The 69,984-nt window shown below is 45.2% G+C and overlaps 4 protein-coding genes, 2 long non-coding RNA genes and 2 pseudogenes across 19 annotated transcripts; 3 read left to right on the top strand and 5 right to left on the bottom strand.

Annotated features, from left to right (window-relative positions):
* The first annotated feature begins 1,763 nt into the window (after positions 1–1,763).
* LOC112873944 (guanosine nucleotide diphosphate dissociation inhibitor 2-like) lies at positions 1,764–6,288 on the top strand. 5 transcript variants are annotated; one of them, XM_025937054.1, is made up of 6 exons: positions 1,764–2,085; positions 2,932–3,016; positions 4,951–5,012; positions 5,226–5,309; positions 5,731–5,835; positions 5,955–6,288. In XM_025937054.1, exons 2-6 carry the CDS (start codon positions 2,992–2,994, stop codon positions 6,021–6,023), a joined length of 345 nt encoding a protein of 114 aa, XP_025792839.1. In that variant the 5' UTR covers positions 1,764–2,085; positions 2,932–2,991; the 3' UTR covers positions 6,024–6,288. The 5 variants fall into 5 exon arrangements, with proteins under 5 accessions (XP_025792839.1, XP_025792838.1, XP_025792837.1 ...); XM_025937053.1 differs by having other exon boundaries at positions 1,764–3,016; XM_025937052.1 differs by lacking the exons at positions 1,764–2,085; positions 2,932–3,016 and adding an exon at positions 3,024–4,318 and having other exon boundaries at positions 4,950–5,012.
* A 651-nt stretch (positions 6,289–6,939) lies between these two features.
* LOC112873945 lies at positions 6,940–7,847 on the top strand. Its single transcript, XR_003224856.1, has 3 exons — positions 6,940–7,073; positions 7,181–7,364; positions 7,688–7,847. It is a non-coding gene; the product is annotated as an uncharacterized LOC112873945 (long non-coding RNA).
* Positions 7,848–21,871: 14,024 nt separating this feature from the next.
* LOC112875735 (S-norcoclaurine synthase 1-like) lies at positions 21,872–23,575 on the top strand. The gene is made up of 4 exons (XM_025939690.1): positions 21,872–22,156; positions 22,329–22,576; positions 22,701–23,025; positions 23,171–23,575. Exons 1-4 carry the CDS (start codon positions 21,893–21,895, stop codon positions 23,414–23,416), a joined length of 1,083 nt encoding a protein of 360 aa, XP_025795475.1. The 5' UTR covers positions 21,872–21,892; the 3' UTR covers positions 23,417–23,575.
* Positions 23,576–24,873: 1,298 nt separating this feature from the next.
* LOC112873887 lies at positions 24,874–30,976 on the bottom strand (annotated as a pseudogene).
* Positions 27,832–30,333, bottom strand: LOC112873888. The gene is made up of 3 exons (XR_003224840.1): positions 30,090–30,333; positions 29,288–30,004; positions 27,832–28,227 (listed from the first exon to the last, which is right to left on the bottom strand). It is a non-coding gene; the product is annotated as an uncharacterized LOC112873888 (long non-coding RNA).
* A 622-nt stretch (positions 30,977–31,598) lies between the features above and the next one.
* Positions 31,599–37,016, bottom strand: LOC112876146 (annotated as a pseudogene).
* Positions 37,017–38,243: 1,227 nt separating this feature from the next.
* LOC112875259 lies at positions 38,244–50,819 on the bottom strand. 6 transcript variants are annotated; one of them, XM_025939046.1, is made up of 18 exons: positions 50,474–50,819; positions 47,368–49,415; positions 47,068–47,244; positions 46,564–46,622; positions 46,186–46,461; positions 45,837–46,056; positions 45,684–45,759; positions 45,308–45,360; positions 45,107–45,220; positions 43,454–45,025; positions 43,265–43,383; positions 42,681–42,780; positions 42,379–42,556; positions 41,543–41,613; positions 40,306–40,427; positions 39,336–40,223; positions 38,872–38,962; positions 38,244–38,785 (listed from the first exon to the last, which is right to left on the bottom strand). In XM_025939046.1, exons 2-18 carry the CDS (start codon positions 49,403–49,405, stop codon positions 38,769–38,771), a joined length of 6,171 nt encoding a protein of 2,056 aa, XP_025794831.1. In that variant the 5' UTR covers positions 49,406–49,415; positions 50,474–50,819; the 3' UTR covers positions 38,244–38,768. The 6 variants fall into 6 exon arrangements, with proteins under 6 accessions (XP_025794831.1, XP_025794826.1, XP_025794827.1 ...); XM_025939041.1 differs by having other exon boundaries at positions 46,186–46,622; XM_025939042.1 differs by having other exon boundaries at positions 41,543–41,610; positions 46,186–46,622.
* Positions 50,820–52,343: 1,524 nt separating this feature from the next.
* Positions 52,344–57,089, bottom strand: LOC112878004. Of its 5 annotated transcripts, none has more exons than XM_025942381.1 (12): positions 56,910–57,089; positions 56,134–56,843; positions 55,901–56,009; positions 55,699–55,815; positions 55,500–55,619; positions 54,734–55,102; positions 54,037–54,350; positions 53,840–53,939; positions 53,690–53,749; positions 53,461–53,547; positions 53,050–53,190; positions 52,344–52,961 (listed from the first exon to the last, which is right to left on the bottom strand). In XM_025942381.1, exons 2-12 carry the CDS (start codon positions 56,316–56,318, stop codon positions 52,620–52,622), a joined length of 1,944 nt encoding a protein of 647 aa, XP_025798166.1. In that variant the 5' UTR covers positions 56,319–56,843; positions 56,910–57,089; the 3' UTR covers positions 52,344–52,619. The 5 variants fall into 5 exon arrangements, with proteins under 5 accessions (XP_025798166.1, XP_025798164.1, XP_025798163.1 ...); XM_025942379.1 differs by having other exon boundaries at positions 56,134–56,831; XM_025942378.1 differs by having other exon boundaries at positions 56,134–56,821.
* Between the last annotated feature and the right edge of the window lie 12,895 nt (positions 57,090–69,984).

Below are 69,984 nucleotides of genomic sequence, written 5' to 3'. Positions count from 1 at the left end.
AAACAGATATGGAGGTGATTCCGGTCCGTTGGAAAGTAAATTTGATAAGCTTTCCAGGAAGTACTTGACCGACCAAAACGGAGTCCGGATGAAATCATGGCGGCCGTCACAAGTCGTGTCTATCCTGCAGTCCGAATCCAGCCTGCGCGATGCCTCTTCCCTTTTGATCCAATCCATTGTTCCTCAGTAAAACAAGAGTGCACGTGTCTCCATTCTCTAAATATGATGAACCTGAGCTTAAGAGTGAATTTATTTGATGGGTAAGCCGATGAGCACGAGCGCGAGTAATAGGACTAAGAAGTGTTGTCGAAGTAGATACTGGTGTACGTGTGGATGTATCGTTAGTGGCGATATCCTCATCATGGTGGATCCAGGAGTTGAGACGGTGGATTGACGAAAAGCAATTACGTCTAGTCGAAGGTGCAAAATTTCAATGTGATTAGGCTTATTGCTTCAAAACCAAAGGTAACTCAATCTTTTACGCAGCTGACCGAATCACTACCAGACGGCGGTAGTACTTGTAGAAACTAGTAGAGTATTTCTTCCCTCCATAAAAACGTAAAACCTCCTTCGTTGTCAACAAAGATGCCAACAGGAAAAAATGATTTCTTTACGTCCCTCCATCTTTCAATGGATCGAAGATTTTTTAGACCATCAGTGCACCAGAGAAACCTTTGTCGCGCCATCTTATTGAAAAGGAGATCAACATCCGATTCCAGCCAATTATGGTTTTCTACATGCACTTCCAAACCTTGAATGAGCAATCCCACACGGCAAAAAGGCAAGCGACAATCCTCTCAGCTCAGAACAGGAGCTCAACACCATCGTGCAATGTGTAAAAGATACTAGAAATGAAGCGCGCTTCGCGCGCCTATCAACGTTCTCACAATCTATGGTTGGTTGGGGTTACTGGTAGTAATCAAAGAAAGTTCAATGTTCTGACAGTTAAAGTTCAATGTCCTGACAGTTGACTGCTAAAAGAATCATGTAACATCTATCACTTCAGGCACTAACAAGTGCCAATATATATGTATGTATGTATGTATCCACATGTCTATTATCACAAGCAAGTTAAACCAGACAAAATGGCAAATATAAAGAAGGCAAGTTCATCCCTTCTGCATATACGTTGCAGCTCCAAATGCACTGATAATGAGTTAGCCAGACACATAAAAGAATCAACCCACCGGCTCATATTAAGAAGATATGACCTAGTTACACATAGAAAATCAAAGGCATACTCTCATGTGTTACACCCCAAAATTTCAATTTTTGGTTGTGAGTATCTTTTCGAATAAATTTATCCATCTTCTAGAGTTTCTAAGAATATTTCCAGTTTTTGCTGGTATTTATTCTTAATTTCTTAGAGCAAATCCAATATTTCTAGAAGTTTCTAGAAACCTTTCATCGAGCTCCAAGTATTTTATTTAAGTTCATCATGTCCAACTTCATCTCTGAGATTTTTCTCGGAAATTTTGAGAATTAAAATTATTTTTCTTCCGAAGCATTTTTTTTCCTTTTCTGTCCAATCTTTTTTTTTCTCTTCTCCTTTTCTCTGATGGCTGCAAATCCATTTTCCCTCCCCCGAGCTGAGCCTAGCTTCCCTCGCCAGCCCGTTCGCCCCTTCTCCCTTCCCTCTCCGCTAATGGGCCAAGCCAGCCCAGCTTGGCTTTTGCCAGGAGCCCGCGCGGCACCGTGCGCCCCCGGCTACCTGCGCCTCCCTGCCGCGCTTGCAAAAAGGGGCAAGCGCCCAGCCTTGCGTGGCCGCGCCCCTGTGCCCACACGCGCCCCTACCCAGCGCCGCCACCAGGAGCCGCGGCCAGGCCTCCCCCATCGCCCCTGCTGCCGCCCGTGAAAAAGGGCTGAGCCCTCTGTAGCCACGCGCGCCCCCTCCTGCTCGCGTGAAGCCAGGACGCCCATCGGCCCCTGCCTTGCCTTCCTGTGCGGTCGTGTCCCCTGCAGCCATGGCCTCGCGAGGCCAACGGAACAGATCGCCGCCGCCCGTGGCCTCGAGACATCGACGGAGCAGACCACCGCCGCAGCTTCCCCACCAGTTTCCAATCGCCACGGTGCCTCCCGCCATGGGTATCCGGTTAAACGGAACATTCTTGACCTTTCTTTTTTTTTTTCCCGCTACCATGCTCTCTCGTACCCTAAATCGCCGAAATTTTAGCCGGCAGCGAACTTCTGTCAGCTCGAGCTTTTGCAATCTAACTCCTAAAATGTATGTTTCATTGTGTACAGATCACTGAAGCCTTATTTCTTCCATAGTTTTCACGTTTTAGCTCCGTTTAATTTCGTTCTTATTCTGTTAGTTTGATTTTAGCATGAGCTATAGGTTAGTAGCGTTGCTCTACCATAGTTTATGTTTTATAATTAAATTTATAATTAATTTGTTTAATATCTATTGCAACAACCTTCTAATTAAAAGCAAATTAGAATTCTACCCCGGTATTCTTAATTCATGTTAAATTGATTAATACCAATATAAATGAGTCTTTTAATATAACTTATTTAGTGAAATACGAATCATAAAGTTTTAGTTTTAAGCTAGTTGCTCTCATCTGTCTTTTATTTGCTAGTTAAATTATTAATTAGCTTAGTTTGTACATAATAACCTTGATAAATAAAATTTGACTAAGTTTATCTCGACTTTTACAAATATAAATTGAATTGAGTTAATTGTATCTTTATACCTGTTTTCATTAATAAAATAAATCAAGCTTATGGTTCTTGTTCTTTTTCTTTATAATATAAATCTTTCGATAGCTGTATCTTTTCAAACGTAGCTCCGTTTTCGGCGTTTCTTACGCCCTCGCCATCGTAGCTTCGAGCCATAGTCCTTTAGTGTGCTCTTTTAATGCTTTCTGCTCTGTTCTTAGTGTGCTTATTTGTTTGTTGTATGTTTGTGCAAATATCTGTCGCGAGTAGAAAGGAACACAGTTCGAGAGCTGTGAAGATGAAGAGTTGTAAGAATAAGTAGTGAAGACTATGAGCAGCTATTTCTTGAATGAAGGCAAGTATATTCCTTGATCATATTTCATCCTAATAACCTTTATTTATATTTATTGTTTATGCTTGCATAACTTGATGGGTTTCTACTTTATCCATATTATTTATTCATATCCTTAAAAGCCGGGTTATATATTTAACTGTCGGGTAGTTTGCCTAGTTGCTAAACTATAGCTATGGGTGGTTTATCAAAACAACACTTGATACGTGATTTATATTTTGGAACCACTATGATGAACTGACGATGATAATTAATTTAAAATCATGGAGCTACCACTTGGAAAAACAGTGCAACCACAAGAGCTATATGGCTCTGATCTTGGCTAATTAATTAGATTTCTCTAACTTGTTAGTAGCTTAACGAAAGATGCAAGAGGAGGACTAGGTTCTCGGCCTGCCAAAAGGGTTGGTACGCCTACGGGGTGGGGGAGGGTGCACTCGTCTAGTGGGTGAAATCTTAGTGGACTATTACTTGTTAGGGAGTCTTTGTAAAGACCTCATAGTATACCCATGCAGTCATACCTTGGAAGTGTGATGGTAGTGCCTGATCAGCACCTACGTGACAGATAACACGACTTATGGGTAAAGTGTATGTCAGAGTCGGGCCCACGGGACTGCGCACATAGCATATATCTTACAGGATAAGGGGTGGGATAGGGCCCACGCCCTACACCAGTTGTAACTACTACTAGCGTAGTAGAACTAATCATACAGTAGCATAGAAAACTATCCGAAAAGTACTCGGGTCACTACACCAAAACAGCTCAATTTCGTCGGCCACATTTATTTTCGTCGGTCCACCGAAAGCCGACGAAAACAACTAAATTAGTTCGTCGGCTTACAAAGCCAACGAAATTGCCCTTATTTTCGTCGGCTTAGGTCAAGCCAATGAAAATGCTACTATAGGTTCGTCGGCCTAGTAAGAGCCGACGAAACTATAGCCACATTTTCGTCGGCTAGACCTAAGTCGACGAAAATAAGCTCAATTTCGTCGGCTTCGGTAAGCCGACGAAAATAGTTGACCTAACTATACCCACAGCTCACCTTCGATCCCTTTCTTTTCTTTCACAGCAGCCCCTCCTCCCCCAGCGTTGCGCCGCCGCCGCCGCCCGCGCCCCGCTCCAGCCCCCGTGCGCCGCCCGCGCACCCGCTCCGCCGCCCCGCCTGCGCGGCCCCGCTCCCCAGCGCCCACGCGCCGCCCGCGCCCCCGCGCGCCGCCATGGATGAGGAGTACGACGTGATCGTGCTGGGCACAGGGCTCAAGGAGTGCATCCTCAGCGGCCTCCTCTCCGTCGACGGCCTCAAGGTGAGCTCTGTACACCTCCCTCCCGGCATCCGGACCTCCCCGCTTGCCTCCGAGTCTGAGCTGCCGCTCTCCCCGCTTCCCCGGACGCCGCTCGGTGCCTGCGCCGGTGGGGCCGGTTGTGCGCGTCGTGGTAGTAGATCAGGCGGTGCTGGCTAGTCCCTTGCTTGATCCAGGCCTGGCGCGCTTGGATGGGCGCTTGTCTAAGCTGTCTTTGGTCCGTGGAGTTAGCAATTGATCCACACGATCGTGAAATCATGCGAATGTGCCACGATCGGGGCCGGTTAGATTCTTAAATGAGGAGGCAAACTAGTGAGATTCTAGTAACATCCCGTCCAAAAAAAAGTTCCAGTAACATCTATCTAGATTCAAGGGTGGTTCACTGCATTGAATTTTGTGATCTAGCGTATGATCATCATTTCTGGGACCTAGAAGTGCTTTCCCGTGTTCTGCAAGACGATAGTGATGTCTGTCCTCTGATGTCAGGCGACGAGGCAGGGATCAACTATCATTTATTGAAACCGGATTGAACAATGCTGAAGTGTAACAATCAGCCTACTACTTTAAGTTGACCAATGGTGGATTTGCTTAATGGATTCTGATTTCTGAAGAATTTCTTATGATGCTTTTGCAAGTTCTACACATGGATAGGAATGACTACTACGGAGGAGATTCCACCTCCCTAAACCTGAACCAGGCAAGAAGCTATAAATCTATGATTTTTGTTCTATCTGAAACTGTAACTTGTTCTATCTGAAACTGTAACATGTTTTAAGTAGTTATATGTCTTTTTTTTTGTGTGTGTATGTATGTGTGTTGGCAAGTCATTCAGTTGGTTTGGATAATTAGTGACTGACGACGTATTGTTTTATCATTGTATTCCCTTTGATCCCCCTTTTTTTGTGAACAGCTCTGGAAGAGGTTTAGGGGGGAAGAGAAGCCACCGGCACATCTAGGTGCGAGCAGAGATTACAACGTAGACATGGTTCCAAAGGTACGATGATCCCCCATGGACTGAACCTTTCTATGTACTTATTGTTTCTTGCCATATACTTATCATATTCGGCAAAGATTAACTGAACATATCATTCGGTATTCTTGCACACTCACTAGTTTCTCTATTGTTTATTCATTGCAATACCAGATACCTTGGCACTTGTTAGTTTAGTCCTGACTGGTACATGATTGCCTGGTATTGGAACATGCCAATTCTGCCTGGAGGCTATTACTACCTTGTACTCGAAGTCTCAAACCCTGTTCAGATAGTGTTTCTTGTAAATGTATTATTGCCGGCAATGAACAATAACTTGATTCATAATTCAGCCCATGAAATGCTTAAAGCCTACAAGGAATATGTTCTTATGTTAATGTATTGAGGACAGTGTATATATCAAACTCTCCTTTTCTCTAACCAGTTTATGATGGCAAACGGAACTTTGGTTCGTACTCTCATTCATACTGATGTGATGAAGTATTTGTCATTCAATGTTGATGGAAGCTATGTCTTCAGCAAAGGGAAGGTAATGTCTCAAGCTTAGACTCATCCATCCTACTCCTACCTTGTGGGTCCAGTCTATGCTGGATTTCTCACAAGTGGCTTCTGTATTCTAATTATATTGCTTTGTTGCATTTTCATCAGATTCATAAGGTTCCTGCCACTGACATGGAGGCTCTTAAGGGTGTGTTTGGTTCAGCTGTGGATTCCTAAAAATCTGATTTCTGGAATCAGCTGTGGGAAAGCTGCTGTTAGCTGACAACTGTAGGAAAGTTGAAAATTGTTTGGCTGAAACAACTGTCAGCTGTGGATTTCTGTAAGAAATGTATATTATGCCCCTAGGATCCCATAAGGCTCTTATATGCTAATTAATCACATGGATATGTAGATGACCGTTTTGGAAAGAAAATATTCATGTTTGTTAATATTTGACATATATAATAATTTATACAAAATATATATCCACGTTATAAAAATAATTGAATAATTTATTTTTTCTTTCATTTTTTCTCTGTATTTCTTTCCTCTTTTTTTCTTTCTATTTTTCCTTTCTTCTTTCTTTTTTTTCCCTTTTTCCTTCTTTCTTTTTTTTCCCTTTTTCCTTCTCCCTTTTCCCGTTCCTTCTCTCTTTCTCCTCTGTTTTTCGGGGACAACACGGGGGGCGGGCGGCGGGAGGCGCGTCGGGGGCGGGCGGCGGCTGGGGGCGCGTCGGGGGGCGGCCCGGGAGGCGGCGGGCGGCGGCGTGGGGCACGGCAGGGAGCGCGGCGGCGGGGGCGCGGCGGGGGGCGGCTCGGGAGGCGGCGGGCGGCGGGGGCGCGTCGGGGGGGCAGGGGAGGAGGCGCACGGTAGATGGATGGGGAAAGGATCGCTCGGAAAGAAAAGAAGCGAACCGGTACGACTAACCAGTGGCAACGCGGGTAATTTCACTGCGGGAATCGGTAGAATCTGCCCTCCTACCCGCTGCGTCGTTACACTGCGGGAATCGGCCGATTCCAAAAAATCGCTGCAGCCATCCGAGCCCTTTGGTTGCGAAGCTGATTTTTTGGAAGCGAATCTGCTGCCGGAATCGGAACCAAACGGAGCCTAAATCTCCTTTGATGGGTCTATTTGAGAAACGTAGAGCAAGGAACTTTTTCATTTATGTCCAAAATTACAACGAAGCTGATCCAGTAACGCATCAGGAGTTGGACCTCACAAGGATTACAACTAGAGAATTGACTACAAATTTGAGAAAATACTTACAAAGATGAAAGCCTGGACAAGGTAATTTTCTCATGTAACAAAGTTGTTATGAACGAAATAAAATTTGTAGTTGGTTATGAACAAGGTAATTACTGGCATGCACTTTTATCATAATACTTGCTTCACAGGAGTACAATGGGCCTCCTTACATAAAGAGCTTTCCAAACAGCTATTGTAAGGTCAATGCACATGACAGTTTTACTTGTGTTATTTCTATATCTCTTAGTTTGACCCTGTAAAACTTAAGAAACTCCGCCCAAGTTTCAAGGAGAATGGTGGTACTGTTACAGCTGGAAATGCTTCTAGTATAAGGTATAACCGCTTGACATTTATTTTATTTTGTGAAATGTTTAAGTTTTTCCTGCAATATGCTATTTTTTTGAAAGGTCTGAGAAATAAAATATTTCATTGTTAACAATTAATTCTTTTATTATATCATGCATGCATTCTGTTCTTTTTTGCTGTTTTCATATTTGACTTCTGTTTATACTTACAAATATGCTGTTTGACATTCTTTCATTACACTTTGCACTATATATTTTTCCCCTTGACTGGTACTGTCAAGTGTGCTGCCTACTGTTCGCTTGTGTAGGCTTCTGCAATTAGTTACATCTAATTTTTTTTACGTGGATCAGTGATGGAGCTGCTGCATTAGTCTTGGTGAGTGGGCAGAAGGCTCAAGAGCTTGGCCTGCAAGTCCTTGCAAGGATCAAAGGATATGCAGATGCAGCTCAAGCAAGCTATAGTAACAGCTATCTCATTTAAGAGTAGAGTACGCTTCTAGATATATCATCATGATCTTAATATTCAAGGATGTAGGAAGTTATTTTCTCTTGAGCAGTTTATGCTACTATGTAGATATCAAATTTTATCAATTCCTGTCATTCGTATTCTAAAATAGTAACTTTTCAACTATGAATGTTGTTTATACAGGTTCCAGAGCTTTTTACAACCACTCCAGCACTTGCCATACCAAAGGCTATCGCAAATACCGACCTGTAAGACTGAGCACTTGTTCTTGAGCTCGTATAAGAAATACTGACCTGTAAGACTGAGCATACTGATTCTAATGAGTAATCATTCAATCTTACAAATATCTAGTTCCTCATAGTCCTTGTTTCTTTTTAAACAGGTCCTTAGGGAGGAGGTGGAGCATCAACACTTGTTCTTGAGCTCGCATAAGAAATACTGACCTGTAAGACTGAGCACTTGTTCTTGAGCTTGCATAAGAAATACTGACCTGTAATACTGAGCTTTTGCGTTTACGTTTCGTTGACATATATATGTCATTTAGACTATGGATTTCATGATTGCACGTATTGAATGTATTTCATGATTGTGTGATGATGTATTTCATGATTGTGCTTATGGATGGCTATTTTTATGTTAATTAACTGTTATTTGTAATGCTGGAAAACTATGAAAAATGCTGCAGCTATTTTTTTAACAGGCGTCCAGTATTTTCGTCGGCTAGGTGGCTGACGAAAATACTGGAGCGTATCCAATATTTTCGTCGGTCTCGACGACCAATGAAAATACATATCTTTTTCATCGGCCAGCTCAGCCGACGAAAATATTGCTTTTATTTTCGTCAGCCATAGAAGCCGACGAAAATATATGTAAGCCGACGAAAATGCGTTCATTTTCGTCGATTTTATTCCGTCGGCCTATTTTCGTTGGCCGACCGACGAATATATATATTTTCGACGGCTTTCTGGCTATTTTCGGCGATTTCTGGCCGACGAAAATAAGCTATTTTGTTGTAGTGGGTAGGACTCTCGGGCTCCTATCCGACTAGAACTTCCATGTAACCCTGTCCTCCCAGACTATATAAGGACGGACAGAGACCCTCAAGCAGGAGCACGAGGGACAACTCATGCCTCATGCAACAAATCACACAATAGATCACCCGATGACCACCTAAGATAATACAAACCACAACGTAGGGTATTACGCTCTCGGCGACCCGAACCTGTCTAAACTTTGTGTTCCTTGCACCTTTGAGTCCCTGATCTCAGCGACACTCTACCTACAAACTCACCACCCTGGGGGTATCCCTCGGTAGGTGTGGCGATAAAACACCAACAATGTGCAACCTCTGGAGAGTGTAAAAGTGATATATCAGCCGTGCTCACGGTAAGAGCGGCCTGGATTCTCACATGACTTAACTAAATTGAATCTATGGTTAATTCAGCAATTTATTTGTTCCAAATTTATTTATTTATTAGTTATCTATTTATTTCATAAATATGGGCAATATTCACTCGTGACTTAGTACATAGGTTGTTAATGTTCAACTGTGCATTAAAATGCTTACTGCTTTATTCAGCCAACCTTTATTCTTATTTAAACCTTGCATGTCATTTATTTTCTAATATACCTGCTGAGTACTAACCATAAGTGTACTCACACTTGCTAAAATCGCTGCTTAGAAGGGAAAGTTGCTGTGAAGTTTTCTAAAGATGTTGCTGAGTTCTAGACGTATGCAACCCCCGGTCGATTGCCTGTGAAGTTAGAGCCTTAGTTTCCAGAATAAAGCTGTGTATCTCTGATAGATTTTTAGTTATTGTAAGTTTCTTTTTCGTGATATTGTTGCTCAATATTCCATTATGACGTCGCTGTATGTATGGAATTTGATCATGACATACATATAGTTATGAATTCGATTTTATTTTAAAAACTGAGTGTGACATCCCGCCATCAGTTACTGATATTGTTGAAGAGTTGTTAGTTATTATTCCCCAGCTTGCCTCCATTAGGGTGCTAGAACATAATGTATCAGAGACCTGCGAAAATCTAAACTGCAGTGATTAGTTATCAGGACAGAAGATACTTATGGAACAACCGTAACAGATTATTAATAAATAGATCCTGCATGTTAACAGATTATTAATAAGTAGATCCTGCATGTTCTAAGGCATTATATTCTTCAAATGGTTATGTTAACAATAGCATTTAGAAAAATAGAGGCACTAATAGTGAATTTACTTTTCCTTTATGACATGTTGTCTTATGTTTAGTGAAGATATCAATGCATATGATAGACCATTTATACTCTGGCGTAGGAAGCCGCGGGAAGCCTAGCGCGGGCAAGCAGCACGTAACAACAACGGAGATCCTTTCTTATAAAACTGAAGCAAGAAAGGCTTAATGCCATAAGTAACATTAATTTAGGTCTCTATTGAGAAAATAGCACATCGAGAACAACATAAGGCTGTAGATGCACAATGATGCATAAATCAGCCGTCTAACACCTACACCACGTAAACGCTATATACCTCCCAATCGGCGTGAAACACGCTTGTTGTGAAACATCACATTAGTGATCAATTACTTTATTTAGTTAATTGTATCATAATCACCCAAGGAGCCAACTCCAAAGGGCCTCACCAAGGGGCCTCTCCAAGGGGCCAACTCTAAGGGACATCATGCCCTTTGAGCTTGTGTGTGTGTGTCTATATATATATATATATATGTATATATATGTGTGTGTAAACAATCCCATCAATGAGAATCACTTGAGACTCTTGCAACTCTTGTCACTTTTCATTCTCTCTCACTTTTACTCTTCAACATGTTATCACGCACGCATGCTCTACAACAACGAGCAAAGGAAAGAGGCCACGAGGCCTAAACTCCATCCGGTAAGCATGGATCCATGCCATCTTCGTTTCTTTGCAACACAATGAGGATTCCTTGTTCTTTCTCTTCACGGCCAGCAATGGAACAATCGACGGCGTTTACATGCACGTCGTGGCCGGGGTAATCTTTTACATAGCCGCCATAGACGTCGTTTCTTCGCTGCAACGACAACCGCCAGCAACGCCGGCTTCGGCCCTTAGGCCGGACCCCAAGTGGCCATGGACAAGCCTCCAACACTTACTTCACTGCCGCAAATGCCGCATATATCTTCGTCGGAAGCACCATGGCCATGCATCCAAATTTCATCCTTGGAACCATGGCTGCACGACGGGGTGCACCGCCGTTCTACAATGACAATGGTGCAGCGGCATCCTCGGCGCCCGTACTGCCGTCGCAAATGAAGGCGACAGCGGCAGCAGCGGCACCCTCGGCGCGTGCTCCTTCTCCTCCTCCACCAGGGGCGCCCTCAGCGCCTGCCACCCCTCCATGCGCGGCGGTTGAGGCAGGGGGGTGACGAAGGGGCACGACGATTCGGGCATCACCCAACCGCCCCCTCCCCAAAAGACCGATTCCCCGGCTGCGGCCTCCGGCCGGGCCTCAGCAGGCTGGTTCCAGGCTGTCGCGGCAAACCGGCCCAAGAGGCCAGATCAGCCCCCCTTCTCTTTTCTTTCTGCAGAAAAGCTTCCGGATTTTATCTTAATTATATGTTTAGAATAGTTTCTATTCTACATATTTTATTTAAATCCCTGGATTGTTCTACATTCATGTATTGTCTTGTACATTATATACAAATACCTTGGTATTGGCACAAATGTAATATGGATGCTATATTTATTATCGTTGAGCATTTTGTGATCATCAGATCCTGTATTCTGTTGTGCAAATTTTAGAACAATTTTCCTTGTGCCATTATAGTGTTGATATATTTCAAATTGGCACTTACTTTTCTACATCCGTAGAACATTTATGCAAAATTAAATTAAGGCATATAAAAGTAGCTTTTTTGGAATAACACAAGGTGATGCGACCTAGGCGCTGTCGATAAGTTCTTTTCTAAGAATTTATTTGCCCTAAGACCGTGCTTGTAGGTATTGAATTACTTGCTCATCACTGAGAGATCTACATCATATGATGACTACCTTTCAGAGTGTACACCCAAAATTCACATAAATGGACAATTTTTATATGACTATCAAGTCATCTACTCCCTTAGGAATTAATCTATATTTTAAAGTAGTTGCACTGCTCTTTGTCCTAGACCTTAATTTTGCATATTTATGACATGATATATAATTTACTTCAGTAAATTAATCCTACACATGATCCTTCATGTAAAAATAGCTCATCTAGTAAATAAAGATTTCGCTGAACTTGCAGCAGATGGTAGCAACTATCGGACATGGACTATGGATATGAAATTAATGCTATCAGCAAAATGTTTCGTTAATGCATTAATGAACCTAATCCAGAAACTCCTATTTCAAAAAGCCATCCAAGTTTACGACCTTGCATTTTCCATGGCATCACTTTGATTATGATCTTAAGAATGAATATATGATGGAATAAGACCTTAGAAATCTTTGGGTTTCACTCAAAGAGTGCTATAATCAATAGCAAGCTATAATTCTACCAGAATTGTATTCCGCAGGTACACAAGATTTGTTCCAAAGCATCAATTCTGCAATCAACCTTTGGATGATGCAGAAAAGATTGAAAAGACTTTGTCTATATTTCTCCCCACAAGCAGGTTATTGCAACAATAATACCGCCACCACAACTATGCTAAATATTATGACTTGATATACGACTTACTCCAAACAGAAAAATATGATGAACTATTAACAAAGAATCATCAAATGTGCCCTGTGGGCACATGTACCTAGAGAACACAATGAAGATGTTCTTACAGAACACAACAATTGGAAGATCCCACCGCAGTTGGATAACTTATTTAGCACTGACGATATGCTCGTGGAATTTCAGTCCAACGACATATTTTGAGACATCAACTAGTCTCCATTACCCTAAAACTTGATTACCTAGCCATATTAATATAATATTATATTATAATTATTGTCGCAAGTATCATAAGACATATGATACTGGATCAATAAAGCATGTACATATATAATCTATGAGTTAAATCTTTCATCTTATTATGATTTACTCACTATAAATTATATTACGGGAACAATTCTAATGGAGGAACAAATTTGTTTAGTGGACAATTTCACCACTAATACAATACTCAAGGAAATTAAATATTTCCAAACTCTCAATAAGAGCAAAAGAAATGTCACAACCATCGCTAATTGCGATGCTGTGATTGTGGGTTCAGGTCGAGCCACATTAATTCTCCCTACGTGCACTCAACTGCTAATCGAGGATGCACTCATGTATCCCGATTCAACTTGTACCCTATTGATTTATAAAAGATATATGTCATAATCGTTTGAATGTTGAACACATAATGACAACAAGGATGAATATCTATTCATCAGTAAAAATGAAGGATACATCAAGTAAGTGCTTGAAGAAACTCCTTCACTATCAACTAGATTGTATTTCACATACATCAAAACCCGTACAATGTTGCATATAAGATAATTTTTTAAAATCTTGATGTCTTCAAGACTTGTCGTGATCGCCTAGGTCATCCTGGAATTGGGATGATACGAAAAATTATTAGCAATTCACTTGGTCATCACATGTATACTTCAAAATTTGTGCACCGCATGTGCCATAGGAAAATTAATCTTAAGACTCTCTTATCTTAAGATAAAGGCTGAACCACTTACATTTCTTGAACGAACGCATTCAAGGTGATATTTGTGGCCCTATTCATCCATTAATGGGCCATTTAGGTACTTCATGATACTTATCGATGCATCAACAAGATGGTCCCATGTATGTTTATTATCCACCAGAAACCATGCTTTTGCAAGGTTCATTGCTCAAATTATCAAATTAAGAGCATGTTATCCGGACAATCCAATAAAAATCTATCAAGATGGACAATGCCACTAAGTTCTCCTCAAAAGCCTTCAATAACTATTGTATGGCTTTAGGCACTAATGTGGAATATTCTGTACCTTATGTACATACATAAAATGGATTAGCTGAATCTCTTATCAAGAGAGTAAAATTAATTGCAAGACTATTACTACAGAATTGCAAATTACCAACATCTTGTTGGGGTCATGCGGTCTTACACGCCGCAGACTTTATTCAAATAAGACCTATTGCATATCATACGGCTTTCCCGTTGCAGTTAGTATGTGGGAACCAACCAAGTATTTCCAATCTGTGAAATTCAGTTGCGCTATATAAGTACCGATTTCACCACCACAACGTACATCAATGGTCCCCATAGAAAATTGGGGATATATGTGGGGTATAAATCACCGTCAATCATAAAATATCTCGAGCCACTTACAGGGGACTTATTCACTGCCCGTAACGCCGATTGCATCTTCGATGAGGATAATTTCCTAGTATTAGGGTAGACAATATGTACCATAACAAATGCCAGGAAATAAATTGCAATGCCTCAGGTATTCAATCCTATGATCCACGTACTATAGAATCTGAACGTGAAATTTAAAAGGTTATCAATTTGCAAAACTTTGCAAATAACCTGCTGGAAGCATTTACTGATTACAAAGGTGTCACAAAATCACATAATCCTGCTGTTAATGTACTAGAAAGAGTAGAAATTTCTACTCAAAATCTCCCAAATCAAAATAAGAGGGGGAGAAGTATGGTAACAAAGGACAAAACTCCAAAACAACATCCGCGGAAACAAAGAAAGGATACTTTCAAAATGGTAAATGCAAATCAATATCAAGTTGATAGACACCAATTGGATATTGAAAATCCAAATAATATGGATGTTCAACAGACACACCATATACCTAGCACAAATATGTACAAAAATATAAGTGCTAGGACATCAGAAAACCTTAACTCTATTACTTTTGGAAATATTGAAGAGTCACAAATGGTAAATAAAATCTCTACTAATTACATTGATTCTGGAGAATCATTCAATAGAAAAACTACAATTGTCGATATTAATTTCTGCTCTAAGATTGCAATTTGCCTTCAACCTGATCTAGAAAATAAGTCCATGGCAGAGTGCATCAAGCACTCTGGCTGGATCAAATGAAAGGAAGCAATCGTGGCAGAATTGCACTCGCTCAAAAAAGCGAGAGGTATTCTCATCAGTTATACCTACTTCTCGTAACATTTTTCCGTGGGATCAAAATGGGTTTTCGTCCGTAAAAGGAATGAAAATAATGAAGATATAAAGCGAGGCTTGTAGCACAAGGGTTCATGTACAGACCCGGCATCAATTTTGATGAAATATATTCTCCAATTATGAGTGGTATAACATTCCGATACTTAATATCATTGGCAGCTTAGAAATGTGTGTCCATGCATTTCATGGATTTAGTGACAGCGTATCTTTATGGGTCGCTAGATTCGGATATTTATATGAAAGTTCCTGAAGGGCTTGATATTCCGAACAAGAATCATTCTCGCAACATGTATTATGTAAAGCTTGAAAAGTCATTATACGGCTTGAAGCAGCCGGGAAGAATCTTGTACAACCGACTAAAGGAATTCCTTCTACAGAAATATTTTTCCAATAATGATGATTGCGCATATGTATTCATCAAGAAATCCTTAAGTGGATTTTGTATCATATCTGTGTATGTGGATGATCTCAATATCATTGGAAATACACGAGATATAGATGAAGCACGCAACCATCTAAAGACGAAATTTGAAATGAAAGATTTGGGTGAAACCAAATTTTGTTTAGGCTTTCAGCTTGAACATCTCCCACCAGGGATATTAGTATATCAGTCTGCATATATCCAGAAAATTCTTCAAAAATTCAACATGGATAAATCATATCCATCGAAGACACCTATGATCATTCGATCTCTTGATAGGAATAAGGATCAATTCAGATCTAAGGATGAAGATGGAGAATTATTGGGACCTGAAGTTCCATATCTTAGTGCCATTAGAGCGCTAACGTAATGTATGTAGCAAATTGCACCAGGTCTGATATTGCATTTGCGGTAAACTTACTAGCTAGATATAGCACAGCTCCAACCAAACGTCACTGGACATGAGTTAAGAATATCTTCAGATATCTCTAAGGTACACAAGATTTTGGTTTATTCTATCAGTTTGACCAAGTTAAAGCTACAGTCAGATATACAAATGCTGGCTATCTATTTAATTCTCACAATGCCAGATCTCAGACAGGCTTTGAATTTTTACATGGTGGAACGACTATATCAAGGAAATCATCCAAACAAACTCTAGTAGCCACATTCACTAATCATTTTTGAAATAATCATATTATACGAAGCTTGACATGAATGTGTATGGCTTTGTAGAATGATCAATCACATACAACAGTCGTGTGATATTGGTTCAATCATGAAACTAACAATTATCTATGAAGATCATTTTGCTTGCATTGCACAAATGAATGCAAGATATAAATAGCAATATCACAAAACACATTGCTCCTAAATTATTATATCCTCATGAGCTACAGAAAAATAAAGAGATAGAAATCTTGCAAACTAAGTCATGTGATAATCTTGTTGATTTATTCACAAAGTCCTTACCTACATCATTATTTTATAAATATATTTTTGGAATCGGTATAAGACAACATAAGGATCTGCAAGTATCGGGGGAGTAAACCCTTAATATAATTTTTTTATAATCTTCTGATTACAAAATTGCACTTTTTTCCTAATAAATTTTTCGTATCAAGGTTTTCTCAGATATAGGTTTTTAATGAGGCAATATGCTATCAAGCAATCATATATGTCATATCAATATTTTCTTCTATTTTTTCAAAAACGTTTTAAAAGAGTGTTTCCTATGACTTATCCATACTTCTTCTTATATTTTTCCCATAGAATTTTTGAAGGAGATATTTACAAATTGTTTACAAGACCACAGGAAGAAATTGATCAAGGGGGAGTGTTGTGAAACATTACATTAGTGATCAATTTAATAATATCATTAATCACCCAAGGAGCCAACTCCAAAGGGCCTCTCCAAGCGGCCAACTCCAAGAGACATCATGCTCTTTAGAATTGTATATATATGTAAACAATCCCATCAATAAAAATCACTTGAGACTCCTACAACTCTTATCACTTTTCATTCTTTTTCATTCTTCCTAGCTTTTACTCTTCGACAACGCTGACGCCCCACCCCCTCCTCAAGTTAGTTCTCCATTCTATTTATTTATTCTACAACCCATGGTGTATGCTCGGCCCACATACTCGACTTAGATGTTTTTCGTCAACTTATTAGGATCCGCACTCAGCCCATACGATGTAATAGGCTGTCCAGCTGAGTTTTTCTTTACTTTTTCTATGCTTTTGCGATACTTGCATTTCTTGTTTCTTTAGTTTTTTTTCTATCTAACTTTTCCAATAAATTATATTTCTATGTTCTCATTTTAAATTGTTCTTATGGTACAATCATGGTATTCTAAGTCTATAAAACTTTTGTCCTACGAGTTTCCATGATACTGTTGCCTATGCTTATATTTTCTATCTCGTGTGAATTTGGAGTGAGTATCAGTAGGTGTACCGCAAGGCTTGCACGTACTCGAACATCCTAACATGCTCCAATATGTCGAGGATATAATACCACCCATATAAAAGTAGAGTCTTTGCCTAGCGTGCCCCTGAGAGAGCCCCTAAAGATGATGGAATACACATCCCGTAACGCGGCAATGATATGTGCGGAAGAGAATGGGAGGCTATTCGAATAATGTCATCCAATAAAGAATAAGGTAATCCATGTTTGAGCTGCTAAAAAATTAAATAGGATTGCGTCTCACATAGCTTCCACAAAACAAAGCAAAGTGATGTGGCAGGCGAACCGATGGTACCATGCACATCAAGACTACTTCCAGTGGTGGACCTAGGATTTTATCATTGGGTATGCCACAACAATTTTTCATACTCAATTCAGTATAGTACATATACAAATGATTATATAATTTTATTTGTAATTAAAAAATTGCCGAAGAATTCGGTACACAAGAATGAAAATAAGAAACCAAGTACTAAGTTCAACGAAAAAGTGTGAAACTTGCATAAATTAAGTACCAATAGTTCAAATATATGTGTTCAAAATATGCAAAAGAGAAGCTTACACATCTATAATAGTTTAAAGATGATTGCTCTTCTTCTTGTTGCCCAGTCTACGCTTTCTTAAGGACATGAAAGTCTCGATTATGTCATCTTCATCCACTTCGATGAAAATATCCCGCTCAATAATCGTAACTAGATAATCATCCAAAAAACTAGAACTGAAATGAATAAAATATTCGTGTTGGTTCGTAAGCAAGAGCTCCTAGCGATAAACACCACAAATATTATCCATCGCATGGATAATTTTTGAGTATCCGTGCCAGTTTGTCTTACCAACCGACAAAGATACTTATTTTCCATGCTGGCTAAAAGTACCAATTTATACCTCTGATTGTCCATGCTGACTCCTAATACAAGTCAAGACCGTTGCATTTTAGCTTACTTTAAAAAAATAAGAACTTTTTCATATAGATTTGGTAGAGACAAATTTAGATGAAAAATATAGGTTTCAACGAGACATAGAATTTCTATATTAATTTTTATTAGAAGTCGTTTAAATATCGAAATAGCTGACGAATGGTTTAGACAACTAGGATTGAAAGGAATAAAACGAGCCATTGTATTAGCAATAAAGTATAGGTAGCAATGTAGCATGGCAGTATGCCCTTCTAGGTATAGAAAAAGATTCTTTGCTATCTTTTTTGCTCATTTTTTTTTTGTCAAACTACGAGCGAAGCTTGGACAATGTTGCTTGTGTCCTGCTAGTTGTAACCGGTACACATGGGAGTTATTACGAATGGGTACAGATGAGAATTCTAAGGTAGTTGTACGGATGGGTAACAGCTCACCCTAATTACTCTGTTACCGTCATGGATCCTCATTTGAGATCAGGAATTAAGGTGAGCTGTGTCAACATTGGATTAGTCTCGATGATTATCTTATGTTGTTGGTCTGTGGACCTAGGATAGCCTTAACTGACTGAACCAAGCACCTGTTTGTTTCGTGCTCCTATACAAGTCTGGTGGACCATTCAGTCGGTGCTCGGTAAGCCATGCCAATTGCCAACCGACCATTGCTCCATTCAGAACTGGTGTCGAACTCTTAACGCCTTCTACCATGGCATAAAGAGAAACGGATTCAATTCGCTCTTTGCCCCGGTCGCCTGTAATATTTGGAAAGAAAACGGAATGCTAGTGTATTTCGTGACCAAGAAGCTACAGTGGTCACCCGCCCGTTCGCCAAGATCAAGCAACAAGGAGAAATGTGAATTGAAGCTGGAGCTATACCAATCTAGGTTGTCTCGTCCTTGGGTAACAGTTTTTTCCATTGGTAGATAATCTAGTCTAAGGGTTCTTCGGAATTGTATTAGCAAATAGTGGCAATCCTTATCCTTTGGCGCATGTTTCAGTATAGTGTTGTTTGGCAAATGTGTTGTTTGTCATTTTTTTTCTCTTAATATAAAGATACACAACCCTCCTGAGTATTCAAGAAATAAAAACTGACTGAATCGGATTACAGTCCCTTGTTAACTGATAAAAAAATCTTGATTGACTGAAATATAAAGAAAGAATTGAGAAATGATTCTTTTTATATACAAGCGATGTAGGAATATTATATTAGTTGGTACTTGGTACTTGGTAGCATCGTTGACAACAAGCAGGAGCTGTTACTTGTGCACGGAACAAAGTACCAGTAGTTTCTCCCAAATCAAGGTGAGCTGATGTAGTTACTTCTCTTAACAAGCCCTGTCACATTGTTTCATAAAAAAAGAAAAATTTCATTTTATTCACCTCACAAATTCAACAAAGTTTAGACTTAATTTGCTTCCTCGAACTATTTCAGTTGTTCCAATCTATTTGTTAATGAGATTTCTCCTTTTTTATTTCTTTGCCTACAAGTTGAATTTTTAATTTTAAAATTTACATGGTAACTTATAATATAATGCCATACGCTATAAAAAATATATTTTGAATTTTCATGATTACTTTTTGTGCAGAATTGTATCTCTAAGATCAATTTCATATTAAATCTTCATAACCTATGAAAATAATCATGAAAAGTTCATAATGTATTTTTTAACATAAGGCAGCATTTTCTTTATCCACTCACAAAACTAGAACTTAAAATTCAATCTATACACAGAGAAATAAAAAAGAGAAATTTCATTAGGGGTAGATTGGATCAATTAAAATTATTAGGGGAAGTAAATTGAGCCTTAATTTTACTCAGGGGTTAAATGGACAAAGTTGATTGGTGAGGGTAGTAAATTGAATTTTTCCTAAAAAGAAAACTGAGTCACACTGAAATTTTCTTACATTAGGCTCGCTCACTTTTTAATGGCCGGCCTCAGTTACGTGTAATTTCCAATAACTTTCATCTTCTATGTACGCCTCCAACTCGATTAGATCCAGCATGAGCAATTTGATAGTGTTGTAACCTCAACATATAAACAAGATGTGCATGAGTAACTAAAGATATAATGTGACAAACTTTGTCACGGGAATATAAATATGCATGTCGGGCAGCTCTCCGATCAGTTCGTTTCATTCTAAAAAAGGAAAAACAAAATATATAAACGTCACCTAGCTTGGGCCCTCTTTCCCCACCCGGTACTATGGCCCTGTTTGGCACAGCTGAAACTTGTTCTGAAGCCAGCTGGTGGCTAGCTGGCCAGAGAAGCAGCTTACCAAAGAAACAGCTGGTCACAGAAGTTAAATGTTTGGCAGACTGCTTATTGAATGGGCTGAAATCCTGTCTGAAACCCAAACCAAACTTTTTCTACCAGCCCTAACTCTACGTAGAAACCCCTTTAGTCACTGACAACCTAGGCCCACGGTCAACCAGACCGGGACCAGTCAAGGTCAGCCATGGCCAGCCATGGCCGGACCATGACAGGCCGTTCCCGGCGACGGCGAGGCCAACCGGTGGCGAGGTTCGGCACCATCGGCTTTGCTGCAGCCGGGGACACCTGCAACGCCACCCGTGACGGCCAAAAGACTGGCCGGCGATGGCCGGCGACGAGCAGCGGCGCCCACGGCGGCGCGGACGAGCGGCATGGCCGCGTTCCGGGGAAACCGACGGCGAACGTCGCAAAATAACGAGAGCATGAGCATCGGAGGCTCACCAGAAATCGATTTTTGTGGTTGGATGACGAGACCGATAGCCGGAGGTGGGACTTCGACGGTGAGGAGTGGAAGGGTCCGGCAATGGCGGGGGCCGGCGCTGGGCGGCGCCGCGGGGGCCGGCGGGGGGCGGTGCTGGGCGGCGCTGGGGGCCGGCGCGGGGGCAGCGCGGGGGCCGCCGGCGCGGGGGCAGCGCGGGGGCCGCCGGCGCAGGGGCGGCGCCGCGGGGGCCGGTGCGGGGCGCGGGGGCCGGCGGGGGGCGGCGCTGGGCGGCGCCGTGGGGGCCGGCGGGGGGCGGTGCTGGGGCCGGTGGGGTGCGGGGCGCAGGGGCAGCGCGGGGGCCGCCGGCGCAGGGGCGGCGCCGCGGGGGCCGGCGGGGGGCGCGGCGCCGCGGGGGGCGCGGCGCCGCAGGGGCCGGTGCAGGGCGCGGGGGCCGGCGGGGGGCGGCGCCGCGGGGGCCGGCGGGGGGCGGTGCTAGGCGGCGCTGGGGGCCGGCGGGGGGCGCGGGGGCCGGCGCTGGGCGGCACTGGGGGCCGGCGTGGGGGCGGCGCGGGGGAGCGGCGCGAGAAGCGGCAGAGAAGCTGGTCCGCTCCCGCTGCTCGGTTACGCGCGTTTGTGAACTGGCGGGGGAAGCGCTTCAAGAAGCGAAGCGTTTGGCTGGAAAGCGGCTTAAAATTGCTCATAAGCTGCATCACAATCCGTCCCAAACAGGGCCTATATAGTAGGCCGGTGGTTTATTTCCACTGTACCAGTAATGGCTGGTGCCAATTTGCAGGTTAATTTATCGTACCTGTGAGAAAAATCTAAAGGTCGGTTGCGTCATCCTGTTGACCAATCGCTCCTAGCTATAGATACGTATCTGCCTTTACTCTACATATAAGCAGGTGATCGTGGTTGTCACAGCACATGCAGGGAGCGAGAGATAACAATGGTGCACGCGGATGCTGGAAGGTCTCTACTACCAGTGCCGAATGTGCAGGCACTTGCACAAACTTACAACGGAGGATCATCAGACGAGCAGATCCCAGAAAGGTACATCAGGGTGGAAGAGGCTGCAGAGGAGGTGATCGGTGGTCGTGACATCTCCTCTGCAATCCCAATCATCGATCTCAACAAGTTGCTTGATCCGCTGTCATCAAAAGAGGAGCGTGCAAAGCTTGGATCAGCGTGTAACCAGTGGGGCTTCTTTCAGGTATATGTAAACCTAACTAGGGAGTCTGGAATCCTGTACTCTTTAGAGCTAGTTCAGTTTGGCGAGAGATCGATGTCTGTAAAAAGCAAACTTACACCTGCACGTGATTCAAGTTTTAACAAGCAGAAATAATATCAAGAAAAATAATGTCTGTTGATGTCAAACACTGCAGCTCATCAACCATGGTATATCAGATGAAGTGATCCACAACTTCAGGAACGACATGGCTGAGTTCTTCAAGCAGCCACTGGAAGCCAAAAAGATGTATTCACAGATACCAGGCAATCTTGAAGGGTATGGCCAGCACTTTGTTGTTTCCGAGAACCAGAAACTGGACTGGGCAGACATGTTCTTCCTCATTCTCCGTCCAACCGATTCAAGGGACACTAGGTTCTGGCCTAGTCACCCTCCGTCCTTTAGGTTTGCCTGAAACTCACAGAACCACTGTTTTACATCAAGGATTAATCCTGATATAGATATCACTTCAGTACTCTTCTCTTTTTCCTCTTCAGTTACATTGTCCTTGCATGATAACTTTTGACAGGAACTCCATAGATAGGTACTCTTCTGAGACGGCAAAGCTAGCATCTTGCTTGCTGAAGTTCCTGGCCATGGACATGGGCGCCGAGCCAGAGTCTCTCCTGGAGATATTCAGAGGCCAGCCTCAAAACACGCGGATGACCTACTACCCTCCATGCAGGCAGGCCGACAAGGTGGTGGGCTTGTCCCCGCACACTGATGCAACCAGCCTGACGCTACTGCTCCAGGCGAATGGCGTCCAGGGGCTGCAGATCCGAAAGGATGGCAAGTGGGTCGCTGTAAACTCCCTTGATGGCGCCTTCATCGTCAACGTTGGCGACATACTTGAGGTGAGCATGGATCCTAGGTTTTACATCATGCCATGTGAAAAGCGAACACTAAGTCGTTGTTCACAGTGTTTCTGTTCATGACCATAAACTAGTGGTGACATTATTAGGTCTTGGTTTAACCATGGCTGTTAATGATCACTTGCAGATTCTGAGTAATGGAAGGTATAAAAGCGTTGAGCACAGGGCCGTGGTGCACCCAACCAAGGAGCGCATGTCGGCGGCAGTGTTCCACCAGCCATGCCAGGATTATGCCACCGTCGGCCCTCTGCCGGAGCTTGTGAAGAAGGACGGCGAGGCTCTGTATGGCTCAATCAGTTATGTGGATTTCATCAAGGGCTACTTCGCCGCAAAACTTGATGGAAGGAGCTACCTCGAGAGCTTGAAGAGTTAATAGAATATATATAGTTCAACTATGAACAGTCGAGATGAATAACGCTTGGTTATGTACTGTGGCTTGTTAGCTTGTAGCTTGCGTGAAGTTCGGTCTGATGTTTGTATTGCTACGTGCTGTACTGCTAGTATCTACTAATTGTGGCTTGATCTTCTGTCCCCCAAAACTTTCTCCCTGACACGTGCGAAAGGAGTTGATGAGCAGATAAGTCCGTTTAGATTACCTAGGACTAAACTAACTAAAGTTTAGGTAACTATTATCAGGTGACTATACTTTAGTCCATATATGTTTGGATCTATATATTAAACTTTAGAGAGGACACATATAGAAATATCATTTTTACCTTTGGATTACGCTGTTGATATACATGCATGCATGCACATAATGGGTGTGCCGCTGTGCTGCGGCTGCGGCTCCGGCTCCGGCTGCGCTGAACACAGCTGCGGCTGCGGCAGCACAGCAACTCGGCTGCAGCAACGCCAAGCAGTTGTGCCGAGCTGTCTGCAGCCGGCTGCTGCAGCTGCTGGCCAGTTGTCTGTGCAGCACTGCAGCTGCTGCAGCACAACAACACGTGAATTGCTTGTTTCTTGAAAACAATGTGACTGAAACCTGGTAAGCAACTGGCTGTACCATCTGACAACAGACATTGACTTGGGAACATCGTCCTTGTGTCAACAATGGTATAAACTGAAACGACGTTCCCGCATCCAGCTTCTCTCCTTCTTTCAGTCAGTCAAGATTGTTTCAGACCAACAAAGCAGAAACCTCGTCCCCATCCTATTAAATGGATACTACAATCCGTTGAGTTAATTAATATGCTTATATTCACAAGAAAATAGAACAAATCTGATCAATTTGCTAATCCAGCAGTATAGCAAGCTAAGAGCTAACACTAACACCTAATTCTGAATTTGTAATCCCCTACGGTAGTAGAGCGATTGGGGAACTTCCTGAACAGAATCTCACCAACAAACGCAAGGCTTGAAGGGTAAGGTACACAAATGCATGGGCCGCCTGCGTCATTGGTTTGGCTCTTTTACGGGGGTCGGTATCGGTACAGTACTAGCGGGCTGGGCCGAGTTCACTAATGTGGGCTTTTGGTCCATACGCGCATCCTAGCTTTACGGTCACGGCGCTCATGCAGGCGGCGCGCCACGGCGTCACGGCGGTCCCCGTTCCCCGGGGGAGAGGCAGACGGCCGCCGGTGGGGCGTCGCACAGCTGCTCAAAGCTGGATGTTTCCAGTTCCTAAAGGAAATTTGTAACCTTGCATTTGAATGTGAAAACTTTCACAAGGAGATTCAAACGTTCAACTCAAACTGCCAAGTTCAACAACACGCCTAGACGCCTAGTCGAAAGATGAACCTTTGCCATTTCAAGCGTAGAGAGCAGACGCTAAAACTTCTTTAAGCTCATAGTCATAGATCAATCTTCAAGATGTCGAGGTCGTTCAGTCCGTCAAAGCTTGGCCGAGAAATACTGCTTCATGAAATCCAGGTAGCCTATCGACCTGTACCGCGCCCGGCCGCCGCCGTCTTTCACGGGCTCCGGCAGAGGGCCGACCACCGCGCCCAGGCACGGCCGGTGGAACACCGCCGCCGACATGCGCTCTCTGCTCGGGTGCACCGCTGCCTGGTGCACGACGCATCTGTACTTGCCGTTGCTCAGTATATGAGACGCAGTAACAGAACCCATTTGTTCATTTCAGTTCAAGAAAAACTGAAGGGGCTTTTACTACTTGCTAGGCTATCCATCCAATTTTAACACTTATCATTGTCCATCACCTCAAGTATGTCACCGACGATGAGCACGAGCGCGCCGTCCAGAGCGTCGACGGCGAACCACTTGCCGTCCCTCCTGATCTGCAGGCCCGGCATGTCGTTCACCTGGAGAAGCAGTGTCAGGCCGGCAGCGTCTGTGTGAGGCGACATGCCCAACACTCTGTTGGCTTGCCGGCATGGCGGGTAGTGGTTCATCCGAAGACCCTGTGGTTGGCCTTGGAACATCTGTAGCATGCAGTGATGCCGGATCAGCTCCCATGTCCTTGGCCATGATGAACTCCAACAAGCAGCGTGCCACTTCCGCCGTCTCCGAGGAGGCGAGGGGTACCTATCTATGGAAGTTCTGCAAACAGAGTTGTCGGGATCAAAAGTAGAATGACAGTCGGAAAACATCTCGACATGTATGATTTTTGCGAATTGCTAGTTTTGGCGGTTACCTGAAGGAAGGAGGGTGGGCAGGCCAGAACCTCAGGTCCCTTGCCTCATTCAGCCACGCCACGAGGTAGAACATGTCCGCCCAGTCCAGCTTCTGCTTCTCTATCTGACACAACAAAGACCTGGCCATAGCCTTCAAGGTTTCAACTTTCAAGTGGCAGTTTGAAGAACTCAGCAATTTCTTTCCTCAGGTTGCAGATCACTTCGTCTGGCACGCCATGGTTGATCAGCTCAAATTTTTCGTGTTAAAGCTTTAATCCAATTAATTGCAAAAATCAAAATGGATCTTTCGGTGAAGTATTACAAGTCACAACAGATCTACTGATACCAAATTAATGAGGCTCATTTCACTTTGCTTGAGTTGATACACATCTATATGTGCATTTATCAAAACAAAACTACAAAAACAGTGAAACTTTACCTATTTTTGACATGAGTATGGATTTTTTGCGCATAGGGGCAGATGCCCGTGCCATGATCGCACCGCACGATCAGGTCATTGCTTTGGGATTGGTGCGCAGCTGGAAAGTGACATGTTTGCTAAACTCGTCCTAGAAACAGTAAGCTTGTAGGCTTCAGCCGGCTGAAGTTTACTTTATTTTGAAACATCGGTCACTTTATTTTGAAACTTTGTGCACCCTTTTAGCTCCCAGCAGCGTTCTACTGAGCCCCACCATGATGGTAGGAAACGCATATGGGCATGTGCCCACTCACTGAGTGTAAAAGGCTGTCTAGGATTCAAAAAACTCCGGTGCCCACTGATATCAAACGCGAAGCAGTTCTTCTTGGGTGTATAAAACGCAAGGAATGCGCATTCAGGGAGCATCGGCGCAGTTTGAACACTTGTGCAAACAAGTAGCAGGAAGAAGAGCATATACTAAGGACTTGTGGCAATGGAGGTAAAGATCCTGAGCAGTGGCCAAGCTGCCCGGTTGAGGTACACAAAGTTCTTGTCTCGTCGTAGCCATTGACACAAAGAGCATATACTAACCACTGGAAAATTTATGGCCCTTGATCACTCGCAGGGTGCGTGCGTTGTTAGGTCAAGTAGCCGGCTCCCTGCTTCACCAACTAGCGCCGTAGACAGGACGTTACGCGCTTATGGAGAAGCACGTGGCTGCTTTAGCGTCTTCATCACTCTTGTGCAATATTTCAAATAGATAGCCGACTAAAATATTTAGCTATCTATGCCAAAAACAGACTATAACTGGTTATAGCGGCAGCTAAGAGCTAAATTGTACATGAAAAAATTTAGCAAAATCTCTCCCAAACAGCTATAGCTGGAGATAGCGGAAGCTATAGTTGGAGATTTAAAACCTTGCTCCCGTGCCAGGCACAGTGTTCAACTCGGCGGAGGAAGGGTACCAGTTCTGCAACTTGTACTCATGGGACGTTGGATTCGGCATCAGGTTTGGGCGGAGCAGAACAAAAGCTCTGAACTACCGTACGCGCCAAGACATTGTCTGCTCGCGCCAACATGTCGACACCCATCTCAGTCCTCCCGGAACCTCCTATCAGCTCAACACCATCGATGGATCGGAAGAGATCGGTCTCGGACGCTCGCCCAGGGCGAACAAGTTCCGCAACATGAGCATCAGGTTCTAGGAGGACACGGAGCTTGTACCACCAGCCAGGACCACGCCGTTGACAATTGACATGCAAGAGAACGGGCATCCTCATGAAGGTCATGGCAGAGATGCTATCCCACCGGGCCATGCATATGTCTGGCTTACAGAACTCGGAGCCGGAGGAGGATGCCGTCCTTATCGCCATAGTGGGCGTCGGCCACTAGATCTTCAATCTCGCCAGCCCGCCACTAGGGGCGCCTGCTCGAATCGACAAGGTGACAATGTCTTGGTTGATCTGTTGGTGATTGGCCCAAGTGCAGAGTTTCTACTGTTTTTTTTATTTGCCCCAACATGGGACTTGGTGGTATATATTGTTGCATTCATTGTGGACAGTTGAAATAAGGATCCGCGGTTGCTTGGAATTGGGAGTGCACTCCGTTTTGCGTGCTCCCTTGCAGGTGCCAAATGCATTTTTGGATGTTACCTTCATCTTGACAATTGTACGGTTGAGCTCACGGACATGCTTAATGTTTTGCATCTAATATAGTACATAATGCACGTTTGAAGAATAAGTGCAAAGTGCAGACTTAGGCGGTTGCAAGCGTTTTGAAGGAATAATACATGAACACATGTGAAAATTTTGTTCTGTTACGGGCAAAGGGCTGAACACATACAACTCTTCTGTTTCAAAAGAAATATGATGATCGAAAGCGGTTTCATTTTTATTTGCCCCTCCTTTGACCACAAGCAAAACAATTCTAAAGTTCTTTCTATTGTGGCATGACGCAGCCTCACAGTTGGCTCTCATGTGATGAAAACGAGGCTTTCATCATGCACCCCTGTGAGGTATTCTTTCTCTTGGACGTCTCGACATCGGCATCCAGGATGCTCTTTTGTCAGTCAGCACTATGTCTTTGAAGTCGTCGCGGGGATTTGCCTCAGCATTTGTGAGTCCATGGCCTTTGAGAATTTTCCTCAAGATGGTGGAAATGTTATGGATTTATTGCGGTGCTTGGTGGGAAAAGGACCTGAATGAACAAGAAAATATGTGCCGGCATGCGGCATATTAGGAACACCGGTGGGAATCAAAGCTTCAAGGACGAATGGCTTTCATCACTGTAAGAATCAAATACGTCATAAATCAAGTTCTGTGATGAATTTTTCTTTATCATAGAAGTCGCATCAAGTTTGATCTATTGTGATGAAATGCTGAAAATGTCACAGAATGGATTTTTTCTGTGATGAAAAACTTTCATCACGGAAGCATACTCAGTTCTGTGACGCGTAGCAAAAATATCACTAAACACGCGGATCCACGTGTCCGGTCACTAAACATCTTGGACCAGTCAACCGGGGCCTACAGTTACACGTGTTAGCCATGTCGATCTATTGGTCTGTACTCGTACACGTGGACGACCGGGTCCTACTTCTCCAGTGGATCCCGCGTTGACATATTTGACCCACAACCCTGACACGCGGACCTTCGGATCCCAGTTAGCACATATGGCTGCCAAGTAGATATGTTGGACCAGTCAACCGAAACCTACAGTTAGCACGTCAGCCTGCTGGGCCCGCACTCCTACACATGGACGCCCGGTCACACCTCTCCAATGGATCCGCATTGACATAGTTGCCCCACAAGCCTAGCACGTGGACCGGCGGGTCCAGATTGCTACACGTGGCAGCCACGTAGACACGTTGGACCCTCCATCATCACATGTGGCCTATGGGTTTCAACGGTACATGTGGTTCACCGGTTCTATGACAAGTCGCGGTCATCATAGATACGAGGAGTTGATGGCGCTATTTTTTGATGATATGAGATGTTCTGTGACGCGTGTGTTTCATCATAGTTCCATAGGGGCTGATGACTGATGCCGATGAACTATGATAAAACTGGAATTTTTATTATAGATGTAGTCTGTTCAATGATAAAATTTTAAACATCACGCACAAAACCATCATGTGGAAGCTACTATTTCTATTTCTACTGGTGGAAGACAACCAAGGAATGCCAGCGAGAGAAAAATATTAAGGTGCTACAAGCGTCAAAATGCTGAGATTCGAGGTGCCGTCAGCTAGGCTTACCAGATAGGAATTAACGGATGCTTTGAGAAGGAACAACAAAATTCTCTACCAGCCATGAATCCTCTATTTCAGTCGGAGTTGTCAGGCTGTCAGCTGTGTGGTTGGCGGCGAAGCAAAGTAGCAACAGCAAAAAACAACCTTAGCTGCTTATGGTAAGACATTATAGCACTTGTGTGAGAATGCAGATAAAATATGGATAAATTATTTGTAGGCACTAAACTGACAATATCTTGTATCATGTGTAGTCCTGAAGTCGATGCACCTCAAAAAGTAACAATAACCTCAAAGAGTTGACGTTTACAAATAATAATACGTTGGTAGTAATAATAATAACACCAAACTGACAATATCTTGTACCTTGTTCCATTAGTTGGTAGCAGGGACTGCAATGTGTTGTCGCTTATCGCTTAGCATTTGACTGATAAGGACTGATAAGGGCGAAGCAACAGCACGTACAGCATGAAAATAAAGCAGCATCACTGGGTCTTACGCTGATTAGCAGTTGTGAAGGAGACAAAAGGCACAAATTAGTTGAAGTACTACATGTTTCTGCAGAGTATATATTCTTAGGAGGACATTTGGAAACAAACAAAACAACTGGATGTATCAACAATATGACGACGCAAGCCCATGTTACCGTCGGCGGAGAAGAAAGATCCGAACACCTCAGTTACAATGGCCGATTGGTGTCTGCGATGTGGGACGTCTGCATACAGCCTGCGCCGCGACCGTAAGGTTCCATGATATGATGGGTGAGAGGAGAAAGATAAAATCAAAGAAGGAGCTTGAGGAATAGAAATACAGTGAGGCGAAGCGCTTGATCGGGGAGAGGGAAGCCGTCCTAACATCGTCATCATAGCTGCCTCCATAGATGCCGGACCAAATCTGCAGGGGACGCCGCCTGACTCCATCGCCAAGCCGTGGCAGCGCAGACGCCTAGGACGACGGAAGAAAGCTGAAACGGCCGGAAATAAAACTGCGTTCTGCTTCTGTTCATTGTGCAAGGTAAATTCTTGCTGGCACTATGCATATAGTAGTGCGGGACGCACTTACAATGGTGCTTGGTCCACTATTGTGCACTAGCAGCTAAAGGCTGTTGGCTTGCAGCCTTGCACCCCCTATGGGTGCTAATTAAACTTGATCGTGTTAGGGTGCTAATTATTTTCAAGGTCACCTTGGTCTAGCTAAAACTGATCCACCCGCTAATGCATATTTCCACGTGTCGGCTACTGCGGGTGTGGGCATCTGCCCCTATGCGCACAAAGTATTTATCGTTTTGACATACTCTACTACATGTCTATGGAAAGAACTACTGAAACAGTTAAACTTTAGCTTCAAAAAATACTGCTTAGCACCACATTAAGACCTTATGGTCTTATCTAACTGTGCACCCTTCAAAAATAGAAACAGCAAAACATAATCTATTCATACCTGAAAGAAGCCCCACTGCTGACAGGCAGATCCAAGCTTTGCACACTCAGGCGATAATTGGGGATCGCACAGCTTGCTGAGATCAATGATAGGGATTGCAGAGGTACTACCATAGCCATTGATGACCTCTTCAGTGTTAGCCTCTGCCCTGATGTACCTCTTACTCTAAGGTATCTGCCCAATAGATCTGTTGCAAGTCTCTGCTAGTTCCTGCACATTTGCCACTGGTAGAGATCCTCTAGCTCTATCATGTGCCATTGCTATTTCTTGATCTTGCTGGTGTTGATTCTTTTCAGAACATGTCTTCTTATACTAAACACATGAAGTATTAGAAATCCATAGAGATGATACTCATTTGCATTAAAGATTAATCTACATAAAGTTTTGAGCCTAGCGTGGTGGAGAATCACATGGCCTGTCTCCAAAGTCTGAACTCCTACGGGTTGCAATTAACAATGTCACTTTCAAGAATTTAAAAGTACGCCGTAGTGGACTTGGAGTTGCAAGATTACTTATTTCTTCCCTTGAGGGCAGGTGCAGGGTCACTTTCAGATGATGTTCACTATATATGATTGACTACATTGGTTATACTGCATAAATATTCAAAGTTCAAACTCCATTCCTGACTAATGGTTCTTACAAAATTTCCCTTCCAAGAATGCCATAATACTAACGTACAGCTAGGCAGGTAGATTTGACTAATAGTTACAGTTTGGAGTTGAATTCCTCGATCTTTAGGTCTTTTTTGACTATCAGCACACATTTTCCTGTATAAACTACTTCACGGAAAACTAAAACATGAGCATGATTAGCATGTCAAGAACACCGTCCCAAATTGTTTCATCAAATTCTCATGTTTGCATTCTGGGAGAATGTAGAGTAGATGCATACATAAAGATTGATAACACATTTCACTTAACATATGGTTGGAGATAAACGATGTGGAAAAGTTGTTATCATGAAACCGGATTTCTTATCACCTACAGATATTACAAGTAATATCATCTGTAGGACACAACATAGAAGAGGGTGCACCTCCCTCCAAAGATAGATAGTTGCTACTACAGCTTCAATTTTTCTAGATGGTTTTTTCCATCAAGCTTTGCTTTCAAGAATTGTGTCAAGAAATCCCGATAGCTTGTTGATCTGTACCGCACTTTGTCACCTTTCACAAACTCTGGCAGAGGGCCAACTATCAGATCCTGGCAAGGTTGGTGGAAAACTGCCACTGAAATTCGCTCTGTATTTTGGTGTATCACGGCCCTATGCTCAGCACTTCTAAACTTTCCATTGCTCAGGATCTGTAAATGATGAATAACTCATTAGTACATCAGTACAGAAGATAACAGAAGCAGAGCATGCCCTGCAGCCAAAGATAACAACTGAACATTTCTAAGCATCTCAGATGAGATGACAAAAATCTAGTCCTACGTATATAAACATTCGATCTGTTATTTGGAGATTTCACAACATAATGTATACAATAATCTTACAAATAACATTACTTTTTAGTTAATACCTCAAGTATGTCGCCAACATTAACAATGAGTGCACCATCCAAAGCGTCCACAGCAAACCACTTGCCATCCCTCTTGACTTGCAGGCCCTGCACATCTTTCTTCTGTAATAATATTGTCAGGCCACATGCGTCGCTTTGTGGTGACAGCCCTAACACCTGATCAGCTTGCCAGCATCGAGGGTAGTAGTTCATCCTCATGCCCTGAGGCTGACCTTCAAACATTCCTAGCAGCGATGCTGGCTCAGCGCCCATGCCCTTGGCCATGAACTCCAGCAAGCCCACGTGATAGCTTCGCTACCTCCGAGGAATATACATCCACAGAGTGCCTAAATTCAAGAGATACTGAGATTATGAAACAGTAACACTTATCATGAGGTAAATTCACGGTTTTTAGGTGATTGGATGATTTTTGGAAGATAACCTGAAGGACGCAGGGTTTGTAGGCCAGAAACGCAAGTCCCTCGACTCAACTGGACGAACATGAAGGAAAAATCTGTCACACCAGTCCAGTGTTATCAGACGCAACAAAGACCTGTCCGTAGCCTTCAATCCTGTTTGGTAGCTGTGAGTAAGCCTTCTTGGCTTCAAGTGGCTGCCTGAAGAACTCAGCTATGTCATTCATCAGGTTCTCTGACACTTCATCTGGAACTCCATGGTTGATGAGCTGCAATTTGTTCCATGAACGTTCAACTACACACTTTTCAAAATTCAGAATAATATGCTGGATAAATGAACAAATCAATGGATCGGATGTTATATGCAAGAAGATACATCTAGTATCTGTACTGTGCAACCAATTGGCACATCTTTCACTTGTTTTTATCTATTTGCCTACTCATCCAAAGCTTGAAATATCAAGAATTTGTTGCTTTTGTGTACCTGAAAGAAGCCCCAGTTCTGACAGGCAGATACCAACTTCACGCACTCCTCCTCCGATGACTGCAAGTCAAATAACTTATTGAGATCGATAATTGGAATTGCCAAAGTACCACCATGGCCGCTGATCACCTCCTCAGACCTAGCCTCCATCCTGGTGTATCTTTCAGGTATCTTGTCATTAAACCCGTTGCAAGCTTCCGCAAGTGCCTGCACATTAGCCACAGGGAGAGATCCAATGGTTCTTGCTGCCATTGGTATTCCCAAGCTTGCACAGTTGCAGGGCAGTTGTTCGCCACTAGCAGTTTCTCACATGGTAGAGATGCTGCTGGAATATAGATGTGCTTCAACCTGCTAAAGCAGTCTCTGTTGACCTTGATGATGCTGTCATAAAAAGATGAAAACGGGAAATAGAAAAATAATGAGTAGTGGAAGGTGGAAGAGAGAAAAGAAAGAAAGGATGGGTAGCGCATGATTGTTTCCAAATTACGTCATGTCGGAGTGCGGCATTACTGTTATTAGAACTGCTTTAGATCAGTCCATTCAACTGAACTAATGAAGATTAGCCTCTGACTTAAACATTCTGTTTTTCGTAGTCTGAACAATGTTCCTCAATTATTTGTTCCTTAAAACATAAATCAAAACAAAGTATCACTGCCTTGTGGACTCCCCGTGTCAGTGGCTGTTATTTTCAGATCTTTCGCATATTTGACTATCCATGTGGAATGTAAATTCACTAGACAGAGTTCTTTAAAATGCAAAGGTAACATAGAGTAATTTAGAAATCGTTGCAAGAGGCATTTGATAACTGGATGGAATGCTTTATGCAATTTTCGCTTTAAAGGGCCATACTTTTCTGCATAGTATGTACAAGATACAGAATGCGCGCCAAATATTCATTTATAAGCCCTTAAAAATATACTTGAGTATATTGTTCAGATAGTCCGGCACACAACAGCAAAATTACAACGCTGGTGGATTACTTATCACATAAATTCTGAAAGCAAGATACATTAGACTAAAGAATGAAGGCACTATCAACTATAGCCACTCACTAACAGAAGCATCATTTCACATCTGTGCTGGAAACCATATATCAGAAAATGAACTCACTATCAATTACTCATTACGCAGTCACCAACAGAAAAATTAAAAAAAAAGAATACTCTCATATGCCTAGCTTCAAGCTCTCCAAGTACCTTCTGCCTTCCAGCTTTGCAGCAAAGTAGCCCTTGGTGAACTCAACGCTATCTAAAACCTTGTAGCGTGCCTCGCCTGCCTTCGGCAGCTCCTATAGAACTCCACCAAGCTTAGCAGTCTCCTCCTCAGAAAACTCGGGGTTGAGCAATCTTGACATATCTATAACCGGTAGATTATAACCCTCCGCATCGACTATGACAGGATTAGCCTTAATCTCATACCTGACTGTCGGTACATACGGATAGGGGTACCTCCTGCTAGGGTGCCCAGCCCCTTAGCGTGTAGCTGCCGCCTCACAGGTAAGGGCGCGATGGTGTCCGGCTCCGGCGTGTGCGCCAAGCGCATCGTGGTGGACGCATGCCACCACATGCTCAGCCGCCTATCCTCCATCGTCGCCAGGGAGCTGCTCAACGACCAGAAGGTCGTAGTAGTCCGCTGTGAGGCGACCTGCCTCTCCACGGGCCCCGTCTGTCAGTAAGCTGTCTAGGAGGGCCTCCAACCAGATGAGCGCAAGGCTATCTGTGTCCTCACCTTAGTCCTTTGGGTGACGGGGCATACGGCCCGGGCCTGACAGCTGGGATCATGGTCTCCGGACCTCCCTCCCGTGCTCACGTAGGTTCGATGCCACCACGTGCCCACGGGAACAGGGTGCTCGGGAATGGCCTCCACAAGCCCAGACCCCCCAGGGGGTCCGGCGCCGCCGCGTGTGGGAGCCAGACCCCTCTGGGGCCTGTCTATCCGGACTGGCCTCGGGGCCCGGACCTCCCTTTCCCCAGGAAGGGGTCCGGTGCCACCACATGTCGCCTCAAGCTGCCAGGGAGGCGGCTGCTGGGCCAACCCTGCCATGTGCCCGTGGCAGAAGACCTCTCGTGGGGCGCTGGCCCAACTACCGCATTAAATGCGGGTAGGTGGGCTGTGCGTGCCCAAGTCAAAGTATGGCCTGCTCACTGACACACGGGACAGGTATGCTGACACCGCGGTAAGCCCGCCTGTTTCCAAGACGGCGCGTCGTATCACCGTGAACTGTGCGCAAGCGGCGTACAGTCTACTCACGGCACTGCACGCGTGGGTAATGATGGTCTGCTGCAGGAGAGCCGAGGCGTGCGCTGCCACAGTGCGCGCGGAGGCAACAGCGCGGCAGGTCAGCGCAGCTCCTACGCCTGTCAGAGGGCTCTAGCCCAACAGTGACAGCACGTCTTCCACTGTGCGTAACACTGACAGCAGGTACTGTGCCGGTAAGGCGGCACAAGACTATATCCTGGCTGTAGATACGCACATCAACTTCCCGATCGAGAGGACTACAGAGAGGAGCTGGAGAGGAAGATCTCCATATCTCTCATATAACAGGCTCCTGTTGGCCGGACCCACCTGTCGGGCCCCGCACAGTGTAAGCACTCCCCTTGGTCTATAAAAGGGAGAGTGCACCCGTTAGAACAAAAGTTTTTCTCGGACTCTCACAAGGTCTAGACCCACAAGCTGTCCACAAGCACACTCAAGCAATACAACACTCAAGTGGACGTAGGGTATTATGCTCCGGCGGCCCGAACCACTCTAAATCCTCGCGCCTTTCCCGTGTTCATCCGCCCTTTGATCAAGCACTCCTAGGTCTCCCCCAAACTCTTCCTAAACTAGGATTAGGCGGGTGCGTTCCGCCTCCCGGCTGGAGATTTCCTCCGACACTGACATACCTTGACATACCTTTCAGGAACCTCGCCGGTATCACGGATGTTATCTGCAATAACCTGCACACTCTCATCTTGGTCGACGAACTCCACTTTCATTTTGTCAAAGATTTCAGCCATCCTCCCTTGATTTCCTTGAAGCGACAGACTTTACCTGATGCAACTAGCTCAATGACTTTGACTCTTTGAGACAACAGTTGACATCAACTTTGGCAGACGACTTTGAGACAACAGTTGACATCAAGTTTGGCAGACGACTTACCCTTCCTTTTCTTTTTGAGAAAGTGGCAGACTACATACCTACTGAGGCTACAATAGACAATTCACATGAAGGAACCGGAAATAATTAAGATTGGAGCTAGCATGACAAGTAGCGATGGCTTCGGTCTAACCCCAAATGAAGCTACAAGATAAGTCTGCATACTCAATCAATAATTGGTAACAAAGTCAAATCTTCACATATTACACTTTCAAGCGAAGACTTTTTGTAGGATGATGGGCATAACCATAACAAATGCTTGAGGAACACATCGTCTTTGCACCATTTGCAGAGAGCCCAGGGTGTTTGCCAAAAAAAAACTTTTTTAGTTGCAATAGTATGTATGCTAGGCAACTTGCAGAATGGTTCTGCCCCATCGATGACAAATCGACCTGTACAGATTATTAAATGAAGATAATCTTCAGACCCAGGTTCCAACCCGATGCTGAGTTTCTGATAGAGTCGTTATTTTTCTTTTTCTTTTATCAACCCCCCAACCCACCCCGGGGACCAATTTTTCCCCCGAAAGCATCCCGCAGGACCGCGTAGCAGCCGCTCAGTGATCGCAATGACGTGATCACGTGAAGCTCCCACGGCGCATGCGGCGGTCAAAACGCAAACGCTGAAATCGAAATGCAAGTATCGAGCGCACCTTAGATCAGACGCGGAACCGCCGGGGGAAGCCGCGGATGAGGTCGCGGCATTGGGGGTGGGGGGAGCAAGGGGCCAATCAAGCCTTCGTTTGATCCAAGCCCGCGTGATTAGTGAGGAAGCCCAAGCGGCCCCGTCGCCATCGCGAGGACGGCAGGAGGAAGATTTTTTTTTTTAGACCAAAGAGAACAATTTCGACATTTCGTCCAGCTTTTATACAAGGGATTTTGCAAACATATCACAAGATCAAGCCCCAATTTGCCAATTTTGCATCGGATGTCTCGGTAACTGGTGGGACCGGAACCAACTGCAATTTGTCTCTCAAATTGAATAATGGCTCCATCATCACAATCAGTTGTCAAATGATACGAACTCTACAGTACAAATACAAGAAAGACCAACTAATAAAATGAAACATAAGCAAAGACACTTCCAAAAGGTACATCTAACACCTAGAGCATCACATAGACAATATACAAGCTTTTGAAGATGAAGTTGTTCAAAATCAACCAGCTTACTTTTGAGCGATTGTTCACGGGGGCTTCAGCAGGATGGAATGAAATAGAGATACTCGCTACTCTCTTTCGTTTCAAATTGTAAACTTTTTCTCTTTTCTTAATACATAGTTTTTGTTATATATGTAGGCATAGTGTATATATAGGTGAACGGTAAAAATCATGTATCTAAAAGTAAAGACGATCTATAATTTGAAATAGAGGAAATACTTTGCTCAAGCTGTTTAAGAATGCCCAATCGACTGATTTCTCTGAAAAGATTCTGAAAGGAGTGTCTCAAACTCAACCTCATGTCCACACTGAGGGAGATAGCTCCTGTGCTCGCCTGTGAAGCTGGTCGTGGTCGAGTTCTGGGATGGGAGCTTCAGTGCTCGGCAGAATCACAACTCCTCCCATGAGTGATCAGTCTTCATGGGTTTTGACTTCCGAGAGTACGGCTACCTCTTCACCTCTCCTTTGCAAACCCTCCGTTCCAAATTATAGATTATTTTAAATTTTCAGCTATAAATCATAGATCGTACAGCTACTCTCCGTTACAAATCCTCCGTTCCAAATTATAGATCATTTTAGATTTTTCGTTATAAATCATAGATCATTTTAGAATTTCTTATGTATTTAAAAATGCAAAACGCTCTATAATTTGGAACAAGGACAACACAAGGCAGATATTTTGACGAAATTTTTCTTGGAAGTTCCGCACGTGCCAAATTCAGGAACAGTAGATGCATCACAAGTTTTAGTACCGGCTGCGGCATCGGTTATCAAGATCTCTGACACCAACCACACATCTAGACCATGATAGATATTCATACAACCATGTACAAACCAGCAATTTAGCACTCCTGGCATCGTTTCCACTTTCCACGGGTGCAACAAGCATTACAAAACAAAACAAAAAAAAATGAACGATCAACAGCCTTCACTACATAACGGCACACATCTTGCTTCGGTGATTGCAGCCAGCTCGACTTAAAGAAGGGAAATGAATGATCAAGCATCGCTTATGGGTCACGGCCCCACATGACATTATAAACTGTTGGATAAATTTAAGCCACACCCAATTTCTTTCCCAGTGTATCCACACATACTAAAAGGTGGTTTCTACGAGATTAATGGCTATTCTACAACACGGAAGTCGGCAAGAGTTACGTCTGATTCAAGCAAAGCAAAAGAAAATGGAAACATAATAAACTTATGCTAGTTTATCATACATCCGAATCCTTGTGCTCCAATAAAGGCTTCTACTCCAATCCTATCCTTCGGCTTCCATACCGGAAGGCTGCAGCTATGTACAACAAGGAGAGCTGAGGAGAGCTGTTCCACCAAAATAGTGTTGTGGTGCCTTTTCTCAGCCATGAGCTCTCCCTGTTCACACAATAAATTCCATAACAGAATGATCATCACAGAAGGAAAAAAACAAAGTAAACTAAAGAAATAAGTGTAAGAGTTACCTCTCGATGAAGCACTTTTGTAATTGCTCCTAGGAACCTTCTCGCCAGGAACTTTGGAGATTATGAGGGAACTTTGCAAACCCTCCAGTAACTGTAGCACAAAACATTGGAGTGAAAGTTGGCCATAAACAACAAAAAAAATTTGATGTGTAGGTCATTTCAGGAAAATTCCATAAGTTCCACAGCAGGCACGCACACTAGCACCACTCAGGTGTATGAAATAAGCACCGTAACATATCTCAAATGATCCCACAAAACGAAGTATGAAAAGGCTAGAATAACCACAAGAAAATAGCATACGAGTATGTAGTAAGCAAAATTATAATTTCATGCAGAGTAAACAATTAGGGAAAGAAAGAGCCGTACTACTAACATTCAATGACAGAAGGGAATCCAAGGGCAACATCTATATTAATATAAATGTGTTGCAACTTGCAACAGAGATATACTCTTGTTGTGCTTACCCTTGATGTTGGTTGAATTCGCCGGTTAGATCGTCTGGGTTCAGCAGAATCAGAACTAGTCCTTTGGGGCTCACCAGAATCAGAACTAGTCTTTTCAGAGGTTCTAAGTGTACCTCTGTTCACATTACCCACAGCAGGAACATATTTCCTTTTAGCTCGATTGTTAGTGGACACATTCTGCTTGGAAGTAGGATCAGTAGATGCAGCTTGCATTTCAGAAACAGAAGGAACTTCAGTTCTAAGGCTCGTGCCCAACGCAGAATTATTTTTTTCTACAGTGGGCTTCTGAGTGTTGGAAGTGCTTGTGGTACTTCCCGCAAAAGTAAAACTCCTTTCAGAAACACCAGAATTCGGAACTGACATGGGCAAGGAATCCTTGTCATGAACACTGTTAGCTGCAACATTCTGTGACTTTGTAGGTTTAGGTATTCTAGACCTCATCTCAGCTACTCTCCTTCCTCTATTATGATCAACTTTGGAGGTATTTTCACGTGGTCTTGGCAATTGTGGCATTGAATGTTTTGCAAATCTGCTTGATGAATTGCCCTCAGAAATCTTGTCAGATTGGCCTGCATCATAATGTTTGCTTACTTCCATAAACTTCTTCTTCTTTCCATGTTTTGGAACACCGTAGACGACCTTTGATCCTTCTTTCTGCAATCCAGGCCGTTTGAACGCAAGAGCATCAGATTTATTCTCAACTACACTCTTCCCAACGTTGAAAACCATTTCCCTCTGAGACAAACCCAATGGCTTTAGATCCTCCGGCTTTTTTGTATTGTTGGTATTCTTATCCTTGGAGGGACCCCCTGCTTCACCAACAATGGATAGATCGCCACCTGCTTGAAGCAGGTCTGTCCTTTGGCGTTTCTCAAGAGGTGAATCACCCTAAAAACACAGGGTATGGCAATTCGGTCATTGTGCAATAATACAAAGAGAAAATACAAAAAGTCTAGAAAGTAAAACCAACCTTATTAGATTTAGATTTCCTTTCTCTTGCTCGGGACCACTCTGTCCATTGACCATCTTTCCAAACACGTGACGGACGAAGATTCCAACTATCAACCACTAATGACTCACCACCACCTCCAACTGAAAATAAACAATTAGGACAAGGTTAAACTTTAATGATGATAACATGTCACAATACAGCAGATAAAACAATTACAAAAGAAATCAACAGCCCATTGATTCTGTCAAGACTTAAAAGTTATCAGTTTCAGCTCAGGGGCATAATTGAATAGCCCAGTGCTATATGTACCCCCATGGTTTGATAAAGGCTCATTGGCGTCTTTCGCATTTATTCCTGACATTTGGAGGTTTCTAGTTCGTTATCATTTACATTTTATCCAATGAAATCGATTTCATATGTTAATTTGCAGCAACAAAGGTGGATGGTCCACCATGCTTATCAATTAAGAGTAAGAATATATTATATAGCTTCACTTGGCTATGATAGCCCCTAAGTTGTTTGGGGTGAAATCTGTGTGATCTTAGGCAAGGAGAAAGAGACATGTTGTGTATCTAGTGCTTGACGCTGGCCAGTGGCCAACATTTCAAGAATACTACACGGACAGAGTTGCAGTTACATGGAAAGTTGCAGATACTAATGAAGAACAATAGCACTTTATGTGCAGGCTCCACATTGAAGATGATTTATCGATATATTGGGTTGTTGGGGAGGACGGCCTGGACACACTTTGAAAATTACATAGCACTTAAGAAGCTAAAGAACAGCTGAGGTGGCTGGCATGTTTAATCTCCAGCAAAACTGATTAACAATGCTGCAGCCAGGGACAGAGACTGCAGAAGCTAAAGAACAGCTGAGGTGGCAGGCATGTTTAATCTCCAACAAAACTGATCAACAATGCTGCAGCAAGGGATGGAGACTGAGGAAGTATCTCATAAGCTGTGCCATCTTCTTTTTTGTTAGAAACACGCAATTATTAGAATAGTTTGTTATATTAATCTAGTTTGATGTAGCATAGGAATGTTGTTTCTGCCAATTTGAAAATTCACAGTGCCACTATGGGCTTCCTCTTTTGGCATCTCACACCTGTAGTCCACTGATGAATGCCAAACCGCTGTATCTAGCCTTTAAGGCTCAGTTCTAAATATAGTACTCAAAAGAACACATATATAACATTAAAATTACACCACCAGGTAAAAGGGAGAAAAACGTGAAGAGGAGGCAGAATGCAAATTACCTGAAAAATGTACAACATACTTTGTCTCATCACCCTCATAATTCTGAGCAATAACTCCCTCACGCCAACTGCTAAAAGAAACAAGCATCAGATAAAGTAAATAGTAACTGAAGGACACTGATTCCACAACAAATAGTAAACTTGTATCAAGCAGCAATTTAAGCTGTAATTCATGTCATAACAAGCAACAGAAAATGGATGGTTCAGCTAATCACATGTAGAAAATATCTTACCAATTTACAGCAAGTACCTTGGGAACTTACGCGAAAGCTCTAACAAGATAGAGGTGAAAAAATAAAGCCAGAATAGTAGTTCAAAAGAATTGGGACCTACGCTCAGACGTAGAATAACTTCATGCATGGGTAAACTTCAATAACAGACCCAACAACTACAAAGTATCTAATGCAACAAACCCAGACAAACGAGGGAAAGAGATATGAAGAAATTTGGTCTCAAATGCAAGTAGATCAAGTAAACAAAACTTCCTGTTTCCCTAAGCTTCCACATCAAATTTCACTTAGTTTGAACTATGCAGTTATGGCTGATTCTTGCCAGACAGATCATCATATCATAGGACCGACAGAATATCAGCGAAACCACGATTAGTAAAAGTAGTGTTAAGATCCCTTTTGAAATAATTGTGAACTGGTTCTGCACATTTAACCTCCATCCTAAAATAGTGAAATGGTGGAAAGCATTGAAAAGTATAACATCAAGCTTTGGATAAGCATTAGCTATCCACATTCTTCAACTGCTTGGCTCCCAAAATAAACATAATCTGACGATTGGTAAAAATTAGAGAATTTTCCATGAAAACTGTAGAGAACATTGAATACCTATCATTGACCCAAGCATCTACGTGATCTCCAATAACCCATAAACAACTCCCTGCTGTTTCCCTGCGCCGTTTCCTAGTTTTGAATTTGGTGAGGGTTGCAGGGTAAGGAAGACGTATTTGAGGCGGTTTATCCCCATCTGGAATCAATGGCACTCGTTCTTCATGAGGACCAGTTCCTGAAAAAGATCGGTTAATACAAGGCCTAACAGCTAAATGAACATAGCTAGATGTGAAAAGGTTAAAAAAAAAGTGTGACACCATGGAAGGAGCATCAAGACAAAAGCACGAATGGGTACCCACCGTTGTGGTTGTCATAGCTGACAAATGCATTATTTTCATTTATATCAACAACCTTGGCAGAAAACCAAGCTACTCCAAAACCACCCTTGTCAGATAATACCTGTTGAACACAAAATGAAATGACACTTTCGAAGGTTGAATAGTTGATGTCGCAAATCACATTAGATCACAACAAAGCTGACAAATACTTGTACTAATAGAGAACATGTAAAAACTTAAGGATGTCATGACTGTTTCAAAATGTAAGCAAAGTACATCAGAAGTTTTGTGCACAAATGAAGCATAAATCTCAAAAACGAAATGAATATATTTGTTAGCAAGGACTCCAATATTGTTTCTATGATCATTACTAACATATTAATATTAAAAGGTTCAAGCAACAACATTTTCTGATTTTTATTAGTGTGTGAATTTAATTGGATAGCATTTCTGGAAACAAGCAAGGGAATATATCGGTAAATATCATAGATTATTAGAGTACATACTATGAAGAACAAGAATAACAGAAGGTAGTTCCAGAATCCAGAGTTCAGAGATAATGCAGCACACTGACTACCATATACAAACCAAACAAAGAAACTGACCTCGACAGCAGATCCCTTTTCAATGCCATTCCAGATAATGCTTATTGGTGCTGTACTATTTCTGTTACCATCAAGTGCCATAGTGGTGGGAACATCTTCAACCCCATGTCCTAAATTAGCTAAACAAAAGGTAAACGAGCTGGAGGTGAACAATGGTATTGGTATGCCAAAAGTTTATTGTAACTTTACCTGAGTGTATTCCTTCTGGCTGCAATTCTTTGCCACTTGAAGATGGCTCCAAATTTGGTAGTGCTTGATCATATTTAGGTTTCCGACCACGCTTTCTGCCAGATTTACTGAAATTAGCAGGTGCATCTACCTCCAATGTTTCTGTTACTGGATTGTGATTACCACTTCCAGCTTTATTCCTCACACTCTCAGACTTCCAGTAGCCATCCGGGCCAGCTTCTAAGAGCTCCCTTAGAGTAAAAGGTAGTGGTTCACCCATTCCAATAATAGTTCCGGCTCTGAACACAGCCTCCGCAGCGAGCTCCGCAGCTTTCAGTATGGCATCCAAGTTTTCTGCACGTTTTGCAGCTGCAGATGCCTCTTCAACCCTCTTTCTAGCAGCCTCCCGTGCCACTGAAATGATGGAACCCGGGGTACGACTGTTGTCCTTAATTTTCAGAGATGATGCTGCTGTTGAACTTGACAGGCCAGGTGGATTGCTACTGATATTAAATTCACCAGCTTCATGATGCATGGACTTTAGAGATGTAGAAGAGCTAAGTGCTTCCTCTGCCATCATCTTCGCCTGCAATGCAGCCTCTGACGCCATCTTGGCAGCTTCTGCAGCTGCCTTTGCAACAGAAACTGCTGCTTCAGCAGCAGCTGCAGCTGAGGTAAGCTTCTCTTCAACTTCACGAGGTAACTTGTTTCTTGAGATTGTGGATAGATGGCTCCATATGCCTTCTTTATGCCTAACTGCCTCCACTGAGTGCATACTTGCACCTTTGGCTTGTCCAGTTGATTGTTCTATTGCACCACGGATCTGTTCCGAAAAGATGATTCTTTGCTCACTATCCATACCACCAGTGATCTGGTAGTTAGGTAAAGAGGTGATCTGACCTGTGTTAGGAACAACCCTACTAACCAAAGCATTACTTGGAGAATGGGTAGATAAAGTGAATCCTGATGTGTGCTTAGTGGCAGGAGTAGAAGACGTGACGTCTGTTTTGAGCTGAGGGGAGGCAGTGACAGATTGCTGTTCTGGACTTGCTGAAGCTTTCTTTCTTTTTCTTGGCTTTTGTGATGCTGTTCCATGCTTAGAGCTAGAAGCTGGTACCTTCTGTTTTTCATCATTCACAACAGCCGCTGGAGAAGAAACAATAGAAGGTGCCGGACTAGGTGGAACTAAAACAGGCGAAACAGTATGCGAAATGGATATATTTTTGGATGATGCCCCCTTTGCGGTTTCATTTGTAGGACCAGCTGGTTGCATTGATGAATCAAATATTAAGTTTTGTGGTGGAATCAGCCAGGGTGCAGAACGTGGACCAGGGCTCTGAGTATACCAGGGGGCAACACCAGGAGACGGCTGCCTCATGTGTGAATTATATGTAAATGGTGATACTGCCTGGCTAAAATCCAGATGAGTACCTCTTTGCAGGTTAAACGTAGAACTACCGAGAGGCACATTAAAAGTTGGAGAGTGCAGGGTTGCAGTAGAATGTGCTGGTACCACAGTTTTGCCACCCTTTTTGCTAGCTGGTGCAGTTCTAACTGTTGTACCCTTACTAGCTTTTTCAGGCACGGAACTACCTGCAAACTCGAATGATCAGGAATAATTAGAAAAAAAATAGATATATGTCATATATATACATTTATATCTGATATGCTTACCTATACGTGAACTTGTGGGGGTCTCTAAACCAGTATAAAGTGATTTTTGGTACTGAAATCTTTCAAGAGCAGCTCGCCAAGCTGCCTCCCATGTAGGTTTACCACCACCACCTACTGTCCATTTAACAAAAAAAATCTGTAAGATACATAGAGAAGGTGGAAAAGAAAAAGGATTACATTCTACAATGAAACTGGACAAACCAGACTCTCCGAAAGCTGCCACCATGTAAGCCTCTCCTGGTGGTGTTCCTTGACTGCCCAAAGAAAAATAATTAATGTTAAATTGCACATCTGAAAATAAATAGTTCATCGAATCCCAAATATCATCTATTTGAACTTGGACACAAGAATTACGGTGAGGGGCACAATGTACATATTGTCCGTCAATTATTGGTAGAGTTAAGATAGGAGGCAAGTTAACTGCATTAGTTAGGCCATTGGGGTGCACTTAAGAAGGGGAAGACATGGAAGGAAAAGGTAAAAATTTGCATTCGAGTAGTCATGGACTTATGCATTTGAGAGAAGGCTATATGGACTTATATTTGGCATATGAGTAATTTAAGACATCATGACTCACATAAGAGCTCCATAAACAAAAATCTGTGCACGTAGCTGCAAATGCTGTGGATCTGTGAACGGAAAATTCACCAAATCTGCAGAAGAAACAGAAATATTTAAATCAAGTAAATTTAATAGCTCTGAACTGTCAGAATATAGGAGGTTTGTATACCAGAACAGTCAGGGGTTGGTTGCTGCTGTGACTGCTCTGGCGGTGAACTGTTACTCTTGGTGCCATCGCCAATGTTAGAGTTGTCTGACGGGCCACCAGCACTTTCAGCCAATTTCCTTTCTGACAGCTGTTCTTTACCAGCCTTTGCAATAGATGTTTCCTTACTATCATCACTTATACTCTTCAATGAACTTCCAGGTTGAGGATTTCCTGGGGTTATCTAAAATACGGATACAATAAGCCATGTTAATAGGTCATACCATCATAACTAGCTAATCCCCACCCCCACCAAAACACACACACACACAAACAAACACGCACGCACAGAGAGAGAGAGAGAGAGGCAGACCTCGGTACTCTGAGAAGCTTTGTATCTAGGGAACGGGCTCCAAACAGGGCTATGAGCTTTCTCAGATGCATTTGGTGGAGCTCCCACCTCAAACGAGAAGCTTCTATCACCTCCTGCTGTATTAGTCTCCTCAGAACCAGAAGCAGATTCTACATTTCTGGTAGAACATTGTTTTGAGCTCTGAGCAGCATCAGCGGAGGCTTCACAATCTTTTGGATCCCCAGACTGTCCATCTAGTGTATGATGAAGTAGTGCACTGCTGCCCTGTCCACCTTCCTGGGGAGAGGGTTCGGAACAACTGATCACTAAAGGGGAGCCACATGTAGCGCTGGTACAGATTCCATTACCGTTGCCAGATTCCACTATGCTTGAGCCTACCTTGCCCTGGGATGTAACAGTACCAGGACTATGGTTTGTACCATGATTTAACACTGCATCTGTTGCAAAAAAAAAAAAGTCACATTGCAGCCCACAGTTATTCCGGTGCTTAAGTTAGCAAGGCTTAACGCGTATATGAATACGCTGGGAATGACAGCTTTACATAGGTGTGTTCATCTCCCAATCCAAATTCTTTGCTCAGACTGGGGATTACGATACAGGAAGAAAAGTACCAACAGATTACACTCACTAACCATCTAATTTTTTCCACTCCTGAAGCTTAAAATGTACATTAAGATAGGTCAATAAGTGAATAAGTGATTATAGTACACATGTGACACTAGTGACTAAGATAAGCCTGGTACATATCAGGGAAGGCATTATGGCGCATGCATGATAGACCATAAATGTGCAGAGTCTGAAATGTTGGATTTTCTTCTTCAAAATGGTGAGCACAGGAATTATAATAGCTGCATTGACATTGTGCTAAAGCAAACAACTGACCTTGCACATGTGCATTCAAATCATTGCTTGCAGTTTGCGGAGTTTCGACAACCTTTTCAGCAACCTTGCCACTTGATATGCCTAATGCAGGTGGTGTGGCTGGATCTGTATGATGTTCACATCGTACCGAAGATCTATCAGTCTGGCATTTTGGTGAAGAACCATCTGGATGGTTACCTGAATGGATCCCAGCATCATCAGTTTCATTGGTAAAACAAGCTTAAAAAGCACCCAACACTTCAGAAAAATGCCCAACTAATCGATACCACAATAGGAGAAAAACATAAACAAAAGGCTCACCTGATTTATCCTGAGCTTCTCCTGTGGGCAAACCACCCAAAGAATTAGCCTGCTCTTTGTATTCCTCCTTTTTTGCAACAGAAACAGTACTACCATAAACATCAATGTTTGAGTCCGCAGGCACAGCTGACATTACCCCACCTGGTTCAGAGCCAGGAGAAATTACATTGTTGTCCTCATCTCCTAAAGCGGACTTCGCACCTTCCTTGGATGGCACCTCATGATTTATCGTGGACACAATCAAATCCTTCTCATCTGGTAAAGCAGAAGAATCAGCAGCAGAAACACCTATTGAACAGCCATTTTTATCCGCTGGAGTACCAAAAGTGTCAGTAACAGTGGTTGAAGTGATACCACTGCTTGAACTGATAACCGGTGCTGACATTTTCTCATGAGGCCCAGAAGTAGAAAGGACCAAATGCGAGCTTTCAGGCTCCTCTTCTATACCAGGAGTATCACGTTCATTGAATGACCCCTCATGATTTATTGAGGGAATGGTCGGATCCTCTGAAGCATTGAAAGCATCAGCTGAAGAGTTTTCAGGTGCAATACTGTCAGAAGAGTCAACCTTATCTTTTGATGTACCTGTTGCACCACTAGCATTTTCTTCATGGTTATTTTCCACCATTTGCTCCATATTTCCTGAAACTACAGGTATTTTCTCCATTGTCTTTTCTTCCATGGCACCACTTTCTAGGTTATCAACAGAATCTTTATGGTGCTCCAACACTTCAAGTTTTGATTCATCACCAGTACAGCTGATGTTTGTACTACTGGCTCCAGCATTCATTGTTTCTTCAGGAACATCAGTGGCATCAGTGACCTTTCTTTTGGGAGACAGAGAACTGACAAGATGAGGATTAGAATTTCGTGAGTCTGCCTCAGATCGGTGAGATAGAGCAGAAGTTGAACTAATGCCAAACTCGTTGACTATGAGTTCATTGCTCCTGTCAACTGAACTACTCAGACCTTCAGTTCCATGTTGCACTGGGGAAAAAGATGGCTGAAGAGTGCTGTTGACTATATTACAAGTACCATCACTTCTGTGCAGCTTAACTGGATTTGTAATGGCCTCTAGCAATCCATCAGAACTTTCTGACAATAGAGTTTCATTGCTAACTTGACTGGACAAGTTCACAGCGCCCAAAGACTGACCAGCACATGACAAACTTTGTAGTTCAGGTAGTCCTCCTTCAACTTTATTTTCGTTAAAATGGCAAACCTTCGAATCCTGAGGCACAACATCAACCTCTGGTTCTTTATTATCCTGTTCAAAGTGATAGGAATCAGTGACATATATATTTTGAAGGGGAGCCAACCCTGTGAAAGGTTCATTATTCAAGTTCCTAGAATCTACTTTGGTGGAGGGTACATTGAGTTTGTCCAGAGAAAGGTCCTCCTGAACTCCTTCAAAATAGCTGCCAACAGCTGGGCAGCTTCCTGATGTGTTATTTGAAGAGGACAACTTCTCACTTGCTATGCACTTCTCAGCAACAGAACCTGTTGTCTGCTCAGCTTTCTTGTCCATCAAGAAAGGAGCTCGGAGACTCTGAGACTGATCTTTTTCAGTTGGCACTACAGTACTATCTGTCGGAGAGTTAGTGGATTCAGGATGCACGTTTGACTGATCAATTTGACTGTCCGTACCACTTAACTGAAGGTGTGCATTACTGTCCATGTTATCCGTTGTCTCATTTTCTCCCACTGATTTCAATAACATTTCCACGGATTCCGTGGATGTTGCCTCTGACCAGACATTATTTGTTTTAGATACAGAGCACGATTCAGCAGCACTGGAACTAAAATCAACAACACTGCTTCCAGTGGACAAAACCTCAATCCAATTACTCTCGTGCCCTTGTACGCTGAAAAATGCTTCTGAATCTATCAAATTATCAAATCGAAGATGGCCTTGTAGCTGGTCCTCGATATCAAGTTTTGGCAGTGTAAATGGCCGCAAACCTGAAGGGAACCTGTTACTGTCTTCACCAACTAGTTGAAAGTTTTGGCTCTGAAAATCACTATCGTCATGATCCATGGGTGTATGCCTGCAAAATAGAGAAGTGTCAAACATAAAGTCAAAGTCCCTGTTAGTCAAACATATATTAGCAACTTGGGATAAAAGCTAAATATATTGGAGCATCACATTTACATATAACACAATTCATACATGGGAGAAAAACTACCTAGTCACTCATTCTTCAGATGGACATCCCAAAAAATCATTGAGCAAAATAATACCATACGTGCGTGTGTATGTGTGTGTAAGATAAGGGGTAGTGTTTTACGCGGCAGGCAGCATCTCAGACAACTCTACAAGACCACCACCTTGTACCCACTAATGATGCTTGCTGTATAACAAATAACTCGCACAAAACATAGTCACCGGGAACGTGGAACGCCCCTGCGTTCCTCGTTCCGGGAACACCGTTCCGGGGACGGGACGTGGGAACATTTTCGTCCCAGCTGTGTAAAAATCCATCTCAAGTGCCGTACCACGTTCTAGTTCTCGTCCCTCGATCCCATCGTCCCAGGAACTTGGTGACTTAGGCACAAAATCAAAGGTACTCACTGAAACCACAATGAATGGTATGGCTGTTCCAAGGCATGAAAAGAGAGGCAAGTTCTACATGAAATACAATCTCCTAACAGAACATCCTCTGTCAACTAAAACCATACCCCTCCTGCCCCGAGAAGACAACATGGTGACGCACTTTGACCTCAGCACCCTGAGTTCGTTAGCACTACAGTCCCAGCAAATGAGCAAAACATACCCTCCACAAGCAAAGCCGCAATTTACACCAGTTGAATTGAACTAATCAAGCTCGCAAACCACCTGAACGAGTCTGACGGCACATCGCATGATACAACTTTAGAACGGCTGCAAACCCTAATTCCCAGCGTCAAGCAGGAACCGCAACTGCACCCCGTCGAAAACACCCGAAAACAAGGCGGTCCAGCTCCAGTGCCACCCACCACAAACCCTAGCACGCCAAGCTACGCGCAAGACCCGGGTAACCCACAGGCCACAGCACCCGCACACTGCAGCTCAGAAGCAAGGCCCGCCGAGTAAAAAGACAATAGAAGGGGGAAAATGGAGAGGTACCGATAGGGATTCGCCCGCCCTTCTACCACCCTCCATCCGTGAGCGGAGTCGTCGGAACCCTAGATCCTGCGGGGCGGCGGGTGCTGCTCATACCCCGGCGCCCGGCGCCGGAAACCCTAGCTCTTCAGCTGCGGCGGAGGCGGAGCCCGAAGCGTCGCGGTCGGGGCCGGGGGGCGGTGGCCGGCGGCGAAGCGAAGGTAGCGGAGGAGGCGGGAGCGGAGCTTGGTGGAGACTGGGGAGGAGGAGGTGGTGGTGGGGTGGGGTTTTGTGGTTCGGCTGCGCAGGGAGGCACCACGCGGCTCGCGCACCGGGCACCAGTCACTTCCTGGGCACAGGCGACGCACTGGAGCGGGGTTGGGGGGGGGGGGGGGGGGGTGCGCTGGGTTGGCTTTTGGTTTTGGGTCTGGCCGGGTGACCGCCTGGGTTGTGACGAGACTCTGGTCTGTCGCGACTCGCGAGGAGCGGCGTTCTGAGTCACTGGGAAGTGGACCGATGGAGCGTGACTTGCAGGTGTCAGCGCTTCTGTGGAGTTGGCCCGTGGACCACCGGTCGTAGGTATGAAGATATACGAATTTAATAACGCTCAAAGGAACAAATCATACAAACTACATGATAGGAAATATCAAATGAACTTTCATGTTTGCTCATTTTGCCGTAATAAATTAAAAATCTTTCAGAATTGTTACTTTTCTGTTGACAAAATAGAGTAAATAAAATATCTCAAACTATCTAAACATATTAAATAGACTTTTTTTAAGTCAGTTAACCAAAATAAATAAAAATACTTGAAGTTGAATAAAGTGGATAGAATAGTCTTGACCATCTAAATTGGTGTGTTTTCTGACTAGTAATACATGCTTGACTATGTCTATGTTTGCAGTTTATGCCAAGATTTGATCGAATTAGAATTGAGGATACAAGATGCTCACGTGTACCGGTTGGATGATGATAGTTTCTTTATATTTTTTCTGGAATACGCAGGATAGTTTCTTCATAAGAGGCACATGATACGAGCCTTGTTGCTCATGCATGAATTATGAAAGAAAGCAACCAAAAGTGCGGAGTAATTGTAATATGGAGCCGATGAGTGGTCAAAAGCGACGTTAAGGAGTGTAACACATAAAATCATTATGGTCTCTATTAAGTTCGTCTTTTGATGTGCTCACGAAGATAAGAACAACTCAATCCCGATTAAGTGTCTCATAAAAGATCAAAATAAAATAATTTGAACTGCTGGAGAACATGGTTTTAATACTAGACGACCTTTTGTGGCATGTGGGACTACACAAGAAGACACAAGTGAGAATATGTCACCTTCATGCTAATTCAAAGATCTATGTTTTTTGAAAAAAGAGAAATCAGATATCTATTTACCACGATTTACTACCTTCTCCGCAGTCTTCTTTCTCAAGTTTTTTTTGGAAAACTACTTCTTTCTCAAGTCTCCACGTGCAATATGATGCCATCAAACTGGGTTTTTCTTTCTCACAATTGCAAAAAAAAAACCTTCTTGTTTCTCAAGTTTCCACCGCCTCATCAAGTTATGTCTTGGGAACACGAAACTAATCAATGCTGCTGCTCGCCTGAACTCCGCCCGCAGGCTGCTCGGTGCACGGACCGGGTCCAGGAACCGCGCTCGGTGGGGACCCACGAGGTCAACGTCGCTCATTCGCATTCTCACCCACCACGCCCTCCTCGGAATCTCGCGCCCTCACACCACACGGGCCGCCCGCCGCGTGCAGGTTGGAAGGATCGGAGCTCCACTCGGCGTTTGTTATTCGCGCTCAGCCGCTCGGGGAATTTTGGCAGCAGTGCGAGTTCCTCAGTTCCGGCCATACACCACCCATCGGAAAACAGTCGCTCTCAACAATTCGAACGAATCCACCTGAACTCTCCTCTGTACACTTTTGGCAGAGACAGCCTTCGTCCCAGACATAGGACTTTGCTTGGTTACTAGTATAGCTACACGAGTTCACGCGTACCATTCCAATGATCCAAATCACAACGACATTGCAGCATCAACGACGCATTTACACGATCACATCTGGCCATCGGCTATCGCTGCATCACAGGCTCGCAGCGACCACATACGTGTCTACGACTGATGGCGTGCGTCCGCCGTCCGCGCGTAGGTGAAGCAGTAGCACTAGCAGTGTGGCTTGTCGACCATGCTCCTGGCGAAGGCGTACCGGAACCTGGCGGCGTACGGGAGCCACTCGACGGCCTGCGCGGCCTTGCGCCGGCCTCCCGCGCCCCGCTGGACGGCGTCGTCCTGCGGCGCCCGGCCGTCGGCGGCGGCGCCCCCCTCGCGCTGCGCCCACGGGAGGACGTCGTCGGGGCACAGGGACGCCTCCCGGGCGTACCGCTCGACGAGGCGCGGCAGGAACACCTTCTTCTTGGACTTGCGCACCACCACCGTCGCCTGCAGGAACTCCCGCTTGGCGCGCTCCAGCTCCTCCATCACGTTCTTCGCCGTGTACACCCGCAGCTGCAGAACGTGTCGATCGACCGCGGATGGTTAGAGTAACAGACCATGGAGTATCAGATCGAGCAGGTGCAGGGGTGAATGCGAGTACCATGGGGTCAGACGAAGCGCCGGTGCACAGGGCGAAAAGGGCCAGAGGCTGGCAGTCCAGGAGGCCGAACTTGAGCTGGACCAGCTGCTTCTCGTCCGCGCATTTCTTACGCATCGCCGTCGAGAGGATGGACTCGAACCACTGCAGACAGATACGTTGGATTCTCAGTTTAGCATGTGGTTATGTATATGTCAGTGCAATGAACATGAGTGATGAAAATGTTCTTCGGGTTATTTCAGTAGACTGATAACCAATGCCTTAACACAAAATTGGGAGAGTGTTCAAGTAGTGCAGTTAAGGTGCTCAAGGAATTTTATTTATTTGTAGTCTATAATGTTAATCTGAAGTTTCCAGCTTTGCATGAATAATCAAACAAAAACTGTAACTTTAGCGTGAAACTGCAATACATACACGACCAAGCCGAGGAGATCTGAAGCACAGCAAGGCGTGTTCGATGGAATTGGCAGTAACGGCATGTCCTCCAATGTTGTAGGCAGCCTGCGGTAGGGCGAGTTTCATGTTAGTAACAGTTACAGCAACGAGCAACAAGCTATCCACAGCATGATGCGTCAAAGCAAAGCATTTCAGGATAACTTCCAGTGGTCAACCATAAATCTACTTATTAGGAAACATGTCTCACCTTGTGAAACAGTGCCATTCTTTTCAGCGAGCTGTTTGGAACTCCGTATGCCAGATATGCCTGCAAGCGAGTAACAAACAGATTAATAAGGCAGTAAAACAATAAAACAAGAACTCTTAAGCAAAGTCACTGTAGAATATTCAACATTACATGCATGATAAGAGAATTGTACACATTAATCCAGAAGGCCAATTTAATACTGTTTTCTGACATGCTCAGATCAACCCTTTCAAGCTGCTCCACAAGCAACCTAAACTCCAAGACAGAAAAAGAAATTTGTTACTTGCGATTTCCAAAGGACACATTACCTGAGGGTAAAAGTTTGCAGTATTTTATTTTGGACCAACCTGTAGTGAGTAATCGCATAAGAAACATCTGGCATCTGGTTCTTGTCAACTGATATGGAAGCTATTTCCACAGTACATTTGTTGTTTGATGAACTATTTTCCTCCCCGTTCACCCTCCGAGGAAGTATGACATTTGTCGATGATCTTGACAAGAATGGTGAACGAGCCTTTTCAGGCTTTTCTGGTGCCTCAGTGCGCAGAAGATAGTATATGGAGGCCATGCATCTAACCATTTCTTCTGATATTTTGCTTGGGCATTGATAAAGGTGATCTTTCAGAGTGCGGGCCAGAGAACTACTCCCAGAATAAGGTAGCTTTTCAAAAAAAGAAAAGTTAAAATTAGCCTACTGCATGATCTTCATTGTTCAGTAGATGAAAAAGGCTATTCTGTATTCTGACTTGAAATCATTCGGTATAGAAGTACAAATTTCGTACAAAATGTACCAAAACTGCATGCTTCTGAAAGTGAGCATGAAAACACTACATTTTCCCCCGAAATAGCACATAAAAGGACCACTTTGAATTTTGGTTGAATGGAGTAAACAAGGTGTTTTAGAGCAGGCATATCAGTAGAGTAAAGCTGTTCCTTTATTCTTTTCAAATAGGTGCACTAATGTAGCAAAGTGATAGATTGATTTGCAGTTAATGTTTGAAATTAGATAAATGAGCATGTTGTGAGAATTGTTTCTTGTGTTACCTTTTTTGGATCTGGTGGGAATGCTGTAGGATGGATATCCAACGTTTCACTTGAGAAAGATTGATGCTTGATCTTGGCCTTGACCATATTCTTGGTTCTTCCCGACTCGGATAGCGACTCCATGATTTGGAAAGGCTGAATTGGGAGCTTCTTGGATGAGCAGAATGCACTTGATATTATGCTTGGCTGCCTTCTAGCTCTAGTAGTGATATTCTTGGTGTGTGCGGGGGACGAAATACCAGAGCTCTGCCCTGATGATGGCCCAGACATGCACTGATCAAAGATGCTTCTGTAGAGAGTAAGAACGTGCTGCTCGCGGTTGGCGATTTCCTCCTCAAGCAATTCAATCTCAGCTATCAGTTCCTTTGTCTGCAGGGAGAACAACTGTCAGTCTTTAGAATGCCATTAAACAGTACTAGTACTTGAGTAACAGAGATGTAACACTTTCCCTTGCATGATCTCTTGATTTGGTAATTGCTTTTCCTTTCTTTAACTTGCATTACACTAGCTATCAACAACGCAACCATAGATTTTTCAGGGCTCAATGTTATCTTGTTAAATAACCGATTTTTCGTGTCCAGTCCATATGAAATAAATTATTGAACACTTGCAAACTTGAAACTTGCAGGGTACATGGAAATGATGGGAGCACTCTACATGGAAATGAACACTCTACATTTGACTTGACTGTCACGTACGATGCACGAACCGATTGCAATTTGCAAGGAGAAAATTTTGAAGTGGCCAAATGGCAGATCAGTCATACCTGCGCTGGGAAATGCCTATGGCCAGGAGATAGAGTGCTGGATGCACGGCCAATCGCCCGATCAAGCATGACCCTGATGGACCTCTCCTGATGCAAATGCAGCTGCAGCTGCCTAACCTGCTAGAATTCAGAAACAGTTATTGACACGATCAGCACCACACGCCGGATCGAAAATGGCTTCTTTCGTTTTGCTCCTCACATCATTCTCCAGCGACACGCGGTGGTTCGGCGACGCGTTGGGCCTATGATCTCGCGGCCCCTGGTGAACCGATAGTCCGGCGGCGGTGGCGCAAGACCTCCTCGCATCCGGCGGGTTCTGCCAGAGAATTCACAACGCGCCAGCGGTCAGTTACAAGTAACCCACATCCTCCCGTGCGGTGAAGAGTTCAGTAATCTCCAACCTTGGACGAGCCGGGAGTGGCGGCGCCCTGTGCTTGGCCGCAGCGTTGCTCCGCGGCGCCATGCGCCGGCCCATGCTTGCACGCCTCCGCGTTCCTGTCAGAAGACGCACTGCACCACGAACCGCGGCGCCGGCAAAGTTAAAACATCGAAACTTTAAACTCCAAATGCGAAGGGAGACGAAGCAGAGGAGGGGGGAAAAAGTGTCGGTTGACGGCAGCATGCGGAGACCGACCTCTTAGACCGCCGGTGTCGCGGCAAGGCAGCGGGCACAGCGGCGGCCTTGGGCGCGCACGCCGCCGAGACCGCAGCCTCCGGTTCGCCGTTGTTGGCGTCGTTGTTTTTCTCGGTCGGTCCTTGCCCTCCGGTCGCCACAGCCCCTCCCGCCTGCTCCATCATTTCTTCCTTCTGGCCTGTCATGGATCCCGGCGTCGGCGTGCCTAGCAGAGCTAGCTAGCTAGCACTGTTACCGCCTAGGTAGCCACCTGCCCACCACTACTACATCGCACGCCTCGACATCGATCCAGACGCTGCTAGCCGCGCGTTTATATGAGCAGCGTTGAACAGCAGCAGGAAGGCAGGCAGGCAAAGAGCATCCTGCGCGCAGGGCCGCGTCGCCGACGATTAAATACGGCGTGGTGGCGGTAATGGCGCTCCTGCGGGTTTGCAGCGGGGCTGCACTGGCGACGGAGGGAGGAATTAGAAACGAGCTGGATTGGCATGCACTGCGAAGCGCACAGGCGCACAGCTGGGAGACTCCGGTGCGGAGCGCGGAGGCGATGGGTGGCGACTGGCGAGGGAGGGGGGAAGTAACTCCGCTGCCGGCGTGGGGGGCCGGGGCCGGACGGACGACGGAGCCGAAGGAGAGCGAATGGGTTGCGCTGTGGTGGGTGAGCCGCGTTAATGCCTGCGCTTTCCCTGCACTGCACACAGCTGCACTGAGGTCTGAGACACAGTAATAGAGCTAGAGCAAGGACTCGCCAATCGCCACGCCGTTGCCGTGGCACTTACCCCCTCTCCTCGATCGCCCCCTCTGGGAATGGCCAAACGGGTGGTGTTTCTTGCGTGGTACGGTTGGCCAGAGCTTCGAGAGCTGACGCCGCTTGTCCCGAAAACTTTGCTTTTCTTGTGCGACGAGTGCCACTGCACCTAACATCCTTGACCAAATTTCGTGCCCGCGAAAGAGTCAAAATCCGCATAGAGTATGAGTGTCACTTGGCGCTCCTGTATAGTCAGAAAACAGTAGGGAGCGAACTCCCCAGCTATGCACATGATGTAGCCCTCTGACCTCTCGATGACTCGTTCGTGTCCTGACTCGCCACCGAGCCTACCCGGTGTTTTCTCTCCTTTGGAGCTCCCTAGTGGATCCTTCTCCGCTGCTAGGACACTGTAGCATGCAACGGCCGTGGAGCTGGGCTCACGCTGCTACCAGCACAGGATCAGCGGATCACGACCTCACGCGGGCAGTTAGGTGCCGGTATGAATGCCGGCGTTAATGGCCCCTCGCCTACCTGTCCGCCCGCCCCACGGCCACGGCTCGTAGCGCCTCGGCGTGCCTGATGACTGTTTCTTAATGTTGACTTCGGTGGAGCACCCCTGCCCTGGCGACACATCTGTGATCTACCGCTGCTACTGCTGCTGTCTACTCCCACTGTTTTACCGGGTAGTACTGAACTACTGATCACCAGCGTCATGTGGAGCAGCCAGGACGGGAGAGATACAGAGATACCTGGCGATCCCACTGCCTCGTATGCGACTTGTCTCGCGGCGCCGATTTATGGCGCGGGATTGAAGGCGTGCTGGTACGGCCACGAACCATTTTCTGAATGATGGCGCAGGAAGACAGGCCAATTGCAAGCGCAACAGAGGCGTGAAGGAAATGGTGAGCTGCAGGAGGAAGGCGAGGGAAACGAACAAACAGACGCCTCGTGATCGCAGCGTGACGAAGGGGCTGTTAGAAATCTAGGCAATTTTCGGTATATTTTAATTCCAAATATTACTAGCAATTTCATAACATAAATAAGTGATAATGTGTTTAAGAGATATGTGCATGTGTTCATGTTATTCTCACTAATAAGCATGAACAAATAATTAAACCAGAATAGGTTTAGTATGTACCCCAAGGCGGGACCAGTGCCGGGGGCACCGGTTGCGCCGTTACCAGCTGGAATAGACATGCTATTCGACTGGCCTTGCTTGAAGTAGCCGAACTAAGTCGATGCAGGAAGGTGTTCGCAGTGCAGTCCCACGAACGGTTACGCCGGGAAGTAGACGAAGTAGTCGTTCGCACGAGCGGTTACGCCGGGAAGTAGACGAAGTAGTCGTTCGCACGAGCGGTTGCGCCGGGAAGTAGACGAAGGAGTCGTTCAGGGAGCGAGCAGTCGCGTCAAGACGCTCCCCAAAAACCTAATTGCCCGCGTCCCGTGCAGGACCTTCAGCGAGCAGAGGTTCCGGAGGCCCTGCTCTCGCTAGACCTGTGCGCGCAGTGCTAGCGGTGGGGAAGGCAGAAAGCAGCTGAGGGAGAAGGGAGAGGTCTCCTGAAGAGGAGTACCTTGAGAATGCTTGAGATGAGTGAGGATGGGAGGAGAGGGTGCTGGCTTATATAGGCTCGAGATGCCTCAGGTTCAACGAACCTGGACGTCACGAATGGCTTTGATGAGCGGCAATTAATGTGCCTTAATGTGCCTCAGATTCAACGAACCTGGACGTCACGAATGGCAGTTAATGTGCCTCAGGTTCAACGAACCTGGACGTCGTAAAGAGCCTTCAATGTCTGGTCATTAGTATCGACATTAACACTCTGTTTTAATGCTCTTTACTGCAAAAACGTTCTCATCTCAGCACATCACGCCGCACCGCACCGCACGTCACGTCCGGCCGCGCACGCGCACGCGCACCGCACCGCACCGCACCGCACCGCCCGCCCGCCCGGCCGGCCGCGCCGCGCCGCGCCGCGCCTCGCCTCGCCTCGGCCACGGCCCGGCTCGGCGAGGCGAGCGAGCGCGCGCGCGCGCGTGGTTCACCGTCCTCCTCTTACCGGCTTCTCAAGCGGTGTACACGAAGTCCACCTTTTAAGTCGGTTGAGATCCTCCTCAATTCCCGGTACGGAATTAAGCATTGATTCCCTAGCATTAATAGTAGGCTTTAAATTCTTTTAATTGCAATAGAATGAATGGGCCAAGCCCATTATTCCAACAATCCCCACCAAGAAATTCAAGCCGCACTAGAAATGCCCTCATTCCCTCATTGATATACCAGTATTCGACAGAGACTGTTAAGTTGAACTTCCATCTAGGACAAAGGCTACACTTATTCACAACTGTGCAATGGACTATGCCTTGAATTGCCAGTTTTGTGCAAACAAGTTTGACCAGAGCCCTACACTGGTACTAGGCTGCAAGAGCATCCCCGCGGTTTGGAGCTTATAAGTCATACTCCAGGCCCTTCTTGAGTTTTTAGAGAATACCCAGTTCTCATAGACCATGACCAGTGGTCAAACTCATATAGGTGTGTTCCTTTCAGATGTTCTGTAGGACAACATCTTTGTTTCTAGAAAACAACTCATTTGTTTTAAAGAAACCACCTGGAACACATTAAGGTATAGACCAACCTGCCATACAGATTAGAAGAGAAATGCACCTTATACACGGAATGAGCCCTTTTCACAAAGGTTCTCTTCTCACCGTCAGACTTTAGTTTGTTTCACCATCCTAATTCACGGGATCTCCGATCACATAGGACAGGTTTCCACTATAGAATGACTCACGTGGGTCTCAAGCCCAATTCCATAGATGCATTGTCTATCACATTTCGTGAAAGACCCTTTGTAAACTGATCTGCCAGATTTTTAGCCGTCTGAACATAGTCCAGGGCTATAACTCCGGAGTTTCTCAATTTTCTGACAGATTTCAACCGCCTTTTCACATGTCTAGATGACTTCATGTTATCCTTTGAACTGTTCACCTTGACAATTACCGTTTGATTGTCACAGTTCATTAGAATTGCCGGTAATGGTTTTTCAACTATCGGCAAGTCCATAAGGAGCTCACGAAGCCACTCAGCCTCAACAGTGGCGGTATCTAACGCTGTGAGTTCTGCTTCCATAGTTGACCTCGTTAAGATGGTCTGCTTGCAAGACTTCCAGGAAACAGCTCCACCACCAAGTGTAAACACATATCCACTTGTGGCCTTTATCTCATCAGCATCAGAGATCCAATTTGAATCACTATACCCTTCTAGTACCCTTGGGTATCCGGTGTAGTGAATTCCATAGTTCATTGTCCCCTTCAGATAGCGCATTACTCTTTCAAGAGCCTTCCAATGATCATCTCCCGGGTTTGAAACAAACCGGCTCAGTTTGCTTACAGCAAACGAGATGTCAGGTCTTGTAGCGCTCGCTAAATACATTAATGAACCAATGATCTGAGAGTATCTCAGCTGATCTCGCATTATCCTTTTGTTCTTTCTAAGAATTAAACTGGCATCATATGGTGTTGAGACAAGTTTATAGTCGCTATAACCAAAGCGACTTAACACCTTCTCCACATAGTGAGACTGTGTAAGAATCACCCCACCATTGATCTCTTTTACCAGTTTTATATTAAGGATAACATCAGCTTCTCCCAGATCCTTCATCTCAAAATTTTGAGATAAAAACTCTTTGACTTCCTTAATCACATTAAGGCTAGTGCCAAAGATCAGTATGTCATCCACATACAAGCACAAAATCACTCCTTCAGCCCCACCATAGCGATAGTACACACATCTGTCAGCTTCGTTCACAACAAAGCCGGCAGAGATCAAAGTTCTATCAAACTTTTCATGCCACTGCTTAGGCGCTTGCTTGAGACCATATAAAGATTTTAACAACTTACAAACCATTCCTTCTTGACCCTTTGATACAAACCCATCCGGCTGATCCATATAGATCTCCTCTTCTAACTCTCCATTGAGGAAAGCCGTCTTAACGTCCATCTGATGAACGAGAAGACCAAAAGAGGCTGCCAGGGAAAGTAACACTCGAATTGTGGTCAATCGGGCAACTGGTGAATAAGTGTCAAAGAAATCTTCTCCTTCTTTTTGGGTATAACCCTTGGCCACAAGCCTAGCCTTGTACTTTTCAATAGTACCATCTGGCCTAAGCTTTTTCTTGAACACCCACTTGCATCCAACCGGTTTACATCCATAAGGACGTTCAACAACCTCCCAGGTTCCATTAGATATAATAGAATCCATCTCACTCCTTACTGCTTCCTTCCAATAGTCAGCATCAGGAGATGAATATGCCTCTTCAATGGTTCTGGGTGTATCATCTATGAGGTATACAATGAAATCATCACCAAAAGACTTTACAGTCCTTTGTCTCTTGCTCTTTCTCGGAGCATCATTGTTCTCCTCCTCAAGATTTTCTACAAGTGTATGTTCATTGTGTTCTATCGGCTCAGCAGAGCTATCATCCTCGATGAACTCTTGCCTAGATGAACTTGTTTCATCTCTCATGGGAAAAATATTTTCAAAAAATGTAGCATCTCTGGACTCCATTATAGTACCAACATGCATGTCAGGTACTCCAGATTTCACTATTAAAAATCTATATCCAACGCTGTGAATAGCATAACCTAGAAAGATACAATCCACAGTTTTAGGTCCAAGCTTACGTTTCTTGGTTATTGGCACACTCACTTTTGCCAAACAACCCCATGTACGTAAGTATGACAGTGTTGGCCTTTTCTTCTCCCATTCCTCGAATGGAGTTATCTCTTTATTCTTTGTAGGAACACGGTTTAGGACATGACATGCAGTCAATATAGCCTCACCCCACCATTCCTTGGAAAGTCCCGCTGTATCTAACATGGCGTTAACCAAATCCGTTAGAGTGCGGTTCTTTCTTTCGGCAACCCCATTTGACTGAGGTGAATAGGGAGGCGTCCTCTCATGAATAATACCATGTTCCTCGCAGAATAAAGTAAATAAATTTGAGAAATACTCGCCACCACGATCTGACCTAACTCTTTTGATCTTTCTCTCAAGTTGGTTTTCTACTTCAGCTTTATAGACTTTAAAGTAGTGTAAAGCTTCATCTTTTGACTTCAACAAATAGATGTAACAAAATCTAGTACTATCATCAATCAAAGTCATGAAATATTTTTTACCACCTTTTGTCAACACTCCATTCATTTCGCACAAATCGGAATGAATTAATTCTAAGGGTGCCAAGCTCCTTGCCTCCGCGGTATTATGAGGCTTACGAGTTTGTTTTGATTCAACACATACATGGCACTTAGAATTTTTGACAAAAGTAAACTTTGGAATTAAGCTCAAATTAGCTAAGCGCATCATACAACCAAAATTAACGTGACAAAGCCTCGAATGCCAAACATTTGTTTCATCAACGTTAATAACATTGTACGCAACTTTATTACAAATATCTGACAAAGAAAGACGGAACAAGCCTCCACTTTTATAACCTTTTCCAACAAAAGTACCAAACTTAGACAAGATACATTTATTGGACTCAAAGACTAATTTGAAACCATCTCTACACAGTAGAGAGCCGCTGACTAGATTCTTCTTGATGGTGGGGACATGCTGCACGTTCTTCAGCTGCACGGTCTTCCCCGAAGTAAACTTCAGATTTACCGTACCAACACCAAAAACACGCGCATGCGATCCGTTCCCCATCAGCAAGGAGGAAGTCCCGCCGGTCTGGTAAGAAGAGAACAAAGAAGCATCAGCACAAACATGAATATTAGCACCAGTGTCAACCCACCACTCGGGTGAACCAAAGACTGAAAGAACAGTAGGTAATAAATTACCGTACCCCGATGTTCCTCCAGGCTCGCTAATAACCATGTTGGCGGAGTTGTTGCCTTTGCGGTTCGGACACTTTGCAGCAAAGTGATCCGTACTAGCGCACACATAGCAAGCTCCCGTCTTCTTTTTCTTCTTAAAAGTGGTTGTCTTCTTAGTCTTTGGTTGGTTCTGCGGTGGCTTTTTCTTATTCTTGTGGGAGTTGTTCTTCTGAACAAGATTGGCACTTGAAGCACCAACAACTCCTTTCCCACGTATGTCCTTTGCTCTCGCCTTCTCCTCAACATCAAGAGTCCCTATGAGTCCATCTATTGTGAACTCCTGTCTCTTGTGTTTTAGAGAAGTAGCAAAGTCCCTCCAAGAAGGTGGCAGCTTAGAGATTATACCTCCGGCCACAAACTTATTGGGTAACACACATGGGGACTCTTTGCTGCAATTTTTGAGATCTTTTGCCAGAGTATGTATTTCATGAGCCTGTTCCACTACAGAACGGTCTTCGACCATCCTGTACTCAAGGAACTGCTCCATGATATACAACTCACTCCCGGCGTCAGATACTCCATATTGAGCCTCAAGAGCATCCCACAATGCTTTGCCAGTTGGCAGCCGGATATAAGAATCCACCAGGTTATCACCGAGAACACTTATGATCAAGCCTCGAAAGAGGATATCAGCCTCATCGAACGCACTCTCTTCCTCTGGAGAGAATTGTTCAGGCTTACCCTCTTTCACATGGATCACTCTCGATAGTGTTAACCATAGTATAAGCCGCTCTTGCCAACGTTTGTAATTTGAACCATCAAATGGTGGTGGTTTGATTGATGCAGCAAAGCTAGATACCGAAAGCCTATTAACAAAATTAGGTTTTTGGATTGTTAGAAATCTAGGCAATTTTCGGTATATTTTAATTCCAAATATTACTAGCAATTTCATGACATAAATAAGTGATAATGTGTTTAAGAGATATGTGCATGTGTTCATGTTATTCTCACTAATAAGCATGAACAAATAATTAAATCAGAATAGGTTTAGTATGTACCCCAAGGCGGGACCAGTGCCGGGGGCACCGGTTGCGCCGTTACCAGCTGGAATAGACATGCTATTCGACTGGCCTTGCTTGAAGTAGCCGAACTAAGTCGATGCAGGAAGGTGTTCGCAGTGCAGTCCCACGAACGGTTACGCCGGGAAGTAGACGAAGTAGTCGTTCGCACGAGCGGTTACGCCGGGAAGTAGACGAAGTAGTCGTTCGCACGAGCGGTTGCGCCGGGAAGTAGACGAAGGAGTCGTTCAGGGAGCGAGCAGTCGCGTCAAGACGCTCCCCAAAAACCTAATTGCCCGCGTCCCGTGCAGGACCTTCAGCGAGCAGAGGTTCCGGAGGCCCTGCTCTCGCTAGACCTGTGCGCGCAGTGCTAGCGGTGGGGAAGGCAGAAAGCAGCTGAGGGAGAAGGGAGAGGTCTCCTGAAGAGGAGTACCTTGAGAATGCTTGAGATGAGTGAGGATGGGAGGAGAGGGTGCTGGCTTATATAGGCTCGAGATGCCTCAGGTTCAACGAACCTGGACGTCACGAATGGCTTTGATGAGCGGCAATTAATGTGCCTTAATGTGCCTCAGATTCAACGAACCTGGACGTCACGAATGGCAGTTAATGTGCCTCAGGTTCAACGAACCTGGACGTCGTAAAGAGCCTTCAATGTCTGGTCATTAGTATCGACATTAACACTCTGTTTTAATGCTCTTTACTGCAAAAACGTTCTCATCTCAGCACATCACGCCGCGCCGCGCCGCGCCGCGCCGCGCCGCCTGGCCGGCCGCGCCGCGCCGCGCCTCGGCCACGGCTCGGCGAGGCGAGCGAGCGCGCGCGCGTGTGGTTCACCGTCCTCCTCTTACCGGTTTCTCAAGCGGTATACACGAAGTCCACCTTTTAAGTCGGTTGAGATCCTCCTCAATTCCCGGTACGGAATTAAGCATTGATTCCCTAGCATTAATAGTAGGCTTTAAATTCTTTTAATTGCAATAGAATGAATGGGCCAAGCCCATTATTCCAACAGGGGCGGAGTGAAGTGGTGAGCTTTAGCCTTTGGCAGTAGTAGTCGGAGGAGTAGGACGATCGGGTGGCGCCGTTGATGCGTAAGTCTAACCGAGCGCATTGATGGCTCGATTCTTCCGGGACGGGGTACGGGTTCCGTCTCTTGCGGGGCATCCACGGCTTGAGCGATGGGTTAGTAGGAGTATAGAGTACTGGTAGCTTTTTGGTTGGCGTCGACCATTCATTCATGGAGCTCCACGTTTCGGTTGCGCCGAGAGCGACGGGATACGCCGCGCGCTTGCCGGTCATCCTCAGCGTTGACAATGTGTTCGGCTCCGGTCGGGGGGGTCGGGACGACCCCGTTCATCGTTCCTCCGTGGACCGCGGTGCTGCTGTGTGACGCCCTTAAAATTTACCAAATTAAATCGCGCGCTAATGTGTTTCAATGAAAAACCACTCGTCATCGAAACCCTAAACCTAGCCCCTCATGTCCAACAGCGGACTTAACCGCCGTCACATCTCGCACCGCTCACGCGCGACCGTCCACCGTAATTGACGCAGACGCGACCCCCTTCCTTTTCTCCTCTCCTCGTGCCGCGCGCTTGGCCGACCGGCCGCGACCAATGCCGCAAGAAGCGCCGACGCTCCTCGTGCCGCGTGCGAACCCCGCGCGCGCGTGGCCGCGGTCGCCGCCGCGATCGGCGCCGGCGCGTCCTTTTTTTTTCCTCTCTCTTTTTCTTTTTCTCCCTCCCATTTCTCCCTTTTTCTTTTTTTCCAATCTCTCTCTCTTTTTCTTTCTCTCCTTTCCTCTCTCCCCTTTTCCTTTTTCTTTCCCTTTTTCCTTTCTCCTTTCTTTTTCCCTCTTCCCTTCCTCTCCCCTCTCCTTCCCCTGGCTCTGCTCCCGGGCGCCCGAGCGCCGCTGTGCGCTGCCCCCCCGGCCGTGCCGCGTGCACGCGCACACACCCGCCCGCGTGCCCGCGTGCTCACGCGCCGCGCGCCGCGGCGCTCGTCGCCCGTGCCTCGCCCCTGGCCCGCGCCGCGCGTGCCGTGCGCGCACACGCCGCCGCTACGCCGCGCCGCCCGCTGAGCCGCCGCCGCTGCCGCACCCGCCCCGACGCGCCGCACGCCGCCACAGCCCCGTGCTCGCCCGCACGCCACGCCACGACGAAAGCAAGCGGCCGGGGCGCCATTAATGGCGCCCGCACCGCCCGCCGGCCGCCTCAATTCCCCCACCTCACCGCCCCTCCCCTCGGCCTATAAATAGGCCGCCCGCGTGGCTCACCACCACCACGACCACCGCCACCGCCCTATACACCTCCCCCCTGCCCCTAGCGCCGCCGCCGCGCACCCCATCACCGGCCGCCGCCCCCCACCGTGGGCCCACTCCCTCACCGCGTCTCAAGCCAAGGTGAGGCCGGGAGTTAGTTTCCCGTGACCTCCTCTCCCTTTCCCCCACACCCCCGGGCCGCCCTGGCCCTGGCCGGCCGGGATTGGGCCGCCGGCGCCCCCCCGACCCCTCCTCTGCTCTGTGCGGGTGGGAGGAGGAAGAAAGGGCCCTTTTTGCCCAAAACCCCCTCCCTTTCTTGTATTTTCCCGAAAGAAACCCCCTGTCCACTCCTTTTTGCAAAAGAAACCTTACGCCTTCCGTTAATTCAAAGCGAACCCCTCGATACATAAACCTAGATATATTTGATACCTTTTAGCATGCACAGGGTATTTCTAGGATTAACGAATAAGCCCTTACCTCCTTTAGATAATTACGAACAAGTCCCTGGACCTCGTTTAAGCCCTGAAACCACCTCTAGCGCGTCATTTTATGTGCGAAATGACCTCCGATTGACCCGAAACTTTACCACGCCCTTTCTAGTATAGTTTTAGCCATGCCATTAAGAAACCACCCAGAGATATTGCCCCTAACTCCGTAACTAAATTATTTCCGATTCAAGCCTATCGGTAAAAGCTTTTAGTTCTTTCGCTTGATTGTGTGTCTGTTTGTTTGCGTCGTAGGACACGGAGTGAACGACGAGGTTCCCGGCCGCGACCAAGCAACTGGGGACCAGTACTGCGACCCCGAACCCGAAGGACAGTGCTCCGATCAGGACTTCCCGCAAGGGTTTGACGATGGCAAGTTCAATTCCGCCCTTTGATGCATATTTCTGCCCTAGTTTTTATAAACACGACCCAATGGCCTGTTTTATAAAATTGCATTGTTTTGCGTGCTGGAAACCCGGTAGGATAGCCACCATGCTTGAAATAACCATACTCTGACGGCCTGATTTATAATGAAAATGCGTGTGTGTGGGAAGGGATAAAATGCGGTTTTGAAAAACGAGTTAGATGAGATGGATGGCATTTCTGTGTGAATTGCCGCTGGTGTGCTCGTACCTATGTGGTTGAGCGTGGATGGGAGATATCCATCTTGTCGCCCCTAAGGACCGAGTTGATGTGACATCTCACCTAGCTTCTCGTAGTGCGAACCACTTGACCGTTGTATGGGCAACGGCTTGGCCTAACCCCGTTGGTTAGTCTGATAGCCATCAGGAGAGCTGGGAGCAACGGGTGATCAAGGAGACGGGATAAGTTCTGTGTGACTTATGCCCCGGTTAAACCTCGGTGATAGGTCGAATGACCCCTTGATAGATCCCGAGATGGCTAGTCAGGTCCAGCTACGGTGGGTAAGGGCTTCGATGGGATCTGCACCGGCACTAAGGTGTTCGTGCTGTGGTACCCCACCTGTGGGTAAAGTTGCACACCTCTGCAGAGTTAAAATCTATTCGAATAGCCGTGCCCACGGTACTGGGCAAGTTACGGTGTGGTCACATAACTAGTGTTTCTTTCTGGGAAGGGTTGATCTGATGTGAGTTGTTTGAAAAGTATCCGGCAATAGTGCTGTGTGCTACGACGGACGGGGAGTCCGGTAGCGGTTTGAAACTAGGATTCGTGAGGATCGACATTGTGCATTCTTAGACACTTGTTTTGAAAAATGCTTTTAAAACGAACCCTTGCATATAATTGTGTTTCCGCAAAAGAACCGTAACTTTATCCTTGGGTTACCCTGTGCATCTAATTCTGTTATAACCCCCCCCGTGGGTGTGATTGGACTTGCTGAGTACGTTTGTACTCACCCCGTTCTTACTTTACAGTGGAGGATCCCGACTACATCCCAGAGAACGACGAGTAGGGTCCCGTCCTGCACCCAGTCTTGCCTGTGGGCGAGGCCACCGTTGGAGCTCCGCATGGCGCAAGACTCTGATGATCCCTTGTTCGTAGTTAGCGTAGTAGTATGGGTTTTTGTTGTAATCCTCGCGATAGTGGCGCTTCACTGCCCATTACCGCGAAGAGTTGTACGGTGATGTACCATCTGATGTAATAAAAGTGTTATCAGCCTCCTGGGACTGATAAAGTGACACTTTTAAGTCTTCCCTGATGGGGGGACGCTTCAGGTGGTATCAGAGCCGTAGGCTGGCCGTAGAATGTGACCCTAGGAGCGAAACCCTTTTTAGGCCCTAGAACTTGTCCTGACATAACCCCTTGCTTATAAACACTCACCGCTGATTTCTTTACCCTGTTCCAGATGGCTGACAATGGATGGGTCAGCGGAATCTGCCACGCAGAGCCCGGCCTCCCCAAGCTACTATTGCTCAGCCTGGAACGCATTGGGATCATGGAACCACCGGAGTATGCCTACCGAGAATACATCTCCGGGGGCACCCTCCGGTGTGACATGATGATTTTTATGGAGAGAAGCACCCGCTACCCTGAAGTAGACCCGTGGTTCATCTCCACAAAGGGCTTCCGATTCCCCGACACCTACCGAAAGGCCGCCCGTAAAGCCCTGCGCCGATTACGTGTGCTCTACAGGCACTACCTTCAGCGGACTCCTATGGGATTTTTCCCACCCGCTGAAAGAAGTGGACGCACTTGGATTGCCCGAATGAGGGGACTTGGGCGAGAAGAAGAAGACCTGGAAGACACGGTTTCCCACCTGTCCATCTACCTCACTGGCTTAGATGCACTCTGCAACGAGCAAGCGGCACAACTGAAGAAATTAATCCATGGAGTCGAAAAGATGACCCAGGAACTGGAGGAACAACGGACAAGAGCTGCAACCGCCGAGTATTCCTTAGCCGCCCTCCAAGCCCAGATGCAAGAATACGAGACCCGCAACGGAATAGGTGGATGGATCGAAGAAGAAGAAGAAGAACCCATGGAGACCCATTGGGACAAGGGTACTCAGACCGAAAACGAGATGGATCGGTTCCTTCCGATAAAGAAGCGCTCTATCAGGGCCGAGGAAGAATCCCCATGATAGGATTAGCACCCCTAGCAAAAACCCTACCCTAATGACCACGTATCCATGAAAACTGTACCACCCTTGTTGTAATAATAAATATCATCTACTCGCTTTTGCACCTGTACCAGATTATTTACCCTGTTTCTGTTTCAGATGGCTGAGGAAGGATGGACCCAGGGCGATTGCCAAGCTGCACCTGGATTTCCCAGCCTTTCTGTTTAAGACGTGCCCTTTTGCAAGACCCTGGCCGAGTAGCACGAGACGTAGTCGTACCCCTAAGTTGTACCCTCCCTGCTTAATAAAATAATTGGTGCTTGTTGCTTGTGATGTCGTGTGCTGGTGTGTTGTGTGCTGCTTATTTATATAGATATCGGCAGAAGGAAGATTCTGCCTTATATATATACAAATTAAACACCTTAACCATCATAAAATCGTAACCCCGATTTACCCAATCAACAGGTGACCCCCCGGAACGTCGCGAGGGCCTCCCGCGGCCGGAACCCCGTAGCCGCTAGTGTCGGAGCACATCCCGTTGAACAAGATCTTCCCCAAGGAGAACAAGAAGTAAGCCAGAACCGAGGGGGAAGTCAAGAAGGAGAACAACTACCACCACCCCCACCCCTCGGAGACCTGGCGCAGATCATCCATAACCAAACCCTCATACTGGAAACCCTGGCGAATGCCCTCATTAACCGGCAGCCGCGAGGGCAGAATATGAACGACAAGCTGACGGCCTTCTTAAGGACCAAGCCACCTACCTTCGCCGGATCCTGCAACCCGCTGGATGCTGACGACTGGTTGCGAGTAATTCAAAGGAAGCTCGAACCATTCGAATGCCAGGACCGGGATAAAGTCCTTCTGGCAGCCCACCAGCTCACCGGAACGGCATTATCCTGGTGGGAAAACTATTGTGCTGCAGTCGAAGATGCCTCTACCATCACCTGGGGAGAATTCGT

The sequence above is a fragment of the Panicum hallii genome, chromosome 9 (genome assembly GCF_002211085.1).
Source record: "Panicum hallii strain FIL2 chromosome 9, PHallii_v3.1, whole genome shotgun sequence".
Lineage (NCBI taxonomy): Eukaryota > Viridiplantae > Streptophyta > Magnoliopsida > Poales > Poaceae > Panicum > Panicum hallii.
This window is presented reverse-complemented; position numbering and strand designations above follow the sequence as displayed.

Excerpts from the sequence above, each read along its gene's own strand:
- LOC112873944 (XM_025937052.1), top strand. The coding sequence starts at position 4,232 with ATGGATGAGGAGTACGACGTGATCGTGCTGGGCACAGGGCTCAAGGAG. Across the intron at positions 4,319-4,949 it reads TCTCCGTCGACGGCCTCAAG|GTTCTACACATGGATAGGAA; the intron begins GTGAGCTCTGTA and ends ATGCTTTTGCAA. Across the intron at positions 5,310-5,730 it reads ACGTAGACATGGTTCCAAAG|TTTATGATGGCAAACGGAAC; the intron begins GTACGATGATCC and ends TTCTCTAACCAG.
- LOC112875735 (XM_025939690.1), top strand. The coding sequence starts at position 21,893 with ATGGTGCACGCGGATGCTGGAAGGTCTCTACTACCAGTGCCGAATGTG. Across the intron at positions 22,157-22,328 it reads ACCAGTGGGGCTTCTTTCAG|CTCATCAACCATGGTATATC; the intron begins GTATATGTAAAC and ends CAAACACTGCAG. Across the intron at positions 23,026-23,170 it reads ACGTTGGCGACATACTTGAG|ATTCTGAGTAATGGAAGGTA; the intron begins GTGAGCATGGAT and ends GATCACTTGCAG.
- LOC112875259 (XM_025939041.1), bottom strand. The coding sequence starts at position 49,405 with ATGGATCATGACGATAGTGATTTTCAGAGCCAAAACTTTCAACTAGTT. Across the intron at positions 42,781-43,264 it reads AAAAGGGATCTGCTGTCGAG|GTATTATCTGACAAGGGTGG; the intron begins GTCAGTTTCTTT and ends TGTGTTCAACAG. Across the intron at positions 40,224-40,305 it reads GGAAATCTAAATCTAATAAG|GGTGATTCACCTCTTGAGAA; the intron begins GTTGGTTTTACT and ends CTGTGTTTTTAG.
- LOC112878004 (XM_025942381.1), bottom strand. The coding sequence starts at position 56,318 with ATGACAGGCCAGAAGGAAGAAATGATGGAGCAGGCGGGAGGGGCTGTG. Across the intron at positions 55,620-55,698 it reads GCGTGTCGCTGGAGAATGAT|CAGGTTAGGCAGCTGCAGCT; the intron begins GTGAGGAGCAAA and ends TCTGAATTCTAG. Across the intron at positions 52,962-53,049 it reads GCGCTTCGTCTGACCCCATG|CTGCGGGTGTACACGGCGAA; the intron begins GTACTCGCATTC and ends CACGTTCTGCAG.